The 72,089-nt window shown below is 36.0% G+C and overlaps 6 protein-coding genes across 8 annotated transcripts; 3 read left to right on the top strand and 3 right to left on the bottom strand.

Annotated features, from left to right (window-relative positions):
* The first annotated feature begins 12,079 nt into the window (after positions 1–12,079).
* On the top strand, positions 12,080–14,620 carry LOC110871477 (xyloglucan galactosyltransferase MUR3). Its single transcript, XM_022120209.2, has one exon. It carries the CDS (start codon positions 12,442–12,444, stop codon positions 14,332–14,334), a length of 1,893 nt encoding a protein of 630 aa, XP_021975901.1. The 5' UTR covers positions 12,080–12,441; the 3' UTR covers positions 14,335–14,620.
* A 6,974-nt stretch (positions 14,621–21,594) lies between these two features.
* On the top strand, positions 21,595–24,093 carry LOC110871491 (subtilisin-like protease SBT1.2). The gene has a single exon (XM_022120211.2). The coding sequence runs from the start codon at positions 21,696–21,698 to the stop codon at positions 23,988–23,990; it is 2,295 nt and encodes a 764-aa protein (XP_021975903.1). The 5' UTR covers positions 21,595–21,695; the 3' UTR covers positions 23,991–24,093.
* Positions 24,094–24,425: 332 nt separating this feature from the next.
* On the bottom strand, positions 24,426–26,855 carry LOC110871505 (photosystem II reaction center PSB28 protein, chloroplastic). The gene is made up of 2 exons (XM_022120214.2): positions 26,668–26,855; positions 24,426–25,093 (listed from the first exon to the last, which is right to left on the bottom strand). Exons 1-2 carry the CDS (start codon positions 26,744–26,746, stop codon positions 24,624–24,626), a joined length of 549 nt encoding a protein of 182 aa, XP_021975906.1. The 5' UTR covers positions 26,747–26,855; the 3' UTR covers positions 24,426–24,623.
* An 8,284-nt stretch (positions 26,856–35,139) lies between these two features.
* On the top strand, positions 35,140–39,913 carry LOC110871516 (MDIS1-interacting receptor like kinase 1). The gene is made up of 2 exons (XM_022120220.2): positions 35,140–38,031; positions 39,259–39,913. Exons 1-2 carry the CDS (start codon positions 35,388–35,390, stop codon positions 39,678–39,680), a joined length of 3,066 nt encoding a protein of 1,021 aa, XP_021975912.1. The 5' UTR covers positions 35,140–35,387; the 3' UTR covers positions 39,681–39,913.
* Positions 39,914–41,076: 1,163 nt separating this feature from the next.
* Positions 41,077–46,697, bottom strand: LOC110871530 (nuclear transport factor 2). 2 transcript variants are annotated; one of them, XM_022120229.2, is made up of 10 exons: positions 46,459–46,697; positions 46,215–46,349; positions 44,665–44,971; positions 43,260–43,597; positions 42,274–42,451; positions 42,021–42,142; positions 41,867–41,932; positions 41,582–41,663; positions 41,337–41,470; positions 41,077–41,253 (listed from the first exon to the last, which is right to left on the bottom strand). In XM_022120229.2, exons 1-9 carry the CDS (start codon positions 46,498–46,500, stop codon positions 41,376–41,378), a joined length of 1,365 nt encoding a protein of 454 aa, XP_021975921.1. In that variant the 5' UTR covers positions 46,501–46,697; the 3' UTR covers positions 41,077–41,253; positions 41,337–41,375. The 2 variants fall into 2 exon arrangements, with proteins under 2 accessions (XP_021975921.1, XP_021975916.1); XM_022120224.2 differs by having other exon boundaries at positions 41,115–41,470.
* Positions 46,698–54,779: 8,082 nt separating this feature from the next.
* Positions 54,780–62,296, bottom strand: LOC110871551 (pre-mRNA-processing factor 39). 2 transcript variants are annotated; one of them, XM_035989204.1, is made up of 15 exons: positions 62,077–62,284; positions 61,627–61,759; positions 61,166–61,531; positions 60,954–61,066; positions 60,489–60,718; positions 60,087–60,254; positions 59,633–59,996; positions 59,010–59,153; positions 58,567–58,719; positions 57,616–57,732; positions 57,129–57,209; positions 56,884–57,033; positions 56,254–56,541; positions 55,313–55,438; positions 54,780–55,210 (listed from the first exon to the last, which is right to left on the bottom strand). In XM_035989204.1, the coding sequence occupies exons 2-15, from the start codon at positions 61,631–61,633 to the stop codon at positions 55,079–55,081; spliced, it is 2,439 nt and encodes an 812-aa protein (XP_035845097.1). In that variant the 5' UTR covers positions 61,634–61,759; positions 62,077–62,284; the 3' UTR covers positions 54,780–55,078. The 2 variants fall into 2 exon arrangements, with proteins under 2 accessions (XP_035845097.1, XP_021975933.1); XM_022120241.2 differs by lacking the exon at positions 61,627–61,759 and having other exon boundaries at positions 62,077–62,296.
* Positions 62,297–72,089: the final 9,793 nt, after the last annotated feature.

The raw sequence follows: 72,089 nt of genomic DNA, 5'->3' as shown, positions 1-72,089 counted from the left end.
CGCGGGCCGCGAGAAAGTGCGATTTCAGCCCTATAAATAGAAGGCAACGGCCTTCAGTCCGTTTCGCTCATTCCTTTCTTTCTTTCTTAATTTTCTGTAGTGGCGTTGCTATACCCGGGCATTATACCCCCTAAAATAGCGAGGTTCTGCTACGATGTAAGTATTATAACCCCTGGAGACGTATTAGATACGCTACCCGATTGATCTAGGGTTCCGTAACGGCTGTCGTGGTTCTGCCCGACGTAGTCGTTGGAATGTCGTCTCGGGGAGGGTATTACTAATGTTAAAATGGGTTATTATACTAACACACGTGCATTTGTGTAAATTATAGATATTCACCAGGAAACCCTAAAGAATAACCTAAAACAGCAATGTGAGTAATCTCCTTTTTGTAAACTGTTTTTACAAAACCTTACATACTTTTCCATGCGAATGACAGTTATTGAGTATTTGTAAGAATACAATTATCGTGGGTATGTTGGGGTTTTGTATACAAAATTGGTTACAACCTGGTTAAGGAGTAACATTTCCACAAGTCGGGTGTCGACAGTACCAACGGGTGATAATTGATATAACTTGGAAACAAATGTAATTGCGGGATCGCCCTCAATACCGTTCACTGTGAATTTTATTTAAACCTGATTAAACTGGGATTCACTCACCAGTATTTCCCACTGACAAAATGTTTTTAAAACGCGTTTCAGGTAACAAAATGTGAAAGCCAAATAGAAGCCAGCTGGACAGCACTGGAGGCTTGGAAAAGTGGCAATAAAGTTACCTAAGAATAAAATGGATGTTTTTATTAAATAAATAGGATTTATTCCTATGAAACGTGTGTATTGAAAACTTGGGTTTTTACCCATATGTTTAATGTTATAAAACATGGTGCTTTACTCTGATTAAATATTTCCTAACTACGGTCCTGATGAAAATTTCCGCTGCTAAATTGGATAAATAAATGTGATACCACCGAAACTGGTTCACGGTCGCCCGTTCCCGGGAACTAGGGACCGGGGGTTGTGACAGAAGGTGGTATCAGAGCTATGCCACTGATTCAGCCACAGAAGTGTTCTGCTGACATCAAAATTCAAAGTGTTAGGAAATAAATTATGGAAATACGTGTATAATTGTATTTCTTGCTATGTGTTATCTGACTATTTGTTAGTTTACAGTATGAGCGACCAAGGACCTTCTGACGCCTATCGTCAACTGTCTGGTTCGCCTAGGAGCGAAGGCACCTCCTCTTCTCAGCCTGCCCTCTAGGGTATTCTGCTGACACAGAAGAAGGAATCTATGTGTTTAAGGCTCAGTCTGAAGAGCCATTTCCTCAGAAAAAGAGGGGATGATTCAGTAGGGGAGCGCACGAGCGTAGGAAAAGAATGAAAAAGTTGCAGGAACAGCGAGTGTTAGCCGCAGCAAAAAGAGAGATTGATGCTTATAATCAGGACATGCTCAATACGGGTATCGCTAATATCCATATTTTAGCAACCACTGCTGCTGACCCAAACCTGGAACAAATGCTAGCACCCCAACCACAAAATCCTGACCAACCCATGGAAGTAGAAAACCAGATAGAAATGCCTGATTACATCCCGGAGGAGATACCTAGGGTACCTACACCAGATCCTCTAGACCCAAACAATTACGACCCCTGGTGGGACGATGTTAGGGACTACGTGCAACAAAACCCAATACAGGAAAATGTGCCAATGCCCAACTTAGGAGCTTACCCAGGGTTAGATCCTCAAGATCCCTACAACATTAGTGATGCATATGTTAGGGAAATTTTAGAGAATCCATACCCGTACCAGGCCCCTATGCCTCCGTATCAGGAACCCGTACCCCAGTTTCCAAACCCAGTCCTAGAACCTGCACCCCCAATGAGTGCAGAAAATGTCCAAGAACTTAGGACTTTTGGGGAGGAAATTTTAGAAAGCAGTGATCGAATGCGACAGGTGGGAGAACGCCTCGTATGGAAATATGATGAGCGTAATATGGATTTTTGGATGAATCCATATCAGTGAAGGTGATGGCAGAAACGGTAGTGGTAATAATAATAATAATAAAATAAAATATATGTGTGTATGTGTTAGAAAAAAAAAACAATACGGATGCCTACTATTAGTATTGTAGCTTTACATTTCAGTCAGTATTGTAATTTAAATTTCAATACTAGTGTGTAATGATGCATACTATATAAATAGAGTAACAGTCGCAATGCTCGACGCTTTTGGTTAAAAGTGCGTGTCATGTGATTGGCTATATTCAAATATTAATTGTGATATTAATATTTGGTAAATTGTTTAAAATTCAGATGGCCGACGAGGAAAATCAGGATAATCTGAATAACGATAACCAGAGTAACATTAACGTGGTTAATGAGAATCCGGACAACAATAACAATGGAAACCAAATGGATAATAGTGCCGTTCAACATATAGTGGCACAAGGAATTATAGATGCAATGCCATTTATTATTCAAACAGTTCAAGAAGCGAATAATAAAAGTAAGAATAGTAGTAAGCGACCAAGTGAACCGGAACACAGCGTGAACAATGGACCCGTACTTCAAGCGCCCATTCCCAAAAGAAGAAGAACCATGCCATATGGTTGTTCTTACAAAGAATTCTGGTCCTGTAAACCAATAGAATTCTCGGGCAATGAAGGACCCATTGTAGCCTTACGCTGGATAGAGAAAACTGAGGCTGTTCTAAAAATAAGCAAATGTGCTGAAGAAGATAAGATAATGTTTGCTTCAAATCTGTTTAAAAACGCAGCCTTAGAATGGTGGAACACTATCCTCCAGTCAAGAGGAAGTGATAGAATTTATAGCATGGAATGGGAGGAATTTAAAAATATGGTAGAAAGGAAATTATGCCCTCACAATGAAAAGGAACAGATAGCAAATAAGTTTCTGAATCTTAGAATGACCGGGGTAGACAGTAAGGGTTACACTACCACATTCTTTGAATATGCTAGGATAGTACCTACCCTTGCATCACCTGAACCGGTATTAATCTCCCGTTATATCTGGGGATTAATTGGAGAGATTAGACATGTAGTCAAGGCAGCTAGACCCCAAACTATAGAAGAAGCTGTAGAACTAGCCAATACCTTGACAGATGAGTTAATCCGTACTAGAGAAGAAGACCAGAGGAGAAACCTAACCCAAAGGCTTACCCAAGAATTCTGTTCTGGGAATTCCAACCGTAGAAATATAGGTTCTACCTCTGCACCATACTGCAGGAACTGCAAGAAGAAGCATTCTGGAAGATGCTCTACTTACTGCAATTACTGTAAGGCGCCAGGACACAAGGAAGAAAATTGCAGAAGAAAAGCCAGTAATGGAATGTGCTACAACTGTGGAGAAAAAGGTCATATTAAGACCAACTGCCCAAAATTGACTCCAGCTGCAAACAACAAGAATACTAAAAATGCTAGAGCATTTGTTTTAACTGCAGATGAAGCCAGGATGATTCCAGACGTAATTGCTGGTACGTTTTTAGTTAATGATATTTTTGCTAAAGTATTATTTGACTCTGGTGCCAACCAAAGTTTTATTAATACTTCATTTTGCAAACTCCTAAATCAATCATTAACTAAACTACCACAAGAATGTCTAGTAGAAACTGCAAATGGAGAAACCGTTAGAATTTCTGAAATCTTGCAGGGAGCAAGAATAGAAATTTTTAATCAAACGTTTATTGCAAACCTTTACCCAATAAATCTGGCTGGATTTGATATCGTGTTAGGAATGGATTGGTTAATAGCCAATAAAGCCAATATCCTATGTGATCAAAAGTCAATTCAGGTAAAATCACCAAGAGGTGAAAAGATCACAATTAAAGGAGATAAGCCATCTAGATCCACTAAATTCATCTCTGTGATGAAAACTGCAAGTTGTATAAGGAAAGGATCTATAGTGTATTTGATTTCTATAATCACTAAAACGAAAGGAAAAGAATTAAAAGACATTCCAGTAGTGTCCCAATTTTCAGATGTCTTTCCAGAAGAATTGCCAGGACTACCACCCGACAGGGAAGTTGAATTCAGAATTCACCTGTTACCAGGGACAGCACCAATTGCCAAAGCACCTTATCGTTTGGCACCCGCTGAAATGCAAGAACTGGAGAAACAATTAGATGAATTGTTGGAGAAAGGATTTATACAGCCAAGTTCATCGCCATGGGGAGCACCGATTTTATTTGTCAAGAAGAAGGACGGATCAATGCGTATGTGCATTGACTACCGTGAATTGAACAAAGTCACAATTAAGAATCGGTATCCATTACCGAGAATCGATGATTTGTTTGATCAACTTCAAGGAGCTCGATTTTTCTCTAAAATCGATTTAAGATCAGGATATCATCAACTAAAGGTACAGGAAGAGGACATTCCTAAAACCGCATTCAGAACAAGGTATGGTCATTATGAATTTACTGTCATGCCATTTGGTTTAACCAATGCCCCAGCCGCATTTATGGACATGATGAACCGAATATGTAAGCCATATTTGGATAAATTCATAATTGTTTTCATAGATGATATTCTAATTTACTCTAAAAGTAAAGAGGCGCATGCAAAGCACTTGCACTTACTTTTAAGTTTATTAAGAAAGGAAAAGCTTTATGCTAAAATTTCAAAATGTGAGTTTTGGTTAGAACAAGTACAATTTCTCGGACATTTAGTTAACCATGAAGGAATTCATGTAGATCCAACAAAAATCGAGGCAATTACCAAATGGAAAACCCCAGAGTCACCAACTGAGGTTAGAAGTTTCTTAGGATTGGCCGGTTATTATAGAAGATTTATCCGAGATTTTTCTAGAATAGCCATTCCTTTAACTAAGTTAACTTGTAAATCTGTTAAGTTTGAATGGGGACCAAAACAAAAAGAAGCCTTTAGAATTCTTAAGCAAAGATTAACCCATACACCCATACTAGCGTTACCAGAAGGAACTGAAGACTTTGTAGTATTTTGTGACGCTTCTAAGTTAGGTTATGGATGCGTATTAATGCAACGTCAAAAGGTTATAGCTTATGCATCTAGACAGCTTAAGAGTCATGAAGAAAATTATTCAACCCATGATTTGGAATTAGGAGCCATAATTTTTGCCCTTAAGATTTGGAGACATTATCTTTATGGTAGTAAGTTTACCATATTCACAGATCATAAGAGTTTAAGATATGTCTTCGGGAAAAAAGAACTGAATATGAGGCAAAGACGATGGATGGAGTTACATAGTGATTATGATTGTAATATCCAGTATCATGCAGGAAAAGCCAACGTAGTGGCTGATGCTTTAAGTCAAAAATATCACGAAAAGCCAAAAAGGGAACGTTCTCTTAAATTAAATCTACAAGTAGATTTAAACAATCAGATTAGAAAAGCACAAGAATCAGTAACCAAGGAGGATACTGAAAAATTAAAAGGAATGATTAAGGAATTAGAACAAGGAACAGATGGAATTTGGAGGTTACATAAAAAGAGAATGTGGATACCTAAATTAGGAAATTTACGTCACCGTATATTAGAAGAAGCTCATAAGTCTAAATATACGATGCATCCAGGAAGTGATAAAATGTACCAGGATTTAAGGAAAAATTTCTGGTGGATAGGAATGAAAAAGGATGTAGCAGCTTATGTTTCTAAATGTTTAACTTGCTCACAAGTTAAAGCTGAACATCAGAAACCCTCAGGATTGTTACAACAATTAGAAATACCAGTTTGGAAATGGGAATTGATAACAATGGATTTTGTTACCAAATTGCCTAAAACAAGAAAAGGTAATGATACAATCTGGGTGATTGTAGATAGGTTAACCAAGTCAGCTCATTTCTTACCAATGAAGGAAACCTTTAGTATGGAACAATTAGCCAAATTATATGTAAATGAAATTGTTTCATTACATGGAATTCCTTTATCAATTGTTTCTGATAGGGATAGCCGTTTTACCTCTCATTTTTGGTCAAGTTTCCAAAAAGCAATGGGAACCAGGTTAAATCTAAGCACAGCTTATCATCCTCAAACGGACGGGCAAAGCGAAAGAACAATTCAGACAATGGAGGACATGCTTAGAGCTTGTGTAATTGATTTTGGAGGTAATTGGGACGAACACTTACCTTTAATAGAATTTTCTTATAATAACAGTTATCACACAAGTATCAATGCTGCACCATTCGAAGCACTTTATGGACGAAAGTGCAGAACCCCAGTCTGTTGGGCAGAAATTGGGGAAAAACAATTATCTGGACCCGAGATAGTACAAGAAACAACTGATAAAATCATTCAAGTCAAGGAACGACTGAAAACAGCACGTGATCGACAAAAGAGCTATGCCGATAACAGACGCAAACCATTAGAATTTCAAGTAGGAGATAAAGTATTATTAAAAGTCTCTCCCTGGAAAGGAGTAGTAAGATTCATCAAAAGAGGAAAGCTTAGTCCTAGGTATATTGGACCTTTCAAAATTCTTGAAAGAGTAGGACCTGTAGCCTATCAGCTACAACTGCCAGAGGAAATGGCAGGAATACATGATGTATTTCATGTATCTAATCTCAAAAAGTGCCTAGCTGATGAATCACTCGTAGTACCTCTCAAAGATATAGAGGTTAATGAACAACTCAAATTTGTAGAGAGGCCTCCACAGATTGAAGATAGAAAAATTAAGAATCTCAAGCATAAGAGATTAGTTCTGGTCAAAGTAAAGTGGGACTCCAAAAGAGGACCTGAATACACATGGGAACTTGAATCAGAAATGCAAAAGAAATATCCACACTTGTTCCAGTAGATCTTGAGGACGAGCTCTAAAACAAGGTAGGGAGGATATAACAACCCTCGGTAAAACCGACACCCTCATAATATTTCTGACACCCTAATATATCTTTAAATATATCAATATGTCTTTATATGCACCCCGTATGTGAAAACCGAGCCCAAATTAAAATATAATATATAAAATAAATTAAAAACAATAATTATTAAGCTGAGGCGGGCCGCGTAAGGCCTCACCTCAAGCTCATGCGGGCCGCATTAGGATGTAACTGGACTCCGCTGAAATCATAAGTTCATGCGGGCCGCGTATAAGATAGCCTAAGTTCATGCGGGCCGCGAGTGTCTCAAATGGTGGCGCAGCCCGGTGATGACACGTGTCATCATCGTGGCGGACCTACACGCTGACCCAGCCAAGCTACGCAGTTGACCGGAGTCAACGCGGGCCGCGTAAGCCCTGCCCATATCCCACGCGGGCCGCGAGAAAGTGCGATTTCAGCCCTATAAATAGAAGGCAACGGCCTTCAGTCCGTTTCGCTCATTCCTTTCTTTCTTTCTTAATTTTCTGTAGTGGCGTTGCTATACCCGGGCATTATACCCCCTAAAATAGCGAGGTTCTGCTACGATGTAAGTATTATAACCCCTGGAGACGTATTAGATACGCTACCCGATTGATCTAGGGTTCCGTAACGGCTGTCGTGGTTCTGCCCGACGTAGTCGTTGGAATGTCGTCTCGGGGAGGGTATTACTAATGTTAAAATGGGTTATTATACTAACACACGTGCATTTGTGTAAATTATAGATATTCACCAGGAAACCCTAAAGAATAACCTAAAACAGCAATGTGAGTAATCTCCTTTTTGTAAACTGTTTTTACAAAACCTTACATACTTTTCCATGCGAATGACAGTTATTGAGTATTTGTAAGAATACAATTATCGTGGGTATGTTGGGGTTTTGTATACAAAATTGGTTACAACCTGGTTAAGGAGTAACATTTCCACAAGTCGGGTGTCGACAGTACCAACGGGTGATAATTGATATAACTTGGAAACAAATGTAATTACGGGATCGCCCTCAATACCGTTCACTGTGAATTTTATTTAAACCTGATTAAACTGGGATTCACTCACCAGTATTTCCCACTGACAAAATGTTTTTAAAACGCGTTTCAGGTAACAAAATGTGAAAGCCAAATAGAAGCCAGCTGGACAGCACTGGAGGCTTGGAAAAGTGGCAATAAAGTTACCTAAGAATAAAATGGATGTTTTTATTAAATAAATAGGATTTATTCCTATGAAACGTGTGTATTGAAAACTTGGGTTTTTACCCATATGTTTAATGTTATAAAACATGGTCGTTTACTCTGATTAAATATTTCCTAACTACGGTCCTGATGAAAATTTCCGCTGCTAAATTGGATAAATAAATGTGATACCACCGAAACTGGTTCACGGCCGCCCGTTCCCGGGAACTAGGGACCGGGGGTTGTGACAGAAATTGTTTAAATGTTGAAATTACAGGTTACCTGGTCGAATAGTCGTTCGATCGGATGGTCGTCCGATCGGACGGCTATTCAAATGAGCATCCTTCTGTTTGATAACTTGCAAAATCAGTTAAGTTGAAAAGTTTTGCGGTTTAACGGAGACGGCGTGACAACGTGTTAAACAACGAAAATCACATCAAGTCCAACTCGTTCGATCGAACGAGAGTCAACCCGTTCGATCAGACTTAACTGTTTTGACGGAGTTTCATGTTCAACCCGCGAATCGGTCGTCTCTCTGGTAGAATTCTAGTCTCAGCCCGGTTCTCCACTAGAGAATGAGTAGAGAGCCCGAACGAGTCCAGATTCTAACGGTTTTGAGTAAAAAGGTGAAAAATGTTGAAGAAAAGTGGAAATCAGTTGGAAAATGTTTAGATTTAGTTGTAATCAGTGTAAAATGATGTGAAAATCCTTCAGGTCTGAACCGTTCTTGGTGAGATGAAGTCACACTTCAGTGTTCATAAGAACTCCATGATGACATCACCTTAGAACAGCCCAAATCGAGTGATTCCACGGTGAAATTGTGAGATTTGTTAGTGAAGATTATGAGAAAGTGTGTAATGAAGATGGAAGTACAAGATTTAGAGTGAAAACTTACAAGAATCGCGAGGAATCGAGAGAAAAGAGGCTAAGAGTGCACGGGTCGAACGGAGCTGTCACATCAATGAACAGTTGACGTGACAGGTGAGGTATTTATAGGTGAAGGGGTGAAAGGCGGTGTAGAGTTGGACGGGTCGGACGGCCGTTCGATCGGATGGCCATCCAATCGGATGGTCATCCGGTCGGATGTCCATTCGATCGGTTGGTCGTCGCGAGTTAGTTTTCCGACTTTTGTTTCGTGCGTTGAGCGTTGCGTTGCGTTTAGGCGAGTTGCGAGTAAGCGATGCGATAGCATTAATCAATAGTTACACAAATAACATAACTAACACATAACAACATACAAGTAAGTAAGTCTGCGTTCAGAGTTTGCGTTGGGATTGCGTTGCAATTGCGTTAGCGAACAATCACCACAAAATAAATATAAACATGCACAAGTAAAGCACATAATAACACACACACATAGAACAATACCAATAACTGCGATTTGAGTTGCGGGGCGATAACGATGTGATAGCGTTAAGTTGAATAGCGTGTAGTAATATTAGCGTTTAATGGCGTTTATCGCATTGTTACTTCACATATTAATAAATCGTAATATAAAATAGCGTTAACTAACACATCGATTATCGAGGTTCGAGAGTACAAGTAATATTTAAGTAAGAAATGACATATCTGAATGCTGACATGTCTTGACTTTGACATTGACTTTGACTTTAATAGTCGGATTGTTACACGCACAGTGGTTGGTGCCACGTGGCCTGCCGAGTGTACTTATTGTCGAGTCTGTCATCAACTTTTAGTGGAGATCACGGAGCAAACGCACGCTGATTTGCTACATGTCACAATCCAGTTGTACTATTTGTCCCCTGGACCCCTGCATGATTGATCATCATGGGAGTTGTATGGGCAGAATATGGCGCACGCTGGTTGGCTGCAAACTCCTGTCACTTGTACTGGCTGTACTTTTATGAGTTGTCATGGTCGCGCGTATGCAGGTGATATCTCGGGTGCATGCATGGATTGCGTGGTATTTGAGACCATACCCTTTCAATATTTTGACTAATGCACGTATTCAATATGTTTCCCTTAAAACAGATTTTGAGCGAATGTGTTTGTCACCCAATGTACAATAACTAGAACAATGCGTACCGCTAGAGATTGCTCTCATGCTTGAATCAGCATTAAGTAATGTGTTTTCATTTGTGGAAAAAGAAAATAATAAAGTTGGTGTAAGAATTAGAAGAAATGATTTCTTTAGTTCATCTCTTTCTCTTATTGAAAATATATCATAAAATTACTTTTATTCATATAGCAAAACTCCAAATTAGTAGCGGACACTCGACGGTATGAAAGATTCATTTTCCATGTATCAAACCACAACACGTTAGGGATGAGCTTGGTACCAACTGATATTGGTATCAAAAATACCAGTATCGAAAATCTTTATAAACAGGTACCGATACCGAAAATACCCGGTACGGTATGGTACCGATATTTGATGGTAAAAACCGATAAATACCAATAACGAAAACCAGTGGCGGCTTTGATGGTGTGCGGGGAGGACCTCCGCACAAGACCCGTGATTTCGAGGGGCACGCGATTTAAAAAAAACAATATACATATGATATTTTTTTTAAATAGTAAACACATACCAATTCCAATATAAGCCCATTTACAAATCATTTTATATGGTTTAGAATTTAGCCCACTTGACATTAGGACTATTTAGTCCAATACTGATTTGTTTTTTTTTTTTCATTAAATAATAATAGAACATTATGAAAGGGCACATTTTTAAGCTCGAACGGGGTACGTAAATTCTCAGAGACGCTCTAATGAAAACGTCAAAAGTAGATACCAAATCGGTATCGAAAATATTCCAATTCGATAAATTCAGTATCAATACCAATTCAATAACGATACCTGATACCATTTAGTTATCCTTCAACACATAGAAACCAAACCACAGACAAGAATATTCAAGTATCAACCCACAAGAGTCAATTTTCATTCCAGAAGCCAGAAACACCATCCCCACATCAGTAAATATAACTTTTTCATTTGCTATTAAATTATTTCTAATTTCAGCAACATGACAAGTCAACAATTTATTAATTTCTTTTACTTTTTGTTATTTTTAGCCAATCCCTTCTGACGTCATTATTCCACGTGGCCTATAGTTATATGGTCACCGACACCGTCCTGGGGAAACAGACATAGAGACACCCCTACACGTTATTTTACATCTTCCCGCTATCTTACACCGCTATCCTACGCCACTGGTGTTCTCTTTTCCACTTACTAACCTACGCCCCTCCTATTCTTAGTTGCATTTTACAAGTCATTAGTAGACGTGGCGGACCCAGATTTTATTTGCTAGGGGTGCAGATGAGGTGTTTAATCATATTTTCAAGGGTTACGGTCGGGTTTTTTGCCTAAAATATACGCTAAATTTTGTTTTTCAAGGGGTGCGGCCGCCCTCTGGCCAAAGGCAAGGTCCGCCCATGATTACTAGGGGTGCAAACAAGCCAAGCAGCTCGTGAGCTACTCGAGATCGGCTCGATAAAAAGTTCAAACGAGCCGAGCCTTATCGAGCCGAGCTTTATCGAGCTCGAGCCCGAGCTTGAAATTAGGATCGATTAGATATCAAGCTTTGTAAGTGTAGCTCATTTAGGCTCGTTGAGCCTTATTGAGCTTAGTATACTTTAGGGTTTAAACTATCTATTACTTATTGAATGATCTAGATGTTTTTTTTAATCGAGTTCCGCATCTGTCGAGCCAAGCTCGAGTCGAGTCAAGCTCGAGTCGAGCCTTGGCTCAACAATAGCCACAAGCGAGCTCGAGTCGAGCTTTGGCTTGTTTTAACTCGCGCTATAGATACTTAGATCAAGCTTTCGAACCGAGCTCGAGTTTTAATTTTACTAAAATCGAGCCGAGCTTCAGCTTCAGGAAGTTGTAATGAGCCTAGCTCAATTAAGGTAAGGCTCGGGCTCGGCTCGGCTTGTTTGCACCCCTAGTCATTAGTTCACTACAACCCTGAACACACCCCCACTAACATACGCCTCGTTGCACTAACATACACCCCCATTACGCTAACATACGCCTCTCTTACTCTAAAATACACCTCATCAAGCTAACGTACGCCTATCCGGCTATTATGTTACTGACTACACAGCACGACACCAGATTGCACATATATATAATCATCATCATCGCCTCCACTTCATCAATCGGATCCTGTAAGTATCATCTTCATCATTCACTTCATGATTCGGTAATCTCTCATTGACTCGATCTGATTGATTTTGACTTGTTGATTTCATTCAATTTCTCACTGCATTCACCAGATTTCGTGCCCTAATTTCACCAATCGCCTCCAATTTATGCTTCATTAAGCCTTTTGTTCAATTGGTGTGATCTATATTCATTCAATTCATTCCATTCGTTCGCTCGTTTGTGTGTTTGTGTGTTTGTTAGGGTTACGTGTTTGTTACGTTATGTTTGTGATTTGTTGATTTAATAATCTGATGAGACGCCGTTCACCGGTGAATCTTCCAGCAGATCGTATGGAAAAGGGGAATAACAAATCTCAACACTCTAGAATCTGTGTGTTAGGGTTACTTTGTGCCTTTTTTTGGGGTGTTTTATTGTACTTTCATTTTGTTGTTATTGGTGGTAGAACTTTTCAAGTTACTTCCATTAGTTCCGAGATTAGAACTCATGATCCTGTCCCAGTGATTCGTTCGAACCCTCCGGTTGACATCGATCGTGTAGCGAATGATAATAAACCCGAGATTAGAGATATAGATTTAGATACACAGGATGTAGCTGAACAGAAATCTGATAATTCGGTTACAGATCCGGTTGAAAATTCGCAGGATTCGGAACCGGAGGTTGTAACCGAACAGAAATCTGATAATTCGGTTACAGATCCTGTAGTTGAACAGAAATCTGAGGATGTTAATAAGCCGAAAGATTTTCCGTTTATGAAGGCGTTGAAAACCGTAGAGAACAAAAGTGATCCTTGTGGTGGGAGATATGTGTATGTGCATGATCTTCCGTCGAGGTTTAACGAAGATATGCTTAAGCAGTGTAGGAGTCTTAGCAAGTGGACGAACATGTGTAAGTTCACGACGAATGCTGGACTTGGGCCTCCGTTGGAGAATACGGAAGGTGTGTTTTCGGATAATGGGTGGTATGCGACGAATCAGTTTGCGGTGGATGTTATATTTAGTAACCGGATGAAGCAGTATGAGTGTTTGACTAAAGATTCTTCGCTTGCCGCGGCTATATTCGTCCCTTTTTATGCCGGTTTTGATATCGCGAGGTTTCTTTGGGGGTATAATATATCGATGAGAGATGCTGCGTCTCTTGATCTTGTCGATTGGTTACAGAAGAGACCCGAGTGGGGAATAATGGGGGGTAAAGATCATTTTCTTGTTGCGGGTAGGATTACGTGGGATTTTAGGAGATTGAGTGAAGAAGAAACCGATTGGGGGAACAAGCTTTTGTTTTTACCGGCTGCTAAAAACATGTCGATGCTTGTTGTGGAATCGAGTCCATGGAACGCGAACGATTTTGCGATTCCGTATCCAACTTATTTTCATCCGTCGAAAGACGCTGAAGTGTTCGCGTGGCAGGATCGAATGATGAACTTGGATAGAAAATGGCTTTTCTGTTTCGCTGGAGCACCTCGTCCCGATAATCCGAAATCGATTAGGGGTCAGATTATCGATCAATGCAAGAATTCGGATGTCGGAAAGCTTTTGGAATGCGATCTTGGTGAAAGCAAGTGTCATTCCCCTAGTAGTATAATGCAGATGTTTCAAAGCTCGGTTTTTTGTTTACAACCACAAGGCGATTCGTACACAAGACGATCAGCTTTTGACTCGATGTTAGCTGGTTGTATCCCGGTTTTCTTTCATCCCGGTTCTGCATACACGCAGTACACCTGGCATCTTCCGAAAAATTACACAAAGTATTCGGTTTTCATCCCGGAAGATGATCTTCGTAAGAGAAATATCAGTATAGAAGAAAGATTAAGTCAAATCCCTCCGGATCAGGTCAAAATGATGAGGGAGGAAGTCATAAATCTGATTCCGAGGTTAATATACGCAGACCCGCGGTCAAAATTGGATTCTCATAAAGATGCTTTTGATGTATCTGTTCAAGCGATTATAGACAAAGTGACGAGAATGAGAAAAGACATTATTGAAGGCCGTACGAATGATGATTTTATCGAGGAGTTAAGTTGGAAGTATGCTTTGTTAGATGAAGGTGAATATGTAGGTGTTCATGAATGGGACCCGTTTTTCTCTAAACCAAAACCGAATGATGGAAACAGTGATTCAGACGGTTCTGGTTCTTCAGCGGAAGCAGCAAAGAATTCTTGGAAAAACGAGCAAAGACAGCACTCATGAGTGGTTCAAATAGCAGCATGAAGATGTAATGGAGGTTAGTTATGTTTGCTTAAAATTAAATGTCAGTTGATACTTCATATTAGAGGTTACTTGTGGCCTGCTTATTCAGTTATTGAAGCCGGAAACGAGAAATCATAAATTTTCCACTAATATATAGTTACTTTATTTTGTCAGATTGTTGATTCTTTGTAATGATATTTATATACACATGCTTTTACATGAACTTTTGTTTGTCTTTTAATAGCACTTGAAACAAAAATGCCCAAAGGAAAAGTTTACATTTTTACTGCTCTTTTCAGATGGTCATTTAGACCATAATTTATGGGGCGTAAGGGGTTGTTTACTGATTTTTTTTCTTGTGTGCGTGTTGTGAGCGTATTTGGAATTGGTTATCCAAAGTGCGTATCGAATTATTTGTTATTGAAATAAGTTGTTTTGAATAAACAGTAACCGAAAAAGAATAAGTAGAAAAAAAAGAAGTTTTAATAAGCGCGGTTGGCACCCACCTTTACTCGACTGTTGAGGCGCTCTTGAAAATATACAAGTGTCGAACCTCGTTTTAGAGTAGATATGGTATTCAAACATTTGGTTGTCACATTAGGCTTACATGCACATAATGTTTTAGAATAAAATAACAACATTAACTGGAACCTTTTTTTTGACAGTTTTGCAAGTGCACTCAGGTTAGATTTTGAGGTTTTTGACTAATGTTGTGGTGCCAGTAGGGAAGAAAGTTTCCTGTGAACCGCACTACTTTTTGTTGAATTTGAACAAAAAACAATTACTTAGGTGTCTGATTACGAAAATTGTGGATTAAAGATTTGATGTAATGAACTTTAAGTTAAAGAGAGTCCATAAAGACCTATCAGCCAAGTCTAATCAAACAAGAATTTGAATCACAAAAATTGTGTATTTGCTCATCTATTAAACGATAAATGTTTTGGTGGGTTTTAAAAAACAAAGATCCAGTTTGGATTATCTTAATGCTATGGATATAAATTATAATGTTTATAAGACCATTCGATGGGTGTGGAGGGGCATGAAATTGGGGTGTTATGCGACATGTGACAACCACATCAGTACGCGTCAGAAAATTGGCGTGGTGCAAAAAAGGAGTGGAACGGGGCTTGGAAAGTAGCTTTTTTATTTAAAAAAAACATTAACCAATCAAAACCAACCCAAAATCCACCCACCAATGAAACGTCGCCACCTCACCCACACATTTGCCCCCACGCCGGTGGAGATCCTCAATCCCCAACCACAACGTCGTGCTCCATGCCGGACACGGGGTGGTTAGCTTGGCGTAGACTGGCTTCCACGCCCACTTCGTGTCGTCTAAGGAACAGACGTGTAATACTTTTCAAGACCAGTACTTAGGAACCGCCTTGATGGCTTGATGCCTGATGAGTTAGAACTTAGGCTATCCAATACGCTGATGAGCCAAAACCCCCATCACCACCCTCCATATCATTGCCATGTCACTATCCCCTCCATCACCAACCTATGGGTGTGATGATGGCCTTCCCCATCATTCCCATCCTATTTTTTATTTACTTGACTGGGGGGTAAAAAAATCAAAAAGAAATTAAAAAAAGCAGGTGGTCCGTGGAGTTTGTGGGATAGCCCATCTACACAACGAGCCTAGGCTCGGGGGGTGGGGGAGGGTGTTGGGGAATGGTCCTAGGTGGCACCTCTATGACCCTCCGATGATCCCCATACCGGATGACCTTAGAAGATGTGCCAAGCCTATAACAACCAAGACTTGTATTGTGGTGTGATGTGGGCCTTTTGGGTCAGGGGTGTACCCAATGTTGGGTTTGGGCCCGGGTTACAATGGGTCGGTCTGGTCAGGTTTTTCGGGTTGGTCCGTTTTATGCACGCCCTTAGAAACAGGTAAAAGAAGGGCTAACAAAACGGATTAACGAATAGGGTATTTGTCTTGGGCCAAAACCGTAAAGTGGTTTTGGCCTTTCTAAAAAAGTCAAGTTTATAGTAGTGTTTCAAATAGTTAAAGGCCAGTCCAATCAACTAGTAGGGTGTCCGCGCGATGCGGCAGGGGTGACATTTTGCATTGCGGCACTCGTTTCTAGTAGTTTTCTTATTCGTATTATATTTATGGTAACATTATTGTGATGGATATATATCATAAGTATTACACATGTCTAGTAATTATTAAATTTAGAATTTAAATTATCAAGTACTTCAAGAAACCATTGACGCAATAAACTAACACACGAATAAAAAAAATAAATTTTTTAAACATAAATAAAAGTTATATAAAGTAGTACACGAATAAGGAAATATAAGTCTTAAATATAAAAGTTGAAAACTAAAAACTCAAGTGTCAAGTAATTTGCATCATGATGAGATCAATTTAGTAATCATACGGTTTAAACATCTCAAGGATGTCATCTATATTGTCACACCACCATTTGTCATCATCGAGATCAACGTCCTTCGGAATTTATTGTATCTCTTCCTGTTTGATTATTACATCATTCGGATGATCAGTTTCTTCTCTGTTCTCCTCTTTAACTAATACATCAGTAGTAGTAGTAGTAGTAGCTGGAGTAGTTTGGGGAACTGAAAAAAATGTTAACTATTTTAGTTACATATTTTATCATGTTACTGTTATAAATAATACAAAAACGACGTTCACAGTTAAACATAATATAAAAAAAAACAAACAATATATCATGTTTTAGAAACATGCTTACCTGTGTAAAGATCTCAAAGGATGAATATTGAAGCTCCAAAACCACTGAATAATAAATAAGATGAATGTTTAAGTATGAGCATAAAAGAATAAATCAAAGTTAATTGAAATACATCTAGACCAAAAATTTTAAAGAACAACAAATTTCTTGAAGTTAAAATAATCAATGAATTATACTATATATAGAACCTATAAACCAACGAATTGAATAACCTGTAGCTTTTTTCAACTAACTAATATTATCTATAAAAGTATTTTTGTACTTATAATCCCTAAAAAAATTGCAACAGAATCTGGTATTCAGTTTTTGAAGATGTATTATTTTTAGATTATGGAGTTTTTTTTTTTTCTAAAAGTTTGTTGGTCGAAAACTTATTTACCAAACTTCTAAAAAACCTTTTTATAAAAAAAAGGTTTTATGAAAACGAAAAATTCTTCTAAAAACGTTTCTATAATTTTTTTTAATGAAAACTAAAATTCCATTTTGTTGAATATGGTATTATATAAAGTTTTTTAATACAACCAATTAGATAAAACGAATTTATTTGATGTCAATTTACTACCTGCTAAACCATGTAAGTGTATGCACCCAACCAAGTAAATACACAAACATACAGAATATGAACAAAGCTCATATCAAACCCGTATGTGCAAGGTTTCGAAATTTAATCTAGTCGTCGAAAAAAATTGGTGAACAAGTGAAAAGGGTTAGAATAATATTAAACTGATACTAATGATAGCAACGTAGAGAGTCTTGAGCATTTAAAATGTGACAGGACACATTGCTTTAATCACTTGTACACTAATGCATCATCTACTTGTACATTTTAATCCGCACAACAATACTAACCAAGACAACTATCGAAATGTCGAAAAAAATGAGTAGGTTATCACGGTACCTTTGGATTTTTTTTAAAACATTATAGTTTATAAATATGTCAAGAATATGTAAAATAATTTTAAGTTTGTTGTGGAAATGGATAATTGTAACTAATTAGCCATAATTTGGTTGAAATAAAGGGATTTAAATGTAATAATATGGAGGGACTAAAATATAATTAGTGTTTAAAAGACCAAGTTACCCTCATTTTAAGGGTGTTTTTATAAATAAAGAGGGAAGAAGTTCTTATTTTTTGAGTATCTTAAAATATCCATCCCTCATGCATTATAATATAGTATATAGATTAACTTCTTACACTAAAATTTTTTAACGACTTAAATTACATCAAATTCTCCTTCGACGGGGCTCGAACCATTTACCTCAAGTAAAGCAATACCTTAACTCTAATGACTTTGTCAATTAGACTCAATCCCCACTAAAAAAAAAAAGATTACATATATTCTTCATCATGATATGTTTGTGAATGGTAATGTGTCAATGAATGCGATAATTACCAAATCCCCATGTAGTATTAAACTTCAAAATCACACGTCCTGCCATGTTTAACCACAATTCATACTACAAAAGTTTGAATTTGTATCGAAGTAAAAACAAGAGTTAATTTTTGCTTCCGGTTTTGTCCAAATCATTTAAAAATGGCCATTTTCTCCTTGATGTTTCGATCTTTTCGCCAGTTTGCTCCCCGGCTCTAATTCCATCCATATTGTATGTTAACTGAAAGGGTATTTTTGAAATTTCAAGTTAACATCTTGGTGGGGTGATAGAGGCTTTGTATCTCATGGGAGAGACCAGAGTTCAATTCCTGTCATTTGGTGTAATTTAGAAGTAAAGATTATCTAACATTTGTCGTTAAAAAAAAGTAATCCAATAGATTGCTTGTCGCTGTTTAGACGATGCAGAGCATGTGCATTTGTTGAGGTACGTACGTGCACTCCCCACATAAATAAATAATTCAATGAATTGCTTGTTGTCGGTGTACAAAATGGATCATATGGTGCCTACTATATACAAGAGAACCTGATAATTCATGTCTAGTGATATTGGTGCAAGACTTATGGATTACTTTATGTTACTATCATTGAATTTAATCAATAAAATTAAAATTAAGGCTGTAAACGAATCGAACGAACATAAATAAGGACTTGTTCGTGTTCGTTCGTTAAGGATAAAATGTGTTCACGAACGGTTCATGAATACTTAACGAACGAGATTTTTGTCGTCTATGTTTGTCAATTAAGGAAAGGAATGTGTTCACGAACACAGATAAAATCGGCTAAGACGAAGGTGGGTAGAGGGGGATGGTGAGAGGGAGTGGCGCTAAACCTTGAAGCCCTAATCATTGAACGAAGGTCGATAGTATTTTTCGATGTGAATGATAAGAAGGAAAATAGAACAGTGCATAAACAATATGGAGATAAGGTTTCCTATTTTATTTGTTTGGGTAATGAGATAATTAAGAATTAAAGAATATAAAAAGTTTAGATAAAATAAATAAATGCTAAATAATCTTTAATGAACAACATAAACAAACGAACATGAACAAATGTTCCCGAACACATTACCGAATGTTCACGAACGTAGCTGAACGAACGAGACATCTGTTCGTGTTCGTTCATTTAACTAACCGAACGGAACTTCTTGTTCATGTCCGTTCATTAACTAAAAGAACGAACGTAAACGAACTTTCCGCCGAAATGTTCGTTAAACGTTCAGGTCGTTTACAACCCTAAATAAAATATAAGTAATGTTGCGTGTAGATTTGCAAAACACATAGGATCTTAGCTATGGCGAGCATTGTATTATAATATTAGAGAAAAAAATACTCGGATAGTCTCTGTGGTTTGCTCATTTTTCTCCTTTACTCTCTAACTTTCTAAAATTACACCTATAGTCCCCAAGTTTTTGAATTTCGTTTTAGGATAGTCCCTGGCGTGGATGGGGTTATTTTTTGGAGTTAGGTGTGTGTGAAATTACAAAAATACCCTTACTATCAAAATAATAACTAAAAGTTAAAAACAAAATATAATTAATATTTTACAATTTATGTGAGACCCACCACCCACCCTACCCACTTCCTCTTCCCCACTCCACACCACTATCTACCCCCCCCCCCCTCACACCACCACCATCATCTCCTTACTAACATTATTCACATACTCCTTCAACCTCCTAATCTTATCAACTAACTGTGCTTTTATATACCATCAGGGGCGGACCTAGCCTTAACCGGGGGTAACCTCCGCTACGGCTTGGCTCGGAAAAATTTGACGTTTTTAGTATAAATTTTGGAAAAATTTGATGTTTTTTCGATTTCGTTACGGCTTATTTATAAAACGTTACGGCTTAACGTGAATCCTAGATCCGCCACTGTATAGCATGAGCCCATTATCTAAGTTTTAAACACCAACTCATCACATCAAGTACATGGGCTAAAACATCTAATGGGCTCAAGAAACATGCAGCCGGGCATTGAGTTGTCTTTCTAGTCTTTTTTTTATTAACCACATTGTGTTGTCTAGTCTAACCACTCGTTTAATAAATATATCGGCCATGTTTAAACATCAACTCATAAAGTATTAAAAGTTGACACCTAAAACCATTTAACAAATTGGCCATGTTTTGGTTGTACTGAAATTAAAGTGACATATCAACCTCTTTAATGCATATATTTAAATTAGGTTCTCAACTCTTGACACGACTCGAAACATTATACACAAAATAATCAAGTTTTGGGTCGTCAACCCATTTAACACACGTGTCATGTTTGATTTAACATGTCTAACTCGCTTAATAAGCGTCTTGTGTTCAGGTTGTACTAAAACTAACGATTACCACTATAAATTAGAATTAAAAAATAAAATATATACATACAACTATTACGTTCAGAGAATTCGTTTACAACTCGTCAACACATTTTGACTTGCCAACGTGTCGTTACTTTCAATTTTCAGGTTACATGGTTTTTAAGTGTATTAGGTTAAAGATGTTTTAGCACGGATAAATATACAAATCGAATAAATAGTCATAGGGATGAGCTTAGTACCAACCGGTACCAAAATTCTCCAAAAAATGGGCACCGGTACCGAATATACCTGGTACGGTACGATGCAGTTCATACCAGTATTTAAAGGTAAAAATCGTTAAATACCGGTATCGTACTAGACCAGTACCGAAAACGTCAAAAGTCGGTACCGAAAATGTTTCAATTTGATAATTTCAGTACCGGTACCCAGTACCCAGTACCATTTAATCATCCCTAAATAGTCATGTTCATCATTTCTAGTCCGACACCATTGAAGTCCCTAATTTCAACTGAAAAGACTTCTCTATGTTCAACAACTTGACATGAGTAAAAAGAACAGAAAAATCTTTGGAGCCTGTTAAGAAATAAATGTAGTCGTGTGACATATGTAACAATAAATGTAAAAAAACACTTCAAATGACCAAAATAACCTCAATTTTTTCCCCAAAAGTGTAATAAACCCATACAAAAAACATCCCGTGAAAACCAAGCTCCCTGAAGAGCCCCCACAAAATCATATTTTTCTCTCTGTATGTACCAAAAGATCCTCGTGATGAAGAGCTCTTAATTTTCACGAGTTTTATCAGAGGATTTCAGACATTTGAATTGCCTCAAAACCATGCACATAAATACCCCCTTTATGCACCACTTTCTTCATCACTACACTACTACTACTACTACACTTACACTACACTGTAGACAGTACAGTACAGTACAATACAATGGCGTTCAAAACGTCGCTCATGTTTTGTACCATTTTACTCTACTCGTTGTTAACCCGAACTTTCGCTCATCAGCAACCGCTAAAAACGTACATTATCCAACTCCACCCCGACGCCCTTTTCGCGTCGAAACTTCACTGGCACCTTTCGGTTCTCGAAAAAACTGTAGACGACCCGTCTTCGCGTCTTTTGTATTCGTATCACTCGGCTATGGAAGGCTTTGCGGCTCGGCTCTCGGAGCCGGAGCTAGAGTTAATGCGTAAGCTACGACATGTTGTAGCGATAAGACCGGACCGGGTCCATAAACTCCACACCACTTATTCTTACAAGTTCTTGGGCTTAAGCCCGAATGATGAAAATGGTGCGTGGGTCAAGTCCGGGTTCGGCCGAGGGTCGATTATTGGAGTGCTTGACACGGGTGTATGGCCTGAAAGTCCGAGTTTCGATGACCGGGGTATGCCACCGGTTCCTAAAAAATGGAGAGGGGTTTGCCAGAGTGGCGAAGATTTTAACGGTGCGAATTGTAATCGAAAACTGATTGGTGCGCGGTTTTTTAGTAAAGGGCATAGTGTCGCCTCGTTGTCGCCGTCCGAAGATGACGTGTCGGAGTATTTGTCGCCTCGGGATTCGCACGGACATGGGACCCACACGGCGTCGACGGCAGCAGGAAGCGCTGTCCCGATGGCGAGTGTTCTCGGGAATGGAGCCGGAACCGCGAGAGGTATGGCACCGGGAGCGCATATCGCAATATATAAAGTGTGTTGGTTTAGTGGATGTTACAGCTCAGATATTTTGGCTGCAATGGATGAGGCGATTCGAGACGGGGTTGATATCCTTTCGCTATCGCTTGGCGGGTTCCCGATTCCGCTTTATGATGATAGCATTGCAATTGGAAGTTTTCGCGCCATGGAGCATAAGATATCGGTCATATGTGCTGCGGGTAATAACGGGCCAATAGCAAACTCGGTTGCCAATGTGGCTCCATGGGTTGCGACCATTGGTGCTAGCACACTTGACCGAAAGTTCCCGGCTGTGGTTCGTATGGGGAACGGAAAAATTGTTTACGGAGAATCGGTGTACCCCGGGACCTCACACGAAAAACGGTTGGAAATCGTTTACTTAACGGGTGGAGACCGAGGAAGTAACTATTGCTTTAAGGGTTCGCTCCCGAGAAATAAAGTACAAGGAAAAATGGTGGTTTGCGATCGAGGAGTTAATGGGAGGGCGGAGAAAGGTCAAGTAGTCAAGGAGGCTGGCGGTGCCGCGATGATTCTTGCAAACACGGAAATAAACTTGGAAGAAGACTCGATCGATGCTCATGTTTTACCAGCCACGTTGATCGGGTATTCCGAATCGGTTCAGTTAAAGAGTTATATCAACTCAACAAGACGACCCACGGGCCGAATCATATTCGGTGGGACCGTGATCGGGAGAGCTAGAGGACCATCAGTGGCTCAGTTTTCATCACGAGGACCGAGTTTCATGGACCCCGTGATACCTAAACCGGATGTGATCGCTCCAGGTGTTAATATTATAGCGGCTTGGCCGCAAAACTTGGGTCCGTCAGCCCTTCCGGAAGATTCTAGAAGAGTCAACTTTACAATTATGTCTGGAACATCTATGTCATGCCCTCATGTTGGTGGGCTTGCAGCGTTGATACGTTCGGCACATCCGAAATGGAGCCCTGCCGCGATCAAATCCGCCCTGATGACCACCGCAGATGTGACCGATCATTACGGGAAACCGATAATGGACGGAGATAAACCAGCTGGGATTCTTGCTATGGGAGCTGGTCATGTGAATCCAGTAAGAGCTATAGAACCCGGGTTGATATACGACATTACACCAAATGAATATATCATGCATTTATGCAGCATTCGGTATACAAAATCGGAGATTTTCACTATCACTCACAGGAATGTGAGTTGTCAGGATATGATGAAAAACAACAAGGATTTTAGCCTGAATTACCCTTCGATATCGGTGATTTTCAAATCCGGTATGACTAGTAAGATGGTCAAAAGGCGTGTGACGAATGTGGGAGAATCCAAGTCTACTTACGCAGTTAAAGTAGTCGCACCTGAAGGAGTCAAAGTACGGGTCAAACCTAGGAGGCTGTCGTTTTCACGGTCAAATCAGAGTTTGACTTACCGCGTTTGGTTCATCTTGAAGAAATCATCAGGGTCCAAACAAGGGAGGTTTAGTCAAGGGCAGTTGACTTGGATGAACTTAAAGGATAACAAAGTCAAGATTCAAAGTCCTATTCTAGTCACAAAGTCAACTAGCAAGAATTGAGTTTAAGGCTATTTGCATTTTAAGTTTTAAAGTATTGTTGGATTCTTTATCATTTGATAAAGACTCAAAGATTCAATATAAAGAATGTATCATTTCATATTTCCATATCATGAGTTAATTACTGTTTTCATCCATGTGGTTTGTCAAAAATCACTATTTCAGTCCATTAGTTTAAAAATTACGATTTCAGTCCCTGTGGTTACACTTTCGTAACCATTTCAATCCCTGTGGTTTCACTTTCGTAACCATTTCAATCCATTTATTCTGTTAGTACAGGGACTGAATGGTTACGAGGTGGACTGAAATGGTTACGAAAGTGAAACCACAGGGATTGAAATCGCAATTTTTAAACTAATGGACTGAAATAGTGATTTTTGACAAACCACAGGGACGAAAACAGTAATTAACTCCATTATAATATTAAAAGGAGCTTCATTTTAGAAAACAAAATTGAAACTTTATGAATTGGAATGTGAATGGTCATTAGATAGTACTCACATTAGGTCTATGTATGCCACTAGATGATATCTCAAATATGTCACATTTCAATGACCTAATTACAGTAACGAAAAACACAATCGCAGCAAGAGTGGCGGGTAAGGGAGAGGGTACGGTATATACGTTGACTTTTTTTTAACTTTTGACGAACTGCAAGCCGTTGACATTAGCATAGCGCTCCATGAACCGCATGAACCGGTCCCAGTCCTTTGGAGTCCGCATCACGTATTTTGCTTCAATCCCTGCTGGTCTACCGTTCACGAATTTTGCACTAACATCAACCGATTGAAGGGTCCCTTCGTCATCAATCATGTAGAATCCGGTAATGTCTCCAACTTCACCGGACGAGTCAAACACAGATGGTTGGTCAAACCTGAATATGGCCATACCGTTTGTTCCGTCTCTTGATTTTGTTAGCTTCACGTCTGGTATTGTCTGTTCGTCTCTACCTGGTATGAACTGAATTGTTGGTTTGACCATTTGTATAGTAAGTGTAAATGCGCGAGAGGTTTTAAGGGTCCGATTCTGCCTTGAAATTGGTGTGGTCAATGCTTGTCCGCTGAATGATGAACGTGAACTGTGCCAAACAGTTCCTGATTTCATCCCTGTTTATAAACAATTAAACATGCAGTTTAGCCATTATCATACTACAAGATCAATCCATTATACCAATACTTTCTGTTAACTAACACAGTCCAGTATCACATTGAAATCTAGATGAACACCACATTTCGGTTATTGATACGAAAAGTCTAATAATCGATTATGACAGAAAAACATCAAAATTCCGATCAGAAGTAGCAAATTAGTACAGTCAGAGATCAATCGAAGCATTACGAAGATGATTGACCGAAATTGAAGCCATTAACGGTCCACTATGCAACTAACAGAGTCCAGTGTCACATTGAGATTTATTTAAAGTGTTAAACACTACCCATCGATTACCTCATTACGAAAACACAAGATTCTAACAGAAACACGGTCAGACTTCCAATCAGAAGCTAGCATATTAGTACCGTCTTCTCATCTCATGAACTCAATACTTAATCTAGGTTAACGTGAAATTAAGAACGCATAACGAAAACTATGCATGTTACAACATCTTCAAGCTATAATGATTTGATTTTCACACACTCTTGTTAACCTAATTGAATGATTTCGAAAAAAAACCGACGCATTGTGAACTTTGAAGATGATTGAATGAATTTTCACATACACAGTCCAGCATCACACTGAGATCTAGATGAACATCACCTATGGATTACGGATACTAAAATTCTGATAATCGTTCTAGAAAAACACACAATTCTAACAGAAACGCCTTCAAAATTCCGATCAGAAGCTAGCAAACTAGTACCGTATACCGTATTCTCCTCTCATAAACTCAATACTTAATCTAGGATAACAACAAATTACGAATGCACAACAATAATTATGCATGTTTCAACATTTTCACATACTCATGTTAACCTAGTTAGCTAATTATAAAAAACACCGAAACCTTACGAAGATTATTAACTATGTAGTTAATACCCCGATATATCAATGATAAATTGGTTATCTTATCGGTCCCCTGCCGAGATATCGGTTCAAAATATCGGTACCAATAATATCGGCGATATTGACCGATATATCACTGATATTCCCGATATCAGTACCTTTCTTCTCAGTTCTATCATTCGTCTTTCTTCTTATTGCTGCTAAATGTTTGTTTTCTAAGTCTTAATCAGGTCCTACTTGCTACTACAGTTGTTAGTGTTTTGCAAATTGCAAAAGGTTAATTTATTAATGGAAGGAGAGTATACTATATTGTTAGTGTTAAACTGCTATATATATAAATCCTGCATGATATTAAAATTACCGATATCCCGCCGCAATAACCTATATTCAAAATTTTACCGCATTAACGAACTACTTAATGATTAAACAAAATTTCACATACGCAGTCCAGTATCACATTGAGATCTAGATGAACAATCGAACATCACTTATCGAAATCTGACATAACCTTAACGAAAACACAAAATTCTTCTAGCTACACAGTTAAAATTCCGATCAGAAGCTAGCAATCTAGGTTAACATCAAATAACGATGCATGTTGCAACATCTTGAAGCTATAATGATATGAATTTCAGATACTCGTGTTAACCTAATTTCGGAAGCATTATGAAGTACGTACCTGGATGAAGACGAAGAGGTTGTTGAGGAGAATGATGAGAGAGTGGTGAGGAGAAGGCTATGGTTTGCAAGGTCGCCATTGTTGTTGCAGATACTGGAGAAACAGAGATGGTTCATTCATGGTTTTATTTATGGTGGTACTGCAGTTGTGTGTGTGTGTGTGCAAATGACAGCCATTCAGTTGGAGGGGATAAGGGATTTACTTTTTTTTTAGAAGAATAGTTGTTGAGTGTAGAGAGGTTGTGCTTTGTTAATGTGTACATAATGCAGTCAAGGTTTGTTATAGTTTTCTGGATTAAATTTGATTTTTGATTTTGAGATTTTTAGACCTATTCTTATCTCACAAGGGTGGACGGGGCCTAGGGCTAGGGCTGCAAACGAACTGAACAAACACGAATAAAGGCTTGTTTGTGTTCATTTGTTAAGCATATACATGTGTTCATGAACAGTTCAAGAACGCGTACTAAACGAGATTTTATGTTCATATTTGTTCATTAAGGAAATGAACCTTTTCGTGTTCGTTTGTTAATTTTAGGTGCCGATCACAAAGAAACGTTCATAAACGCACGCGAACACAAATGGGCGTTCATGAACACAAAAAAGTGTTCATGAACATAAATGAATACATACGAACGTTAATGAACATAAATAAACAAGCATACATTAAATTTCGAATATGATCGGCATCAAAGATACTAAGTAGATTCACCCAAAATATACCAACCTAATTATCCAAATATACTTGCTTAATAAACCTAATTCTGATAAACATAAGTAACACAAAATAATGTCTCAAAAAGCTTAGGGTTTCTCGGTTTGTTGTTTCGTTTGTTTGTTTGTGTGGGACCTTAGGGAATAAAATATAAAATAAATAAATATATATTGTTAATGTATATAAAAAAAATTAAAACACAAACGGACACTAACAAACAAACACGTATTCATTCGACAGTTTTAAGCATCAAAGTAGGCGATATTTGAGGTAAAGTTTCTTTCAATTTTTAACTCGTTACTTGTGATTTGTGGTTTTCGTAGGATAGTTATTTGATTTGATATGAGCTTTGGCTCTTTAGCAAATTTAGTTTTATGAAACCTGAATTTTGGACTAATGCTAATAGAAATTTGATATGAAATTTATGTCTTTATTATGTTTTGTGACCCGACCGACCCTACCCGGCCCGACCCGAAAATTATAACGAATGTTGTAAAAATTTGACCACCCAAAAAAGTGAACCCATAGGAAAAAAATCTTGGATCCGCCACTGGTTATCGAACGTTCACGAACATAAATGAACGAACGCAACCTTTGTTCATGTTCGTTCATTTAACTAAAGATTGAATTTGAATTTTTAAATAAGGCAAGCAAAAGTTTATATTAATCTAAATATTAGAAGTTATAATTATTAGCAACTTTATATAACCAGACCAGCATGTTGGATTGGACCCGCTCACTACACAAGTTTGTTTGTTAACTTTGAACCGCTCTGTTTTAGGTCAGTTCATTTGATCAACTTCAGATTGAACCAGTTAGTTGGGTTCCATCACTTCCATGGTTGAATCGAGTTCGAGACAATCAAGAATCTAGACGCTATATTGAATTCACCATTACATCCTTTTAGTGGTTCAAACATATTTTCAGAAGGTGCGGTCGGGTTTTTTGTCTAAAAAATACATAAATTTTTTTTTCAAGAGGTGCGCGCGTCCACCATAAGCTTATAAATTTGAATCAAACCGTCTTTTTTTACGTTTATAAGACCGAAATTCACTAACTTGAATCAAACCAAATAAAAAATCACTCACATTATAAATTTGAATCTTGTCTTTTATACTTTATGAGGGTTTTCTTTTAATCTTTGACGAAAGTGTTAATTATTAAACCAGCCAAGTAGGGTTGTAAATGAACACAAACAAGGTCTTGTTCGTGTTCGCTCATTAAGGAATGAACATGTTCATGAACGGTTCACGAACGCTTACCAAGCGAGATTTTGTGTTCGTATTCATTCATAAAGGAAATGAGCATGTTCATGAACATTTACCGAACGCAAACAAAAACAAATAAATATTCTTGAACATAAATGAACACAAACAAATATTATATATTTATTTAAAAATACAATCTACATTTTTTTAATCAGAAAGAGATTACGAAGATTCCACAAAAAAAAAAAAAAAATATTTAACAAATTAACACAAAAACTAACGAACGCATTCTTTGTTCATGTTTGTTTGTTTAACTTATCAAACGAAATTTCTTATCCATGGTTGTTCATTTATTAAAAGAATGAACATAAACGAACTTATCATTGAACAGTTCACAAACTATTCGTTGAACATTTGGTTCATTTAGAGCCCTACTACCAAGTGAAGAAAACTTGTCAGCTTTAATTATTAATGTGTTTTTTGTATTTATCATACATAAGAGAAAAAAAAAACTAAATTGATTATGATGTTACTCGGTTTTAAAATCAATACGATCGTGTAGAGCAGGCGAGCAGCAGGTTAATTACAGATTCAGCCAATGTGGGGCTAGCTTATTGGTAGAGTCATATGTCTTTTTAAATGTGAGGTCCCAGGTTCAAACCTAGACAAAAACAATTAATTTAGAATTATTAAAGCAGTATAGTAGAGCAAACGTTGCGACGCCAGAAAAAAGTTACTAAGTTCAGTTATCACAACGTTGATTGGTCGATTGTTAAAAGATTATGTGTATTATGGAAGAGTTCAAACTAGTTAACAGAATCAAGTCAGTTTTGTCCAGTTAGATTTGAGTTTGACTTAACTCGTTATATCTTTACATCCAAAGTTATGATATTGGTGACTGGTCAGTTGGGCCAGTAATGAACCCATATTTGGATTGGGCTTAGTTGGGCTTATTTTTTCTTCAAGGCTCTATGTATCCCTATAACTATGGGTGGTTTAGTTTCTTGTAAATTAACTGGGCTCAATTGGATTATTGGTCCACAATTTTATAAACAAGACTTAAGTCTTAACAATAAGATTTACTTACTCCCTTCCAATCAAAAAAAAAAAAAAGAATGTCTAAAAAATATTTCGTAATCCTGAAATGTAACTATGTAAGCATGTGAGTCACTAGTCACTATGCATACACTCTCTCTCTCACACACACTATATATATATATATATATAATATATACACACACGTCTCTCTCTACAATTATACAAATCTTAACGATGGATATGAAATAAATCGTTTTTGTGACAGTGTGACAACCATGTGACCGCATCTGCTTCTCTTAATCAATCTTCAAATTACACCCTTATTAAACACACCAAGCTCATATATGTTGCAAGACTTTGTATGTCTTATATTTTCCATATTTTTATTTTAAGATCGAGATGTACAATTGTATATTACAAAGTATACTATCTAACTACTATAATAAAAAACTACTATAATAAAAGAAACCACTTTAGGGACACTTGTCATTATATTAGGTCATCTCTTATAGATAATTATTATTTTAATTTAATATTTTCTAAATAAATATAGATAATCCTCCTACAAAATATTATTTAATTTAATATTTTATATCTTATGAATAATTATTATTTAGTTTAATCTCCTTCTCATTTATAATATTATTTATTTGAATTAGTTATATTTGAACGTTTTGTTTAGTTTGCTATAAAATAAATTTTACGAAACTTAAAATAAAAATTAACTAATATTATTTATCATTTATACATTTACGGAGTTCTAAATAAAGGGTTAAATTTATTGAGACTTCGTTAACAAATTTTGCAACAACTTTTTAATCTATTTTTATCACGAAAACCAAACTTTGTATTAATATATTAAATATTTTTTTTTCACTGTATAAAATTACATTTACTCGACCCATGTAACATATGGGGTTTTTTAAGATATATTTTTTTATTATTTGATATATAAAATTAGATTTACTCAATTCATACAATACACGAGGTTTTTTTAAGGATATATATTTTTTATTATTTAGTACAGAAAATTACATTTATTCAAACCGTGTAATGCGCATATTTTTAAAGATGTAATTTTTTATATTGTTTGGTATATAAAATTACATTTATTCAACATGTGTAATGAATGAGGCTTTTTAAAGATGTATTATTTTATTATTTGATAAACAATATTACATTTATTTAACCCGTGTAATACACGTGGTTTTAAAGATATAACTTTTTTATTTTGTATATAAAATTACTTTTATTCAACATGTACAATATGGTTCTTATAGATATAATTTTTTATTATTTAATATATCAAATTATATTTATTCAAACCGTACAATAAATGAGATTTTAAAAGTATATTGTTTTATTATTTAGTATATAAAATTTATTTATTCAACCCCGTGTGATACACGGGGTTATAACCTAGTTATATTATATAATAACATCCTATAATGACAATAAAACAAATATAAAACATACAAAAAATGTTATAAAAATATAGGGTAAAGTTCCTGTACAAATAACTTTAACGTACTAAACGTACGAACTGGAGGAAAAAACAAAAAAATGCGGTGACATTTTCGTAAATATTTGCTTGTAGAGTAATTTTGATTTTGTAGAGTAATTTTGTAAATTGTTCTTGTAGAGTAATTTTGATCAAAAAACTATACCTAACCAAAAAAACCCTCAAAAAACCTACCCCCCCCCAAAAAAAAAAAAAAAAAAAAAAAAAAAAACCTATCCCCCCCCCCCAAACTAAAAGTTAAAAACTAAACCATAAAGCTAAATTTCATAACTAAATGCTTAAATTTTTTTACAAAATTACTCTACAAGATCAAAATTACTCTACAGGATCATTTGTAGAGTAATTTTAAATTGTATATTGTTTGATAAACTTGCAGGGTAAATTTGATTCACATGTAAAGTAATTTTGATGCAGAATAATTTTGATATACTTGTAGAGTAATTTTGATAATTACCCTACAAGAACAAAATTACTCTACAAAATATCAAAATTACTCTACAGGATCATTTGTAGAGTAATTTTGATAGTTACTGATAATTACCAGTGTTGTAAAAATCGCGACTAGTCGGCGATTAATCGCTAGTCAGCCAGTAACTGAGTAATTTTTCGTTAACCAGCCCATTAATCGCTAGTCGACCAGCCAAAAATCAGCGCTTCTGACCAGATTCCGGCAAAAAACCTGTATATTCCGGCCAAAACCTCTCAATTCCGGCCAATTTCCAACCAAACCATGTGAATTCTAACAATTAATCTTGTATACTTAAAAGAAATGAGTTGAGTAAAAGTTAAACCTAGTTGCTTAAAATATTTACCGATAAAAATGTGTATATGTATATACATAAAACTGAAAATTACATATAAAAAACTCGATCCGGTTAATCCCAATTAATCACGAGTAATCCCGAGTAGTCGCTAGTCCCCACCTCACCAGCCGACTAGCGACTAGCGAGTTCTCCAACCTTGATAATTACGAAAATGTCACCGCGTTTTTTTTTTTTTTTGTCTTTTCCTTCAGTTCGTACGTTTTGTACGTTAAAGTTATTTGTATTTGATCTTTTGTCTAAAAATATATATATAATAAACTCAAAACACCATAACAATGTGCTTAATATTATACTCCCACTTAGTTGTCTATACGTTTGTTTTAAACTTCTACTTCATATAAATTATCGGTTATTTTTCAATTATATTTTAAAATCTATAATTCACATGATTTTTATGTATTTATATGCTAGTTAACGATTTTCTTTACACTTCTGATAATCGGTATATTGTGATGAGTTCAAGTGAAAACTAATAACTCATTATCGGTAATACATTATATTTTCACAACTATTTACTAGTGAATAAAACGGTTTGTGATAATAATAATTATAATTATAATTATAATTATATATTACCATTGGAATAACTAATGCAGTTTTGTCTCTCAAGTCACATGGGGATAACCTTTTGATGCCCCAAAGTGACACCCCACTCTCTTATTTTTTATGTTTTGGTACTTAAAATATATCACATGTTAGCATGTGAGATTATGCATTTACATGTATTTGCAACCATCAATAATTCATGATCTGCCCATCAATCTTTCAATATTCACTTCATGATCTCTTTTTTTTCAATAGAAACTTGCAATCTACATATATATATTTGAAAAATTATATAATATTTATGATATTGAGTTTTATATATAATAATTTACCATAATTATTGGTATAAAATGAAGAGTTTACAGCATCTTAAGGCTTAAGGGTATACGGTGTGGCAGCGGTAAACACAAGTTTACCGAATCGATGACCAATGCCCACCTTCATTACCGATCAAACTTACCGAAATTGGGGTGTTTTCGGTGAAGGTTCACCAAATCGGGGATAGTGAGGGAATGGGAGAGAGAGGGGTGTGTGGTGGGGTTGATGCCTTCTCAACCAATCATACATTTTTCTTTTTTGTTTAAATAGTTTACCTATTCCAAAGTGTCTAACCACCGCCAACGTTTTTTAGCAATAGGTAAACAAAATAGTTAAATGACGTGGCACTGTTTGATTGGGTGATTTGAGAGTTTACCTATTCAAAGTGTCTAACAACTCCCTACACCGGAAGCACAAAATATTCTAAATTGGGTTAGGTTTAATCCTTCCTTGGGCATAGGGAGTTTCTCGTATTCCCCAGTTTACCTCCTATGATACGTCAACGTCAACGTCACATCAGTTTCTCTTTACTTTTCTCAATATTTCTCACAAATTTCCCCAGATTGCATGGTGTAGACTGTAGATCCCCGTATTTCCCAAAACTTAATTATTTTAATTTAGATTAAACTTGTATTCAAAATGTTTTAATTAACTAATTTTAAAAATTATAAGACAATATCTAATAATGAAAAATACAAATAACATAAATAAAATTACATTAAACTTAGAACCAGGGAAGTTTTTGTTTTATTTTATTGTGTGTGAATTGAAGTGTATACAGTGTGAATATTTTTGGGTGTATAGAGAATGTAAATGTTTTGGTGTAGAGAGAATGGTAGAATTTTTGTGTGATTTTTTTTTAAATGGTATGTATTTAAAGGATTGGATGTAAAAGAAATGGCCTGATTCCAATTTAAAATGTTTTTATGTGGCATATTGTTATTATTATAACAATATATATATTGTGTATAATGGGTAGTTTATGTGGGGTTGGGTATTGAGTGATTTTGACTCTTTGAATCTTTGTCATAATCTGGGATATAAACATAAAGAAAGTTATATTTTTAAAATGAAATAATGTGTTTCCAAGTACTAAACTGGTTTCATGAGCTTAGATTGCATTGAAGGGTGCCCTTCACTCATAAGCAACTCCAAATATACCCACAACCCTCCATCATTTGAGAGCTAAATTAATTAGATAAATCAATACTAGTTTTTATTTTAATAATATTGTTTATCTTAAGGCCAGGGGGTGTGATATACCGCCTTTCGCCACATCAGGTTCGTAGCGTCATATAGCGCCCACACCCCATCCCCAAGGGGGGGGGGGGGGGGTCATCGAAGCTCCGCCAACCCAGTAACGAGCGCTAAATGGGTTGTGAAGAAGAGATGCTTTTGTAGTTAGTTTTCAGGTTTTCATTTTAACTAGTGTTTTTCATTTGAACATTCCCCTATATTGATATTCAAGTATTTTGTTATCAATATTAGTAAACTTATAATATTTAACATATATATATTTTCCCGAAAACTAATTTCTTTATTATTTGACATATATTTTTCCCGAAAACTAATTTCTTTATAATTCTCCGCCTAGACCGAGTACTCGCAACTCACCCATCAACTAACCTGCGAGCGTCTAGCGACTTATGCAAGCATACGTATAAGTAGGGGTGTATATCAAAGTAGGCGTGAAAGTTTAACACTACATGAATATAACATGAAATTTATGGGTGTAGGATTAGTAAAAACGAGTTTGTGTCAGTTTCAAGTTGAACTTGTAAACACGTTTAGTTAAACTGATCATGTTTGTGTTACCCAAATAAGTTCACCGGATAATCCGTCGAACCTATTCATAATTTGTCTTATTATTTAAAATGCGATCTATTATCATAAATTAAAATTGATTCTATACTTTACCCCAATAATCAAAACTTAAAAGAACAAATTAACATAAGATTTTTCAATTAAAACATAATTGTTTTATATAAATTTACATTTTTATTATAAGATCTTAATTACAAAGTATTAATATACAAAAAGTATCAGGTTAAACACGTCGTATTTATATCAACCCTTTAAAATTTGTATCATTTTCAGGTTTATTCATCTAAGCCGATTTTCAAGTTTATATCATGTTCAGTTCAGATACACCAACCCTTAAACACGACACGTCTAACACAACTATTTTTCAAATAGGTATATGAATATATGATCTAAGCTAATAATAAGTATATATACAAATTGAAAATATAGATATAGGGATTAGGATAGAAAACACATTCTATCCCATGTTCATGTCGGATGATTATTCAATACCTCCAAATTTCCACCATCACCTCCAATCTTTAAATAAAATTCTTATAATTATAATATAATATAATATTACTAATCTCCCCCATGTTACCTGCTTAACTGCTACTGCTACTCTCTGCTTACAAATATTTTTATTCACCACTTCACTTCACTTCCATTCCATTCCTACTCTCAATCTAGATCCAAAAATGATCGAAATTTAACCCAAATCTTCACTGCAATTCATGAAACAGAGCAACCATGATCATGTTCAAACCCCATTGTTTGTTCTCACTCATTTTCTTGATCTGTTGTTCTTCATTTTTTGCAGAGTTGACTGAGGTCAACGATGAAGCCTCTGTTCTGCTATCCATCAAATCACACCTTCTTGATCCGTTAAATCAGCTTCAAGATTGGAAGATGAGTTCAGAACACAATGTGCATTGTAATTGGACTGGAATTGTGTGTAATTCGGTCGGGAGAATCGAAAAGATTGATCTTTCGCAGCGGAATTTGAGCGGGAGGATATCCGATGACATTCAACGGCTTCGAAGTCTTACTACTATCAATCTATGTTGTAATGAGTTCTCTACATCGTTGCCCAGATCGTTTTCGAGTCTTACATTGCTCGAATATGTCGATTTGAGTCAAAATAACTTTGTTGGTTTGTTTCCGGAAGGTTTGGGGATGGCGGTCGGGTTGAGTTTTGTTAATGTCTCCGGTAATAACTTTTCCGGCGATGTTCCGGCGGAATTCGGGAATATCACGGCGTTAGAGACGTTGGATTTGAGAGGGAATTTCTTCACGGGTTCGATTCCGGTTTCGTTTAAGAATTTGAAGAAGTTAAAATTTCTCGGGCTTTCGGGGAATAGTTTAACCGGATCGATACCGAAAGAAATCGGTGAGATTTCGGGTTTGGAGAGTGTCATTATTGGGTACAATGAGTTTGCGGGTGGTATTCCGGCGGAGATTGGGAATTTGTCGAATTTGAAGTATCTTGATCTGGCGTATGGGAATCTCGGGGGTGAGATTCCTCCGGAGATCAAGAATTTGAAGTCGTTAGAGGCATTGTTCTTGTACAAGAACAATTTGAGAGGAAGAATTCCTCCGGAAGTCGGAAAGATGACTTCCCTGACTCAGCTGGATCTCTCTGATAACATGTTGTCAGGAGAGATTCCAGCTAAGATATCAGAATTGAAGAACTTACAGCTCTTCAATCTGATGTCCAACAGGCTAACAGGCGGAATCCCAGCTGGGATTAGCGGCCTAAGCCAATTGGTAGTTCTCGAGCTATGGAACAATTCCCTCTCGGGTCCTCTCCCGGATGACCTCGGGCTCAATTCCCCTCTGGAATGGGTTGATGTATCGTCAAACTCCTTCACCGGGCCCATCCCCGAAACCATTTGCAATCAAGGTAATCTCACTAAACTAATTCTCTTCAATAACAAGTTATCGGGACCAATCCCTATCGGTTTGTCTCGTTGTAACTCATTGGTTCGCGTCCGAATACAAAACAACTTCCTTTTGGGAACAATCCCCGTCGGATTCGGCAGTCTACCGAAGCTCCAACGACTCGAATTGGCAAACAACAATCTCACCGGTCAAATCCCTAACGACATTTCATCGTCACCCTCTCTTTCATTCATCGATCTCTCTCGAAACCAACTCCAATCGACGCTCCCATCGTCGATTCTTTCGATCCCCAATCTTCAAAACCTTCTAGTTTCCGAAAACAATTTAACTGGGAAAATCCCATCCCTATTCCAAGATTGCCCTACGCTTTCCGTCCTTGATCTTTCATCAAACCGCTTCACCGGATCAATTCCGGCGAGCATCGCTTCGTGCCAAAAACTAGTTTACCTAAATTTACGGAACAACCGCCTCACCGGAGAAATCCCGGCAACCATTTCCATGATCGGAACCCTCTCCGTTCTCGATCTATCCAACAACTCATTAACCGGCGGCATCCCGGAAAGCTTCGGAAACTCACCTGCGTTAGAATCTCTAAACGTATCCTACAACACCCTTCAAGGTCCGGTGCCGGAAAACGGTATGCTGAGAACAATAAACCCTAAAGATCTCGCCGGAAACAGGGGATTATGCGGCAATGTCTTACCTCCATGCACCGGACACATCTACAATTCACGACACAGGGATTCCCACACAACCCACATCATCGCCGGATGGTTGATCGGAACATCAGTGATCCTCGCCGTCGTAATCACAACCTTCGCCGGAAAATCTCTGTTTTCCAAACTAAACAAAACCGGACTCTGTTTCAAACCCCAATTCGAAATGGGTAAAACAGAGCACCCGTATCGTTTAATCTCATTCCAAAAACTCAAATTCACAAGCACAGATATTCTCAACTGTATCAAAGAATCAAACATCATTGGGATGGGCGCCACCGGAGTAGTATACAAAGCAAAGATATCACGAACAAACGACGTCGTCGCGGTTAAGAAACTCTGGAACAACAACAGGAACCCTGACATCGAAATGGGCACCAGCGCCGGTGACTTCGTCGGAGAAGTAAACGTTTTGGGGAAACTCCGGCACCGGAATATTGTTAGATTGTTGGGGTTTGTGCATAATGATAATAATGGGATGATTGTTTATGAGTATATGGTAAATGGGAGTTTAGGTGATGCGTTGTACGGAGAACAACGGTTGGGTGTGGATTGGGTTTTGAGGTATAATATTGGGGTGGGTGTGGCTCAAGGGTTGGCGTATTTGCACCATGATTGTTACCCGGCGGTGATTCACCGGGATGTGAAGCCGAATAATATATTGCTTGATGAGAATATGGAGGCGAAGATTGCGGATTTTGGGTTGGCGAGAATGATGGTGAAGAAGAATGAGACGGTTTCTATGGTGGCTGGGTCTTATGGGTATATTGCTCCAGGTGAGTTTCTACTTTTTGATTGAATAGTTGTATGTTTATGGTAGCTTGTGTTTGGGGTTGGGGTTGGAAGTAGTATTCTAAAAATCGCGATTAAGCGGCGATTAATCGTTAGTCGGTTAGTAATTAAGTAATTTTTCGTTAATCAGTTCATTAATCGCTAGTCGGCCTAGTTGACCAGCCAAAAATCAGCGATTCCGGCCAAAACCTCTAAATTTCGATCGGTTTCCAACAAAACCATGTGAATTCTAACAATTAATCTTGTATACTTAAAAAAATGAGTTGAGTAAGAGTTAAAACCTAGCTACTTAAAATATTTACCTATAAAAATGTGTATATGTATACAGAAAACTGAAAATTACATATTAAAATCCCGATCCGATTAATCCAGATTAATCCCAAGTAGTCGCTAGTCTCCACCTTACCGGCCGACTAGCGAGTTCTCCAACCTTAGTTAGAGGTGTACACATCGAACCGGCCAGGTTTTTAACTGAACCGGTTTTTAGGGGAAAAAATTGGTTCAGTTTTTTAACTGGTTTTGCATGGTGGGAACCCGAACCGGTACTAATCGATCCGGTTCGTTTAAAAAAACCGGTTTCGGTTTGGGTTGAAACCATGTACAAACCGACGGTTCGGTTTGGGTTGAAACCAGTTAAAAAAACGGTTAAAAAACCGGGTTCGGTCCTAAAACCTGTTTTTTTGGACACCTTTATTTGGGGTGATACACGGGTCGTGTTTGGGGGACGAAATTGACACGGACCTGAAAATCATGTCAGATGTGTAAAATACATGAACTCTAGGTATTTGTAGATTGACATGAACACAACCCGTTTAAAATGATTTTTTTAGGCTATTGATATTTTAAAATTTCAGATTTACATTAAAGATTAAGAAAATACAAAACACATTTACGGTTAAAAGCATGTCAATATTATTATTTAAAAATTTTGAGATAAAATACTCAAAGATTCACATCAAAATACATTTAAAAGCATGTCAATATTTATTATTTAAAAAATTTGATATAAAATACTCAAACATTCACATCAAAATACATATTACGAAAATCATAAAAAAAAACCCAACTCGTTTAAGTAAATGTGTTTACGGTTTAACTAAGCCTGTTTTGACTAAACTTAAACTTGCGAATTTCCATTTCAGGTTTGTGTTCTGTTTTCATGTTGTGTCATAAATTTACACCGTACTAAAACATATTTATCCTGATTACAGAATACGGGTACACGTTAAAGGTGGATGAAAAGAGCGATGTATACAGCTACGGGGTGGTTTTAATGGAACTCATCACCGGGAAACGACCAGTAGACCCCGAGTTTGGAGATTCAGTAGACATAGTCGAATGGGTTCGTCGGAAAATCAGAGAAAACGAACCGTTAACCAATATAATAGATAAAAATGTAGGAAACTGCAGACATGTAGAAGAAGAGATGCTTTTAGTCCTTAGAATAGCCGTGCTTTGTACCGCGAAGCTTGCAAAAGATCGACCCTCCATGAGAGATGTCGTAAGCATGCTTGAGGAGGCAAGGCCGCGAAGAAAAGGTGGGAGTGACGGTAACGATGATGGATTTGATCCAGCATCCGATGTTAAAGATAAGCCGGTTTTTAGTTCGTCGCCTGTAACCGACCTTTTGTAAGATGGTGACCCGTGACGGGTTTGAATCGCAACAATAGGTCTGAGAAGTGTTGGTGCATACTGCATAGAGACAGTTTTCTGTTAATTATGTGTAGAGAATAATCACATTTGTAAGTTTATGAGTTGGTTAATCATGTGTAGAGCATTTTAGTAAGTATGTTGATTCTTACCAAAAATAATGTAACAATAGCAAACATTCATGAGTTCAATTATTTTATGACAACTTGTAGCATATAATCATTTGTGCACACATCTGGGTTATGTTTGTTTTTTAGAAGATTAAGCAAGTGTTGTTTAAAAAGATAGCTTTAAAAACATAGATCTAATTCACCAAGAATTTTGAAAAATATGAATTAAAAATAGTTGTGTATCATATCATATGCATAAAAACCGAAGTGATTGAACTCGGATGTCTATATTAAACCTTCAAGTGGCGACGTAAATCATAATAGTGAGCGTTGAGTTCTTTATCAGAAGTGTCATGTTCGAATCAAGCTTTTGCTAGTTTCTAAACAGACACATCTAGCGCAAGCCAAGCAGGGTATTGATAGAGTACGGCGAGTTTAGAGCTAGCAAAATGTGTGGTGTTGACAGAGTACGACACGACACGTTTAACTAAGCGTGTCATGCTAGGCTTCTTAGTATATTAAAAGTTTAGAGCTAGCAAAACGTGTGGTGTTGTGTTAAACAAATAGTGCTTGACACGACATGACATGTTTAACATGACTATTGACCCTAAACACAACAGATATAACGTGTGGTGTTGTGTTAAACAAATAGCGCTTGACACGACATGACACGTTTAACATTACTATTGAGCCTGAACACAACACATATAACGTGTGGTGTTGTGTTAAACAAATAGCGCTTGACACGACATGACACGTTTAACATGACTATGAGCCTGAACACAACACATATAACTAAGGGTGTCACGCTAGGCTTCTTAGTATATTAAGCTTAATTGGACTTGGCATAAATAACTTCTTTCAAAATTAACCAAGGGAAAATAGTTCAGCCTTAGCTTCTCGTATGTTGAGAAAGAATTCAACCAAACCAACAATATCGTAAAATCGAATAAAGTCATAAACAAAGTACAGGGGTGCACCTTATTACTATAAAACCATCATATAAACTGGTCATCAGTTTGATTTTGCGATTGATTATACAGAAAAATTTCTGATCATTTATTTACGAAAAGCGACTTTGCTTACAGTGTACACAACCACAACCCCTCTATAAATCAGTCATCGGTTTAGTTTTGCGATTGATCATATATAAAAAATTCCAGTCAGACTATTTACAAACTGCATACAGTTTAAACTAGAAAACGAACCATAAGATTTCGGGTTTTTGCTTTTACGCAATTCGACCTGAAAACTGTTAAAACCGAACCGTAAACAACCTTGATATAGTAAAAATAACATTGCAGAAATAGGAAAAAATGCGGGGTCCGATTAAGTCGTCAACCCTCACGGCTGATTTAAAATTACAGGAAACAAAAACATGCATCTCTTAAATTGAAGGCAATCAATGAAGAGATAAATACCGATGTACAATAATTCTCTAAAACCCTGAAACACCATAATGCAACACAGAATCACAACCCAAACATTTGTTTAAAAACCAAAACCATTATAATTTAAAAGAAACAAACCCTCCAATAACTTGGCCAGTTTGGCCCGTAGGCCAAAATCTAACGAAAACCGTTGCCTCTTGCGTAAGAGCCGCCACCATAACGTCCTCTTGACGCATCACCGCGTCCTCTTCCGCCGGCACTGCCTCTTCCTCCTACTCAAATAACAAAAAATACGTCAACAACACTCATATGGACCCGTATATGATTATTCAAATCGCAAAAACATAAAGCAACTTGAGTAAATAAAACAGAATGAGACATACTTCCTCCACGACTAGCGCCACTGCTGTTTGCTCGCCTTTCTTCAATGTAGACTTGTCGTCCCGCTAATTGAATGGGAGATGCCTAAAAACAAAAACCGAGAACTTTAAAAAAGAAGTTGAAAATTGTTTGCAGAATTAACTGAAGCAGGAACCATTGACCGACTTTGACCCGAGATTAACTACAACTTCAAAACTGATAACTTTTTTTATTTTACGGGTTTGACCCATTATCGATATAATATAACGCAAATCAGCCATTCATAAGTAGGAAAATTGTTAACAAACCTCGATTGCCTTTTGAACACCCTCCAAGTCCTCAAATTCAACGAAGGCAAAACAAACACCAACATCCTACAAGTAATTCAAAGTTCAAAAGTTAAGTCATACGCAGAGAAATAATACTGAAAAAAAAAAAAAAACTAAAATAGAAGACGACAACCTTACGATTCTTCAAGAATACACCATCCTGCTTGATTTTACCAAAATTCTTGAACTCTTGGAAAATTTCAAGAGTAGTAACAGTAGTAGGCAAGTTTCTCACATAAACAGACTTTGAATCACCTAAAATTGTAAAAACAATACACAACAGATGATTAAAATCAAAGATTCCTACTTTTACGTGGTTTGATATGTAATCATTTTGCTCCAAATGAAACACAAAAAAATACAAAATATAAAGGTTATTTGTTCACCTTCTTCATTGGTGTAAGATTCCTGTGGCACCTGAGTAGTAGATTCAGGCACGTAAGAAACAGGTGGCGGCTGAGCAACGGGTTCAGGAGTCTGACTCCAGTCCGAGACAGGTGTCACGCTCTTATTAACCGGTGGCTGAGCTGGAACTGATGGCGAAGACTTCCCTTTCGATCTCAACTTTTATAATTCGTTTAAAATAAGAGAATGTTAATAATACTATAAATGTAACAGAAATTAATTTTAAAAAACACAAGTGAAAAAATTGTAACTCTAGCAAGATATGACACATAAAGCTATTGTTTTACGTTTAAGTGAGGATTTACAAAGCAATATAAGCACGATCTGGCGAAATAATAGCAAAGAACAACTCAACTTCACTTCATTTTGGTTACTGAAGTTTAAATTTGTTACCAAAACCATTTATCTTTTGAAAACCGTTATAAAACCAATCAGCCACGTTAGTGTTTACAAGTAATTCTGGACAAATTACCCATTAGCACCCAATCATATAAATAGTAAATGATAAAAAAAAAAGAGTTAATTACTATTTTGGCCCCAGAGGTTTCGTTTTTTGTAATTGTTTTAGCCCCTAACACTAACTCCGTTACTTTTTTCTGTTAAGTGTAAGAGTATATGTATATTCAAAACAAGTTTTATTAAATAATAATCGTAAAAGTAACAAAATAACAATAAAAAGTTTAAAAATAAAAATAACAAAAACATTTCTTTAATATATACAAATAAAAATATCAATTTACAGTGTGGTTTGGTTTTTGTTAATTTAAGTAATTACATAAATAACCCCTTAAATATTAAAAAAAAAAACTTTTTAATTTACATAAATAACCCCTGAGGTGTAAAAGTACTATAATACCCTTACACTTTACAGAGAAAAGTAACATCGTTGGTTTTAGGGGCCAAAATCGTTACAAAATACAACCTCAAGGGGCCGAAATAGTAATTTAATCTAAATAAAAATACGTACGATAGAAGCATATGTGAATTTCACAGGCTCTGCAACAGGCTCTTCCACAACAGAAACTGGTTCTTGAGCATATTCTACAGTGTTGTGATGCACGGGCTCTTGAACATACTCATCAACTGTGTTTTGATGATGTATAGGTTGTTCTTGTTGTACATAATCCACTGAATGTTGGACATGTTCTTCCAGTGGTGGCTGTTCTTCATAGGATTCACTTTCGTAATCCTCTTGTTGCAGATGTTGTGGTTCGTGGGAATTGTAGTAATCCTCTTCATTGTTTCCTTCAATATTTATCATATTGAAGTTTTCCCTTGTTTCAACCTCTAATGTATCTTCACCGGCTGCAATTAAAACATCTTACATTAACATGCTAGTTTATTGTAAAAAAAAAAAAAAAACACCTTTATTTACACTTTCATCCAATTGCAAAGGAAAGTGTCAAATCGATCTAAATAGATGCAAAGCCTGTGTCCAGAACAACACTTTGTTTTCATGTACCCCAAAAAGGTGGTAATTTCAACCCATTTACCTAAAATTTGTTTGGGTTGGGTTTACATTTCATCCCCAATGGGTCAAATAGTCAAATGGGTAAGTTTTTATAAGCTATCTTATAATGAAGCCAGTCAAACAGGTCACAGTAGCTCACAGCATATTCAGGAGCTCATAACCTCTAGATTATTGTTTTAGTGGTATTTAGGGGCGCTCATGGGTCGGTTAGCGTAAAACCGCGACAACACCCAAATCGCTCATTGATTGGTTTTAAGGTCGATTAAAAAATGGTTGTTTAAAAACTTTCAAACAATACTTAGCCGTTCAGTTTACACTCGAAACCGATCTAGAAAAACCGGACTGGACCGTAGGATTTTGGGAAAATCAAAAGCTATGTAACTTCTTATAATTTATTTAAGTCCTTATATATTTTAAGTTGAGCTATACAAACGCTTAGGCTTTGCTTAACAATATAATACACAAGTCAGTCTTTTAAATTTTAACTATTGGAACGTTATAGCTTCGTCACTGTTAATTGTTATCGTATTTTATGCATTTTTGTATTCCTTTGGTTTGGTTTGGTTTGGTTTGGTTTGGTTTTAAATTTTAATTTTCAACAATTAAGTTTTGGTTTTTGTTAATTTGGCTCACGATTTGATCTAATAACCATCAAAACCGGACCGTGAACACCCCTAGTAGTATAGTTCTATGTAACTGTAAATCTGTAATCAGATTTACTACTTTAATGATTTAACAAGTAACCCGTACATATCTGACCGGCCCATTTCCCAGCTGTACAAAAACCTTCATAAAGTTTTTAACTTATGTGAAACATGAAAACTTAACACTTTGGATAACCCTATGTAACTTAAAATAATATATGAACGGACGCAACGTAAAATAAGAAAAAAGTAAGTACCTAGTAACTCAGAGGGAGTAGAACTAATGGGTTGAGAATCAACTTTGGTCTCGGGGGCCACAGGTGCTGGATGATGATGTGTAACCTCATCACTTACAAAGTGAAAGACGTCATTCATCACAAAGTAACCTTTTTCTTGTGGTGCAAGGAAAAACGTCTGAACAAACTTCCTCCAGCCATTGAAGAGTTTCGATCTCACAGAACCAGAAACCACCACAACGATGCCTTGGTTCCATGATTCAAGAGAATTTATTGTCTTGATCTCGATTGCACTAAAATGTAGTGATTGAATAAGTGTATGGATTTGCTGCAAGAAAATAGTATAATATTACAATGCTTACGATTAAGATAAAAATTAAAATCAACTTTAAAAGCAAAACCTTTTTTGCGTATCCCACATGCAGTAAAAACCAAAAATACATGATGGATTCACTTACGTATAATTAGGATTCAGGCATGCCTAGTTGATGATATATTTCATATAGATAAGTGTCCATATCATGAAGTAAAGTTTGAATGTGAGCTTTTACAGTGATTATTGTGACATCAAAGTGACAGTCAAGTAATTTTACATTTATCATAAAATATCAGTTTTCTTATAGCAACCTTTGGCTTGTTTCTTCAAAATTGATACTTTCTACTCTAAAAAAATCAAGATTTCAGTAAAACAAACGTAACAATTGTGACTTCAAAACGCACCCAAACATCCTCTTCGTACAAGTATAATCAGAAAAGAATATATCCTCTCAACCGCAAAAAAAACCATTACCACAGTCTATACTCCAGGTGCATAAAACAAAACAAAAAAAGAATAACAACACAAACATGCATGTACAACTACAATTAAAAAAAAAGATAACAAGGCTTCTAATAAAGTAATACTATGCAGTTGATGCGGTAAAATTTCGGATATCGGTCAAGGACCGATATTTGAGATATAGGTTATCTCGGTGAGATATCGGTAAATTTAATATAATGCAGAATTTATACATAGCAATTTCACACCAATAATTCAGTAATATATCGGTTATATCAGTCAAATATCGGTGATATATCGGTCAAATATGGGTCAATATCGCCGATAATATGGGTACTGATATTTGACACTGATATTTTACTAGGGGACCGATATAACCGATATAACACCGATACTAACTGCATAGATCTAATAAGCAAAATTATATTAAATTCATCATGTCTGTAACAATCGAAAGCTCTAATATATATCCCAACAATCAAATCACATCAATTTGCACTCAGCACCCAGCATAATAAAAACAAAATTAAGAGAATGTTCGGATGTGCATAAAGAGATTATTACCACTTGAACAATCACACCTAAATTACCAAATTCTATCTAAAATCAATTTTCAAATCCTATCTAAAAGCAATTTTAAGTTTTTTTCTCAAACACTAGAACTTAAACCTGATATATGACTGTTGATTATAGAGTAAAAAAAATCTAATTCAACATTAATTCAATTCAAGCTTCAAATCAAAGAATAACAAACTGAAACAAAAAAAATATAAATAAATAAAAAAAGATTTACGAATATAGCAGATGCAGTCTCAGTAGATTCTCCATCAACTCTCACAACAGTACTGGAATCAGCATAGAACTGATGCACAAACTCCGGCTGTTGCTGAAGCACCTGATAATACTGCTGAACAAAGTACGAACCGACCTAAACACAAATCAACAAACAATCAACGAATCACAATCACTATCAAACAATAAACACACCATAACTTCATCAATTCTCAATTCAACACTCTGCAAAACCTAATCAATACCTGCGATGCAGTAACCGGAGAAGAAGCGTACGAATTCGCCATCAAAATTATTATTAAACCTCACAACTCACAGTACCTAGGGTTTCACACTTTCACAGCGAACACATAGAATTATAGAACTCGTGAAATCACGTAACGGATTGAAGTGATGACGTGTGGATTGAAGCGATGATGTGTACGGAGGCGGATTGCGGTGGTGAAAGTTGCAGAGTTTATGAGAGGGAAGGAAGGGGAGATGGGAGTGAGATCTGTGATGAAAAGGTAGTGTTTTTGGATTGAATCGTGGCCGTTGGATTGGATGGTGAGTCATCGAGATGGACGGTTGCTATGTTTTGAGGTTGTGATGGTGGTGTTGGTGGTATTATTTTTTGAGGACTTTGCTTTATGTGAAATTACGGATGTATCCCTGGAGGTTTTTCGAGGTTTGGTTCAACCAATCAGAGTGCGTCACGTCAATCAGTGAAAAGTGTTTAAACTTTGGGGAAAAGTGTCGGCAATGGTTTAGACATTTGGTGAAGTGGTAAACTTTAAAAAAAAAAGAAAAAATGTGTGATTGGTTGAGATTGGAATGGACCCCACCCCACACACCCCCTCTCTCCCCTTTCCTCCCTTCGCCGCATCGGTATCCCATCACCGATCTTAACCCCATTTCGTTAAACACACAGGCGGCAAAAAGGTTGGCATTGGTTGCCGAATGATTGCCAATCGGTGCCGGGTGGGTTTGCCGCCCCCACTCCGGACACCCTAACTCCACATCGATATCCAATGACTAGAACCATCAACCACTTGGGAATGAACATCTTTACTATACTAGTTGATACCGCTAGCATATAAGCCTTTTGGTTTTGTCTTAGATAATCAACTTTGTTTCAAAAAGAAACAAACACCTGGCTTATAAATTGATTAGGTACTATATAACTCCCATCACGTTAAATATAATTAGAAAGTAAGAATCTAAACTTTTTTAAAAAGGCCTCGAACTAATGCTTCGCTTTAGATCGCCAAACGACTTTATCGCATTCCCGCTACAACATCACCACCCAATCAAACAATTGCAAGAAAGCGGTTAGAACTAACAATCTTTATAGGGCACACTCAAAGAAGTAATGCCGTATTTACTTATAAAGGGAGACATCAAATCATAGAATCGTTTGCCGTTAAAAAAATAAAAAAAAAAGTTAATTGCAATGACATCCTACATTATGTAACCCCGTGTATTACACGGGTTAAGTAAATAAAAAATCAAATAGTTGATAATGAAGGTTTAACAATTATAAAACGATATTTTTAAGACGCTTTTCTGATATCCAAACAAAATTTTGTGTCATGTATGATCAAATCTTATGATGTTTGTCAAGTTTATAAATATGAAAGCATTTGAACCATCGATTAGAAGACAAACTGTATCGTCGACTTTCTCACGAGTTTTAACAGTCATGTGAACATACATTTAACAACCCAAGGTTTATTTAAATGATAGTGGTCTTAATATATTAGTTCGAAAAAATGTACTCATCCACTTAACTGAGAAAACTAACCCCCATATTGAAGATCCTCAAATTTATATTTATCTTATATTAACTAAATAAATAAATATAATAAATTAATATTAAATCTTATAATACTTTAATAAAATATTATCCTCAAATTTAAATTGTTAATTTAATAAATTTTCAAAACAAATACCTCTCTTTCCTACTTATCTTATATTAAATATATAATTAATAAATTAACATTAAATGTTATCCTAATTTATAAAAACTATAACTTTTTTTATTATTTGGTGTACAAAATTATATTTATTCGACTCGTGTAAAGCCTAGGGTTTTTAAAAATATAACTTTTTTTATTATTTAGTATACAAAATTACATTTATTCAACACGTGTAATACACGATGTTTTTAAGGATACATTTTTTTAATTATTTGATAGATTTTTAAGGATACACGAGTTTTTTTAAAGATACGAGGTTTTTAGTATTTAATATACAAAATTACATTTACTTAATATGTGCAATACCCATGGTTTTTAAAGATATAACTCTTTTTAGATCTATTTAACATGTGTAACATACACGTTTTTAAGGATATAATTTTTTTTTTATTATTTGGTAGGTTTATTCAACCTGAATACACACGAGTTTTTTTTTTTAAAGATACGACATTTTTAGTATTTAGTATACAAAATTACATTTATTTAATCTGTGTAATATGTAATACACATGGTTTTTAAAGTTATAATTTTTTTATTTGATATATAAAATTGCATTTATTTAACCCGTACAATATACGGAGTTCATAAATATATAACTTTCTATTATTTAATATATAAATTACATTTATTCAACCCGTGTAATACACGAGGTTCTAACCTAGTATATTTCTAAATAAATTATGTAGTAGTATATATATCTTAAATAATAATCTAATATAACGTGAGTCTTTTTATTATCAGAATTTTCATAATTATATTTATCCACCATTACTAAAAGGATTTTCTTCGTCTCTCTCATAATATATAATTTCCATAAACAATTATTTAATTTTAATGGATTAATACTTAAATCAAGATAAATGAATATAAAAAACAAAAGAATAAAAGATAAAAAGATATAATTTATGTGATTAAAAGAATATATAGAAGTCATTCCTTATCTCTATTTTTTTTTGTTTTTAATGGATTAACACCTAAATCAAGATAAATGAATATAAAAAACAAAAGAATAAAAGATAAAAAGATATAATTTATGTGATTAAAAGGATATATAGGAGTCATTCTTTATCTCTAATTTTTTGTTTATCCATTTATTTAAGCGGGAAAAAACAATTGAGAGCACTCCAGAAAGCGCCATGTGTCCTTCAAATGGTTTACTTTATTATATGTATAGACTAGATTATAACCTCGTGTATTACACGGGTTGAGTAATAAATTTATATACAAAATAATAAAACATTATATCTTTAAAAACTTCTTTTATTGCATGGGTTGAATAAATATAATTTTATATATTAAATAATAAAAAGTTATATATATAAGAACCATATTGTACGGGTTGAATTAATGTAATTTTATATACCAAATAAAAAAATTATATCTTTAAAACCACATGTATTACACGGGTTGAATAAATGTAATATTGTTTACCAAATAATAAAATGATACATCTTTAAAAAACATCATTTATTACACGAGTTAAATAAATGTAAATTTATATACCAAATAATAAAAAAGTTAGTAAATGTAATTTTGTATAGTGAAAATAAAAATATTTAATATATTAATACAAAAATTTGGTTTTCGTGATAAATAATTTGTTTTATTTAAAATGTTTTAAATTAACAATTTACAATTTTGGATAATATTTTATTAGAAAAATAGAAGAATGGTATTCGAAATTTAAAGTAAGATAAAATTTAATATTAGCTCATTATTCATTTATTTATTTATTTAATATAAGATAAGTTTGGAAGTGAGGCGAGAAAATCATAAAATAAATACCTACACTGAACGACATGTGTCACACATTAATGTTTTATTATATAGTATAGTATAGATAAAAATTTAGATTGATATAAATAGATTATTTTGTTGTAGCAAAATTTGTTAACGAAGTCTCAATAAATTTAACCCATTATTTAAAACTTTGTAAATGTATAAATGATAAATAATTTTAGTTAGATTAAATTAAGATTTTGGCCCTTGTGGTTATATTACTTTTACCCTTTTTAGGCCAAAAAATAATTTTTTAACATCTGAGCCCCCAACATCTTTTTTTTCTAACCCCGTAACACTAACCCATCCTTTAAATGTTAGGGGCCAAAAGTGTTAAAAAAAGACGTTATGGGCCAACAAAATTAGAAAAAAAAAAGACGGTGGCTCACATGTTAAAAAAAAATTTTGGCCAAAAGAGTAAAAGTGATATAACCACAGGGGCCAAAATCATAGTTTACTCTATTAGTTAAATAAATAATATTATAAATGAAAAAGAGATTAAACTAAATAATAATTATCCAAAGAAATTATACTAAATAATATTTAGTGGAGGATTGTCTATAATTAATTAGAAAAGATTAAACTAAAATAATATTTATCTGTAAAACATGGCCTAATATGATGACAAGTGTCCTCAAAATGGTTTCTTTTATTATATAGTATAGATTGGAGTTAAATGCCCGGAAAGTCCTTGTGGTTTGTTCTTTTTTCACCTTTAGTCCCTAACTTTCTAAAATTACAGCTATAGTCCTCAACTTTTCAATTTTCGTTCCCGGATAGTCCCTGTTCCTAACATCAGTTACTTTTGTCAGTTAAAAAAATGTGAAATGACAAAAATACCCTTTACTTAAAAAGGGCAAACCACAGGGACTATTCAGCCATTTAATAAATAAAAAAATAAAAATCTAATAAGTCAAATTTTAAGTGGGGCCCACAACCTACCCCACTGTACCCTCTCCCCAACCAAACCCCACTGTACCCTCCACCCACCGTCTCCACCCTTCCTCCGCCGCAACTTTCCACCGTCGTCCGTACAACCACCGCCACCACCCCACCTAATAATGAATCATTCGTGAAAGAAAAATCAGTTGGCCATCTTCATGATCACCATGGAGTGAATTGCAAATATCCCAGATAAGATTTTAAACAAAAACCACATCAAAATTTCCTAATCCTATTACATATTTTTTTTGACTTATACTTCATCGTTCATTTGTTAAATTGCCGCAAGAATTCTAGATTTGAATAAGGGACTAATGACATTTTCAATTGAACTTCAAGAACTCAAGAAAACTGAAGACGAGGCAGACTTCAAAGAGAAAATAATTAAAAGGCACCACTTTTTTATATTTCCTCTCATAATCTTCATTCTTGCAGGTAATTAGTTTTTGTTACACCTTTCGATTCTTTTCTAGGTGTGGGTTGTTGATTTAGGTTTTAGGGTTAAGGGTAGTGGTTTGGTGTTTCGTTTTTCCGGCGACGGGGTGAGTTGGTGGGTGAGGTGGGTTGTGGTGATGAAGCGGCGGTGGTTTGTTTTTTCGGCAACGGGTAAGTTGGTGGCGTTTTCCGGGTGGGTGAGGTGGTGATGGCGGTCTGACGACGGGGTTGGTGGTGGCGGTCTGATGACGGGGGTGGTAGTGCTGTTGTGGTCCGGTTTTGTGCAGGTGGTGTTTGGTGGTGTTAAGGTGTTAGGCCATCCGTAGTCATAAAGTCCTTTGTGGGGCGTTATGCGACACGTGCCGTGCCACGTCACACGGGGGCTTTATGGGGCATTATATCACTAGAGCCCGTAGTCATAAAGCCCCTACCCATCATTACCTAATTATTAATTTTCAATTTTATTAATTAATTAAAAAAACCTTGCTTGTTTGTGATTGGTCCATTTTTCAAAATCCTTCACCATCACGCCGCTAAAAATCTCGCGCCACTCCCCCATTTCTCCTTGATAGCGCCCCACGTTTTCGTGTTGTCGGCGTTTTGGCGGCGCGATGAACGGGGAAAGCGCCCCACTACGGAAGCACTTATGATGATTGTGGTGGTTTGGTGATTATTGGTGCAGACAAGAAGGAGAAGGAGATAAAAAGGGGAGAGAGGGTGGGGGTGGGTAGGTGAGTAAAGGGTGGCCCCACATGTAATTTTTAATCCTAAAATGTTTTATTTATTAGTTTTTTTCAATACAAGGATATTTTAGTCATTTCACACCTACTTAACTGAGAAAACTAATATCCATCCAAGCTAGGGACTATCCGAGAACGAATTTGCCAAAGTTGGGGACTATAGCTGTAATTTTGAAAATGTAGGGACTAAAGGTGAAATCTGGGCAAACCACAGGGACTATCCGGGCACTTTTCTCTATTTTATTGTAAGGGAATAAAATAAATAATGAAATATTGAATTTTAATAATCTCAACTATTCGACGTTGGCCGTCAACAGTTCCAACTTCAAAAATAACTACCGGCAGTCTCAGCTATTGATATATTGGCCACCAATGGACCCTGACTAACAGAAACCTAACGCCGTTAGTCTCCGGTTGCCTAGAAAATCGTTTTTGTCCAGAAAAAAGTTTCTAAAGGTCAGATATAAGGTTAACTATAAAGTTGTAGTATATTGTGTATCGGAAGTTATAGTATGCAGTCTATCGGAAACTTGTAGTATACAGTCTATCGGAAAGGCATGCATGAACAAACATCATTAGTTTTTTTAGGAAGCAATATCTAGCATTCAACCCGCCAAGCGGTTTCGAATGAATTGCCAGGTCCAACATTTTCGGATTGTGTTGAAGCAATAGATACCGATTGAACAATTAAAACAACCAATAATACAATTTAAGTGTGACCCTGGGTGGAGCAGATGTCCGGTATGTTTTCAAATTATGGCTAGACCTTTTCTTACAGTGACCAGAACCACTCATTTTCAATCAAGGAACAACTTATGTCCGTCGTCGCACCCCAATACCCACGGTGATCACTGTTTTTGGTTCTATTATCAGTAAAACTACATTGATCATTCTACCAAAACTCCAGATTGTTTCTAAAACAAAAATCATTCGGAATTGCCAATATTCGGATCAGTTACTTTAATTAGTTTTTTCGTTCATTTATATAACTTTTTTCCAATATAGAACTTAGTGTGTTTCAGAATTAGGAGCAGCGTTTGTAAAAATAATATAAAACACATTTTTCACTCGAGTTACCGGAGCATGGCGGTCGAGATCACCTTCTTCAAGAGTCGGGTTTATCAAAATTTATAGGATCTGTAGAACATCTGTTGAAATTTGTAACCTCCAATTTTCTACCATTAGGTAATGTACTAATGTTTTTTGGTTATGTGACAATTATAATATTTATTTTATGATAATTGACATATTAAAAAAAAAAAGAGAGAGAGAGAATATGTATACGTGATTAAATTTTATTTGTTACATTGGAAGCCATCTTACTATAATAATGAAGCAACAATCATTTCAATATTCAATAATCAATAAAAGTCTGTATGCCAAAATCGCGATCCGAAAATAATGGTATTGTTTATTAAACTATAGAGTAGAATAGAAAAAATACAACTAGTGACCTTTACGTTGCATCAAATTACAACCGGTATCCTTTAACTAAAGAAATTACAGGCTATTTCTTTTATATTACCGGTTTTTAACACGTTATATACTTTAGACCTAACCTAGTTAAGTTTTTTTGGTTAAGTCTTATCATGTGCCGCTCACATGAAGGCAACATGGCCTTTTCATTCCAATTTTATATTTTTTAATGAAGTAAATCTCTTTTGTCCCGTCCATTTTTTCAGTCGATCACTCCTTTTTCCGGTTAATCCAAACAAAATAAATAAATCTCTTTTACCCCTCCATTTTTTGAGATGAATATGAACAAACAGATGAATGCTATGAGATGGAAGGGGAAATCGAAATTCATGTTAAATTGAAATGAAAAGGCCATATTGTCCTCTCATGTGAGAGGGACATGGTAAGACTTAATCAAAAATTTTTAACTAGGTTAGGTCTAAAGGACATAATGTGCTAAAAACTGGTAAAAATAAAGGACAGAGCCTGTAATTTCTTTTGTTAAAGGACACCGGTTGTAATTTGATACAAACGTAAAGGACACCGGTTGTAATTTACTCAGTAGAATATTAACAAATCTCATCTTTTCATAAGGGGAATAATTAATAAGTACATTCAACTCCAATTATAAGTCTTTCCATCAATATCATATCTCGTAGATATCTTTTAAATAGTATAGTAATCTAAAAACACAATAAATAAGGAAGATCATTAAGTAAATAAGAAAGGTCATTAAGACGAAGAAAAAAATTAAAGCAAAATAGTTTGGGTTAAGTTTATGTCATGTAACATAAGATTGTTTTGTTTTAGTATAGTTAATAGATTCATAAAATTCCAAGTGACTTCAATGATCTTGTTACTTTTGTTAAATTTGTTGGAAAACACATTTTCATTCATGAATCTCCAAAACCACCAATATAAGGTAAGAATGATCGCTTAAACTTGCCTTTTTTTTATGCCTTTGGCTTTTGCAAGTTCTTGTGATAATCTAGCAGGTCTCGTACAGAGAAAACATAGATCAGGGGATTTTGCATATGTATAGAACTAGTAGGGGGTCATACTAGGGCGCAGTGCCGACGATTTCAAAAACATAACGAACCCATACTAGCACGTTGAATTGGTTCAAGCCGTTAACCAAAAATCTGGTTTTCCAAACGGACCGTAAAAACATCAAAACCAGTTAAACAAGTAGGTTTGGTTCTATTTGTTTGATTTGGTCTTTCAACAATTTCATGAACACCCCTAATAAAACCGACAGAAAAAAGAGAAAAAAATTGTTTGGAAGCAACTCAAGCATGCAATGCATAATCCCGGTACAAGTCACGAAAATTTAGCAAGTTACGTATTCGAATAAAAAAAGCATGCGACCTACATTAACCTATAAGATTATCTGCTAAACGTAATCTCCCATAAAGCAAGTAACCACCAGTAACCGCCTGTAGGACAAATTACTCGTGCTCTCTTTATGCCTGCAAACTAATAGGTATTTTACAGACAATAAAGATAACAGCAACCAAAACATGATAGATATTACGGTAGATTATTGGTATGATGGCTTAATAATAGGTGCCGTAGTAGGACTGAGAAGCAACAGCTGCCGTGGGTTGCTGAGCTGGCGTCAATGTTGGCGGCGGTGCGGCCACCGCAGCTGCAGCATCAGGTTGTGCATAAACTTGCTGTGGGGCAGCCTGCGTGGGTTTGTAAATTTTTGTTAGGTTCTAAAAGACTAACATACCAACTTAAGTAAAGATTTAAGAAAGACAGCATTCATTTCAGGAAGAGAAATTTACCTGGACTGGGTAGGTTGCAGGATAGGTGGCATAGGCGGCGGTTGCAGCGGCAGCTTGTGGAACAGTGGTTGGGGCTTGTGGTTGAGCATAGGTGCTTCCATAAGCATTGTATGTGCCATAAGCAGCCTAAACAGTACATCAAAAGGTGAACAAGACATGCATTTAAAAAGTAGACGTTATTTAACATGTAATTAAGTAGTTAACCCAAGCTGCCTGCAGCCTGATTATGATTAGTAAGGAGACAAGTAGGGGTGTAAACAAGCCGAGCTACTCGTGAGCCACTCAAAATCAGCTCAATTGAGCTGAGCTTAAACGAGCTCGAGCTTCACATACCAATATAGTAATTTCTATTTTATATACAAAATATAACTATTTAATAGATCTAATTATGGGTAAATTGCATTTTACATCCTTTAAGTTTCAGCAAATTTCAGGAGATGTCCTTTAACTAACGAAATTACAAAGGATGTCCTTTACGTTATAATTTCTTTAAAGAAGATGCCCTTTATTTTGTAATCTTTTTAGGGAGAAAGGACACCGCCTGTAAAGAAATTAGAACATAAAGGACATCCACTGTAATTTCGTTAGTTAAAAGACAACGCCTGAAATTTTGCTGAAACTTAAAAGACGTAAAATGCAATTTACGCTATAATTATTAACAGAACTATGATAATAGTAAGTAAATCATATATATTTTGTTATTTAAATAAAATTACATACAAATTTATATAACTAATGATATATGTACATAAACAAAATAAATAAATAGTATTAATGAGTAGAGCTTGAGCTATAGACAGCTCGAAAAAAGCCGAGCTCGAGCTCTCTTAACTTAAACGAGCTGAGCTAGAGCTTAGGCAAGTCGTTTACACCAATAGATACAATCACATGAAAAAAGAACAAATTTAAATAAAAGTTAACGCTTCGTAAAGGAATAATACCTGTTGGGTATAGGTTGCAGGCCATTGTTGTCCTTGAGCTTGTGTAGCTTGTGGCCAAGCTTGAGCCTGAACACCATAACCTGCTGGCCACTGGTTCTGCGTGCCAGGGTAGGCTGAAGGAGCAGGTGAAACACCACCGGTTTTAGCAAGCTTTGCTCTGTCTGAAACTAGATAACCGTCCATGTGTCGTTTCTTAGATTCCAAAGCATTTTTATGAGGTAAAAATAGCTTGGCATGCCTGTTGTCTGCCTTTTTGATGGTCTGTGTATCCCCAAAAAGATCTAGAAACTGCAGAATATACTGTCACGAGTCACGACATCTATCACAATTTACAAGCACCATGACTAGAAATTGGGGCTGTCACCCGACCCGTCCATTTTGCCGATTCTAATTAAATCCCTGGACTTTTAAAACTAAACAAAAAGGTCCTTTATGTAAATTTAAAGACTTAATTATTTAGAAAACAAACTTTTCCTTGTTTTTTAAAACCGTTTAGAGATTTAATCATAAAAAGAATGTTTTTTTATCAAGGGACATTAATGTTAAGTTTTATAAATGTCAAGGGTTTTAATCATGCAAAAATAAAAGCACACAAAAAGCCCATAAAAGTAAAATACAAATTAGTTTTACCTCCAAGAAAATGCTAGATAACTCCTCTCTCTCAACATAGCTTGCAGGATTTAACTCATCAGGACCAGGAGCTATGAACTTCTCAACTAGTGAGTCTAGACGATCAATTTGTTTTGGTTGTGATAGAATTGATTCCATATGGATTAAAGCCTGCATCACCAGAGCAAAAATACTCTCAATAAATTATATTAGAAGAATGAAAAACCGAATAAACAAATTTGACCGAAAGCGGAAAAGATAAAGACCTCTAAAAGTGGTTTTGAAAGTTGAGTACACTCCAAGGCTTGATCTAGAACCTCCCTTGCTTTTTCAACCCTTCCCAAAACCTGCCAACAAGAAATAAAAAAATTCACATAGTGTGGTTTTTCACGGAAAAATAACAGAATAAAAAGAAATAAAATATCCACACGAAATATCTGAATATTAAATAGAATGATAACCGATGAGAAACTCAGGTCATCAACCATAATAGACCATGGTCAATTTGGTTTATGTTCGATATCTAATGGTTTTATAACAAATCAAAAGTGTCTTTTCTGTTTAATAAAACCTCCTAAACTATTTTATTCAAAAAATGAGATCGGTAATCAAATACTATAGTATTTATTTTTTTTTGTAAGTATACCTAACCAGTAATTTTGTCAATGTACAATCAACAGTCAAGATGAATCTTCAGATAACAGCACAAAAAGGTTGAGAATAACATAAAGTGTGTGGTTAAAGAGGGCATACCATATACAAAAATCGCGAATACTGTGCAAACAAAAATGGCAAAGCCTGTGAGTGTTCTTTCCCCTTTTCAATAGCTATTGTCTGTTCATACAAAGAACAAGCATCTTCCAGATTCCCCTAATTATATAAAAGAGGAAACCAATTAGTTCAAGCAAAATGAAAATGTCACACGCTAAATGTTTGGTTTTAGTACTAACTAGGGGAAGTCCCCCTACGCTGCAGGTCTTCTATCGGTATCAGTTCGATTTGTTACGGTACATATACGATACCCGAACGTGTATTTTACATCGATCAAAATCCATAAAAACAAATACGGGTACCGGTACCCAAATTGTTCGAACGGTATTGGTTTGGTTCATCATGGTACCGACACTCGATATAACTTACCACTGCGATAATTCATTTGGTATATGTTTAGCTCGTTACACTACCAATAAATCGATATGTGTTTTAAATTAATCAGAAACAATAAAAGTTAACAAAGTTAACATCGGTAGCGGATCCAATAATACACTAATTAAATGTAACTATAACTAATTATACATAAAGCAAACGTTTGTACAATATTAACGGCATATAAAGAATTTTGAAAAAGTAATATAAATATACTACTAAGTGAATTATATAATATGTGGACTGTTTTGTAATATAGAAATCTTATTGTTAAAAAAATAAAGCCTGGAAAAAGGAAATCTTTGACCCTCTACTTAAATATAAAAGTGAGATTAGAACTGGCGCCTCTCCCCTTAGATACGTATGCTTTATCCACCAAAAAAGGTGGGTGATTATGGTAGTTTGTTGAACTAAATATTATAAGTACAAAGGCTGCATGGGTGGAAAGCAAAAAATAAAAAAATAAAGAAAATAAAGAAAAGAACCACCGTCCAGATCCACCAATCAACAACCACTACTGTACACTTTCGAATTTGAATGTATATATAATTAGTTTACCAGGCGATGTTCCATGTTAGCATGCTTGATAATTGCTTCAAGAAGTCCGGGAGATATTTCAGCGTGCACAAGCTGGTAAGATGCACGAGCACCAGCAATATCTCCACCCTGCTCTTTAAATCGAGCAGCAAACAGATGAATCTCTGGTTGCCTCTGCAAAACCAATCAGGTAGCAAAACTTTGTTAAATAACAAACTGTAAAAACAGAAGTTAGGGAAAGATTAACAATAACTAAAACATAACCTAAAAAATTCATACATACTGAAAAAGGCCAAATATGGTAAGATAAACAGCCGAAATCATTCCTGTAGAGATTAAAGATTATGTCCCAAGACAGCTAGACTTTGTTTATTACACCGAGCATCCTTACTGTACGTTATTAAGGTATATATACACACACAAACACATCCACAAATATGGTGAATAAATAAAAAAATGGGTACCTTTACAAACACTTGAGTGGCACGAGCAAGGGCATTTTCGGCAAGATCCATGCTCCCGCTTGCTTCCATACACAAAACGTATCGTATCCAGTACTCGGGGTAGTTAGCACACGCGATTAAACATCTTTCGTATAACTTCACAACCTGGGTCAAAAGATTTACATCATGTATACAAAAAAAATAACGACTGTTATGTATAGATGAATCAAAATATCAGAAAACTGAGAGGGCTAAGAAGAAACACAAAAGAGATACTCGAACGGGGCCCCTCAAAAATACAAAGAGGGACCCACCTTGCCTCACAGACAGATGATTAAGTAAGAACACACCTGCATAACATAACATTGCAACTTTTAACAAATAGTTTTTACCATTCAATTCAACACATGATCAACTATGAACCCAAATCTCCACTCACAAAATTAGGGTTTGAAGTACTTAGCCTTATTATGAGACACCCATGCTTCATAGTTCATCCAACCAGTTTAGCCGATTAATCATATGAGCAGCAGATATTACTTAACTGTAAGTCAATGTATTAACAGGGACAACTAAAGACACAAACCAAAACGTAAATATTCAAACATATGAAGATATATGAAGATCAAACACTTGACTTTTACCTTATTGAAATCATCACATCCTTCGATAAAATTAAGATAGTGATGCCAGTTTTCAAGCTCTGCGGCATTAAGTGGTCGAACATGAAAGTAAGGCCTCCTGATAGCAGTTTCGAAATCGATTATCTTCGATTCGAATTCTTTAGCCTTCTTATACAGCTCTTCTCTAATCGCGATATAACTCTCCAATTCCTCAGCTTCTGTTAAACCCGCATTTACGGATTTAGAAGATTGATCCACTGCGTTTGGATTGAGTTCCCCTTCGTTTTCTTCATTATTAACTTCCGCTTTAGTATTTGCTGCAGCTGCAGTTTCTTCAGGAGTTCTCAATTCTGATAAAGGACGACTTGCTACTAAATCCCTGAAACTGTAAATTGTAACAAAATAGTATTAATACGCCTGCAAAGAAAAAAATATGTCTAGAAGGTATATCATGTTTAATACATTTTTATATCACCTGTTAAAATAGCGATCCAACTGCTGATTAGGATGCTCCAATATCCGTGTGTATATCATGGCTAGATTGGACCACTGCTGCTGCTGAAACTCGTATTCGATATATTTATCCCATAAGGGGAAAGATAGAAAATCAGTTCCAACATAAGCTAAGGCACGTTCAAATAGCCTGAAACAACATTCGATAACTGAGCTACAATTCCTAAACCAATAAACAGAATAATATCAAACATGCTCGTGAATGCATGATAAATGCAGCAAACATCAATAAAAACTAAGGCCTATTCAAAAGAAAACAAAAATATGAAATCATATAATGGAAATTGTGTTCTATTGTCTCTGAGCTAATTCTCCTTGAGTCAAAAATTCAAAACAATGAAATATCATCTACAATGGGTATTACCTCCTTACTGTATCAGGATCCCCATATGTGTTTATGGCAAAAACACAATAGTGCAGCCACATGTCTACAGAATACGTTACTCCATGGACTGCGCGTTCAAAAACTTCCACAACTTTGTCCATATATCCCAGGCGTGCTTCATGATCAGCATACTTCTTCCAATAACCGTAACACAGCGGAAATTCGGCTAAAAAGGTATCATAAACTTTCCGAATCTTCATAATATTATCCTGTTAAAAGGTGATATATAATTATTATGTATTGGCAATCAACAATCAGTAAATAATGTCATATAACAAATTTGCTTCAAATTAAAGCTAAGGTTCATACTTAGAAGCTTGCATTCTGCTAGGCTTGAGGAAACAAGAGACACAAAATACATGTTAGAATAGATCATACTGGCTTAATTTCTAATTGACGTATTTTTTTATTTTTTTATTTTTTTGCTTCAACAATACAAGGTACCTCAGCTGTTTTCTCAGTTTCGTCTATTAAGGCAGTCCAGGCATTAAACTCCGATGAATTTGCATTTACTATGCTCCATAATCGCTCTTCTTCAGGAGATAACGCAGCTACAACTGCCATGAAAAAGTAGAGGAAGTTTAAAAAAAAAACATTTTTTCTCTCAGTCAGTATAAAGTTAAATTAAGCAAAAAACAAGACGCAGCAAAATATACCAGAACCATCCTCCGGCTGGTTCGCAGATGCAGTATTGTGAACATCATACGACCCAACACCATTCTCACTTATAGGTTTTCCATCAGAGACATCATTCCCATTCACAGAAGAATGGTAAGCAGCCAACTGAGATGCATCTACGGATGTGTTTACATCACTTGCGGAAATATCCGCATGACTAGAATTCACATCAGTAACATCGGATTTTCCAGAAGCACCTGAGCCTCCATGCGGATTGACATCATCTGCATCCATAGCAGTAGCACCAGTAGAAGTAGCCAAATTACCGTACTCGGGAGCAGATGCTTGAGCAACTACTGTTTCGTTCTCTGCCATCCCCAAAAAGAATACTGATCGTCTTAAACCTGTAATTAAGATAACAGCCAAAGCAATTAAACAAATGTAAACAAAAAAAAAAAAAACAGATATTATATCCATTCACCAAAAGTTATCAATTCACCAGCCATTAAACCCTAGTTTGAGCAGGAAACCAACGAAATCGATGAAGCATACTAACGCCGTAACTTTTGATCGATTAACGGCTATCGGAAACAATTCTACATCATATTCCAGCAAGATAAATCTCTAAGAACCTATACATATTCAATGTGCACCAATTCATCATCAATTGAACATATATACTCCCTTACACAAGAGTTAAATCACACGTAAAAAACACTAGAAACCTAATTTTCAAAGGCACAAACGAGCAGATGAGGTCACTTCTATTTCATCTGTCATAATAATCCCCTACTAATCTACTATCATCGAATAAATGACTAAATTATACCAACCGAATATGAAAATCATCTATGAATCAGTTATAGGAACAGATGCAGATACCGAATAAGCAGTTATAATTTAATTGAAACCCTAAATTTGAACATGAAACAATAAGTTGAAAGATTACTCGGTGAGGTGATAATAGATGACTTCTGCCACTAGCAATGGAGGCAGAGCGAGGCGCCGGAAGAGGCTTTAGGACGGTAGACGACGGCGACGGTGGCGTAACCGGAGAGAGATGAAAGTGACGACTAGCGGCTGTAGGGAGTGCGTGTGTAAATAAATATATGCCCTAACCACATATACCGTTTCTCAACTTTGACGTGCGCTTTTTTTTGTTGTTGAGGAGCATGGTAAGTGTACCACTTAATCAAAGATTTTATATAATTTAATAAAGTGTGAATGGCATGGATTGTGGTTTATCTTTATACTTTATTATTAGGTTATCACCCGCGAACTTCGCGGGTATAAAAATTTACTTTATATTAATCGAATTATGTCATTAAATAAAATAAAAATACATGTTTTCAATTATAATTTTTTTTATAATTGTTTTGAATTGAAAGTTGGGGGCTGTTTGGCTAAGCTTATTGGAATGACTTATTTACTTATTTGCTTATTTGAAAAGCAAATAAGTCATAATGGAATGACTTATTTACTTATTCCTCTCATATAATAAGCTAACCCAAACACCTTTTAACTTTTCAAAAAGTAAATAAGTCACTAAAATAAGCTTAGCCAAACAGCCCCTTGTAGTCAATGGGTTGCGAGTAAGGTCAGAAACTTCGGGCAAGAACCGGAGGCAGAAACTTGCCTCTCTGAACGACCCATGAAACAAAAAAAAAAAAAAAAAAAAAAAAAACTTATATTTTTTATAATAAAATATACACATGAAGTTGTTCGAACCTGCAAAACAAACTCATTTAATTAAATTTAGAAATTAATTAAAAGTTTAAATTAGAAAATATAAACAACAAAAACTTTATTCATTAAAATATACACATGAAGTTGTTAACCTGAGCTTCACCAACATCTCTGCATCATCAACATCGCAGAGTACATCCAACATCATTTAACATCCTAAACCTGTAACAACCACCCAGATAAGAGACTTAATCTTCCAAGTACCTCGAATGGTTTGTCGGATCGTTCAAAATCCAATATGTTTAGCGCAACTTCACAGCTCTATGAAACAATCGGCTCTGGATCTTTGGAGAATTCCTCAAGTAGAGATATACATTGGTCATCTACAAAAATGCTTTATTAAGGTTAGAAACATCAAATTTTTCATAAAAGTGTCCCGAGTCAACCTAACACAGCCGTTTTGACCCTAAAAACCATGTTTAACTACCTACCCAATCTAGTCCATTTTCCACAAAATATTATTAAAAAGTATAGTAGATTTTAAAAGCATGGTTACCTTATATTTTTTTGTTTTAAAAATGTGGCAACTCTCTCTCTATCCTCATTTCTCTGTGTTAAATTATTCTTTTTTTTCTTTTCCTTTCAGTTTTTCGTTCAGAATATAATTCAGGTTATAACAACCTCTCATTTTTATACTTAAATGTGAATCTAATAAGTTATATTCAAATTTATTTGTCTACAATCAACAAAATCTCATATAACCAGCAATTTCATGCACAATCAAAGGTGTCACAATCAAACACAGACATAATTCAATCTACACATTTCTCAAAACACAATCTCTAACATCACTAACCTGTAGCAATAATTCAAAACCCTAACTAATGTGTTGTGCACTCACTGATATCTGCTACATATGTCTCACTTATTCATCTTCACAACTTCAAACACATAGCAAGCATATCTCTGTCCAACATAGTTGCAGCCAAAAACTCCGGACCATCCAAAATAAACACCTAATGAATCAAAATAAAAACACATAAACCTTGAATATTACTCAATTCGTGACTACTATCCCCCAAAACAAAACTTTGTCAACAAATTATACTAACTTATGCAATGGTAAACCATAAAAATAACAAATTAATTTAGATGATTAGTCTTGCACAAAAACCCAAATCGGGAAAGTTTACATCAATCGTTAACGAAAAAAATGAGACTCAGATTGGGTTACTCAAGCGGATATTAATCACTGAATAAGATCGGGTATCAAACATAAGAGCACACATGAGTTGATTAACGGAACAAAACGGTGAGGAGAAGAATATACATAAGTGAATCGAATAGAGATCAATTTCCCATAGAATCCCATTTAAGATATGTAGATATATAGATATAGATAAAGAACAGTGCAAGATATACATTTTCTTCAACTTCTCATAAGAACACATTCAATAGTTCCTTGTAGGGGAAGGAGTCTGAAAGAAGCTCTTCACCTAAAATTACAAAACACAATTTGAATTAGATATGCAACTCGAGTACAAAAACAATAGTCGAAGACTCGAAGCATCCCTAAAATTATAAATAATATAGTCAAAGCATCTCATAAAAAAACATCAGCATTTCAAAGCATTCAAAATTTAAAATCAAACACAATAATGGTTTACTTCAAAATTTAAATTTAAAATAATGATTGACTTCAAAATTTAAAATTTAAAATCTGAAAATCAAATCACTAATATCCAATCCCGTAAATCAAGCAAACTTATTAGGAAAGTCTAACCTTTCAGTTTTAAATTTAATTTACAGATTTGAAATTTAAAATCAAACACATTAATGAGAAACTTTCAAATTTAAATTTAAAATAATAATTGACTTTGTAATTTGATGCATGTCAGTGTATATATATTTTAGATGTATATTTTAAGCCCTTTTTACACTTTTAGCCAAGTTTTAGATTTATAAAACATGATATTTACTAACACTAAACACACATATGGGCAAGTGCACCCATCGTGGACGTAGTATAGTGTTGATAAGATACCGAGGTCGTCCAAGGACACAAGAGCTTTTAGTACTGGTTTATCCTCAACGTCTAATCAAATCAAAAAAGTTAGAAAAAGATTTTTAAACTAAGAAAATAAAAACTAACTAAATGTTGAAAAATAAAACAAAATAAAAACAGATAGACAAGATGAATCACTTGGATCCGACTCGTGTATTAGTATAACCTTTGATTATTTTCGCACTTTTGCACTTGTTTAAGAGATTATCTTAGTTATTGTAGTATGCCCCTCTTTTGAAGGCGACGTTACCCTCAACCCAGTAGTTTGAGTCAGCAAGGATACAATCCTAAAGGGTCGGATTATTGAAAGATAATGAATTAAGTTATTAATGCAAATTATGGTAGGCCCCTCTTTTGGAGGTGACGTTACCCTCGACTAAGTAGTCTGAGTCAGCAGGGATACAGTCCTAAATAGCCGGGTTTTAGTATTAATAGTAGTTAACTTATGAGGGGGTCAAAGAGTTTGGATCCCCGCCATCCAATACCTATGGGTATTGAAGGAGATCCTACTAAATTTGACCCAGGTCCCTTGCAGGACCTCTAAATGCTGAACAAGGGCAAGACCCTTACCAAACTGTTCCCTTAACCCCCGACCAGGTAGCCAACATACCTCCATATAGACCGTGGAGATATGAATGGTGAAAATCTTTTATTTTATATAGACAGTAAAATAATGCCAAGACACCACGGACAAACGATAAGGAAAGATCACCTTCAACATAAGCAACTAGTTATTAAAGTCATTAATACAAAACCAAATAAAAAGTGCAAAAGATTAAAAATAAAAAGTATTATACTAAACACTTGTCTTCACCAAGTGATGTAAGAGACTTAGGCAAACATGGCCTTGATTGTTAAGAACTCTTACGATCAATCTTGGATCCCGAGACGACTCACACACTCTATGATGGACAATGGATGATGGTGGTGGATGATGGTGTTCTGGTGGTGGTGGGTGCTGGATGAAGTGTGAGAGAGGTGGTGTGCCTAGGGATGAGTTGCAATGAAACCAAGCACTCCTATTTATAGGCTGAACAGAAGGCTGGGCACGGCCCCGTGCCTGTCTGACACTCTCTCTCTTCATTAATTGTAATTCGCAATTACAATTAATGCGCCTGCAGTACTTTCGCCACGCCCCCGTGTTCACTGGGCACGGCCCCGTGGTGGGCAATAGAAGCTTCTACTGGTTTGTCTTTTCTGCTGCTTCTTGGGCACGGCCCCGTGCTGGCTGAGCACGGGGCGTGTTCAGTCTTCTGCCTTCTCTATTTTGCTTGGGAGGATGCTGTCAAGAGGTCGGGCGATCCACTTATGTTCCTTTTCTTGTATTTATGTTAGATTTAGCTGTCTTTTTGCTCCTTTTGTTAATTTGAGCTCATTTAATCCTGAAAATACAAAAGGAAGACAAAAACACTCTTTTTCCAACATTAGTACTTAAAAAGGGTTAGTTTTATGCCTCATTTGATGTAATTTATATGTTGCATTTTACACACATCAAATACCCCCACACTTGAATCTTTGCTTGTCCTCAAGCAAAACTCTTTAATATGTGGCTTACACTCCCAAATGGAATGGGTAGAAGAGAAGGTTTTGGCTTGTCATAGAGTGTCGAGAATCCAAGATTTTTATTGGGTTTTATTTTTATTTATTTACAATCCTATTCGTTATGATTTATTTAGAACGTTTCATAAGAGAAATTACTTATCTGGGCATAGCATGTCTTTTTAAAATTCCATTTAGATACAAGTTCACATACCTCAGGGGAGAAATCACTCACACTCGGCCGAATGTGTATTTTTTTAGTGAATCACTCGAGAGCGGCATGGAACTTATTCCTACCATAGGCTTGCCAAGCAATCAATCCTCCTCGTTTTTAACTTTTTACCTTTGTAAATATCAAGAGGACTTTTTGGGTAAAGGCTTGGGCTAAAGGTTAGTGGTTAGTAAAAGGGCGAAAAGCGTAAAAAGCGTCGGTTTTCGTAAAACATTTTGTTTTAGTGACTTTTTATTCTTTATGAAGTGTTTCTTCAAACAAGCTTTTGTTTTAAGAGCTTTGTTTGTTTATTTCTAACTTCATTCATTTTTTTAAGTCACACGAAAACCGAGCTTGTTACTAAAATAAAAGGGTAAAAATAAAAAGGGTTTTTGGTGGGTAAAAAGGTTTTTAGGGTAAAGAAATGAAAGGTTTAGGCTCAAAGGGGTTAACTAGGGGGAGTTTTTGGGTAGGTGAAAAGAAAAATAAAAAAAATAATGGTTTTGAGAGAAAAAGGGTTAGTCCTAATGCCTCCATCATTTACTTACTTGGGTTTAAGTTGGTAAGGACCGGGAATGAATTGTCGTGGCAAGTTCTAGAGTCGTAAGAACCAAGCGGCTATTCACACAAGAAACGAAAAATGAGCATTTAGCGTAAAGATGTATATTCGTATGCTCAATAAAGGCTCAAAACTCACTTTTTTGTGGGAATGGGTATTTTCTATGTGATCAAGTATATATAATTGAATTTTAACTAAGCTTGTCATGCCATAATTTTCTTATGTTAGTTCTTTTTATCACGACGCTATCGGTTGTAAATTTGTAAAAATATAACCTTGTTAGTCTTAGAATTCCCAACTTAAACTTTAGACAAGTAAAAAAAATGAAAATTTTTGAAAAATTTTGGGGTGATTAGCGGTTCCAATAGAGTTTTGTGTAAGGCTTGTTATTAGGACTTGCAAAATTTCAAGGTTTTAGCATCCCCCCCCCCACACTTAAATTACACATTGTCCTCAATGTGTCCCAAAAATAAATTTTTAGGTTGATTAGATGTGTAACATGGTGTTAAAAGCAAAAATTTATGTTACTGGCAGTCTGGACACGGCCCCGTGGGGACCGGGCACGGCCCCGTGTTCAGGTGCCAGTAACGATAATCAAAGAAAAGAAACAGAAGCCTGGACACGGGGGCGTGTCTGGTGAACACGGCCCGTATCCAGTTACCTGAACTGGGCATTTTTCTGCAGGGTGTTCAGCACGGGGCCGTGTTGGCTGGGCACGGCCCGTGCTGAACCTACTGTAACGGAGAAATTGTTGACGTGTGGCCTTGTTCCTGTGCATGGGGCCATGTTTCTCATTTCCCTTATCATCCCTTACCACCATGAGTGTGTTTTATTCATTATGAACCATTTAATCCTTAAAAACCATCATTCCATTAAAAACATAGAGAGATACATAATATTCCTAAAATAACAAAAAAAACTTAACTAATTAGGTCAGGAGGTACACGAGGTTATCAAAAGGAGTTCTACTTTTCAAGAAAATTTCAAGAATAGTTTCCCGATGTAGAAGTACTTTCGGCCGACGGTTTTCTCCCCTAGATGTTGCTAAAGCCATTCTTCTATCTCCCTCGGAAGGAAGAAGGCAGCTTCACTTTCCTCAGCAACTTGTGGAGGAGGGGGAACACTCACCGGGACTCCTTGCACTACCCTTTGCGGAGACTCAGGGTGATGGCGTACCATTCGGCCGGTATGATGACTTCGGGTACCATGTTCCACGCCCTTTGGGTTATTATAGGTACTAAAGGCGGGGAGGCGAGAAGGTTTAACCTCTGGTGCAAGAGGTTTACCTCTCGAAGACATCCCTCCAGTCCCACCGTTAGATGGTTGATACGGTCGACCAATGCTTCTTCCACTCCCGTCATTTCATCAATAGCCTCTCTTAGAGCGTAAACGTAACACCTCGGAATTTTGTGTCCAATAAATAAATGACACGTGTCGCATACGACAAAAGTATTGTAAACCCGGATGTAATTAAAATGTACGATAGGATTGTTGAACATGTCGACATGTTAATTTTACCTCTGAGCGACTTCTTCATTATAAATCCCAAGACCCTAAGCATAATTAATAAGCATCTAATATGTCTTAATCCGGTAATTACTATTAACCAAGGATGTCCAAGTTACTAATCTAAATCCTAAGAAAATAATGCAATGCAAATAATTATTTATAAGCCCATCCTTGTGCAAACCCATGATGCATTATGATACTGACCAAGCATGGGTTAAGAAAAACCTCATACTGACTTGTTCCAAGCACAAAAATTATTTATTGCAAGTTGACCATTCAATGCTTGAAAGGTTAAATTTTTTTTGCCTCTGTTAAGCGCTTACGGACCGTAAGGGTCCTGCCTTACGGGCCGTAAGGGGGTGAAGGGGTAAAAATGTTTCCGCCATAGGCTTACGGACCGCAAGGGCCATGCCATACGGTCCGTAAGCAACGCCCAGCGACAGAAAGTTGGCTGTTGGCTGTTGTAAACGGTAAATCATTAATGTAAAGATTTTCCAAAGATATGGGCGACCCCTAATCATCTTCTAGCACTAAGGGACAGTTGTTGATCATCAAGGAGCACTTGTAGGCCTTGTTGTGATGATCTTAATGATCTTCATTGCCTATAAAAGGCCACATTGTGGCAACAAGTTCCTCACACCTTCATCTGCATTTGAGGACCACTTCTGGAGCTCAAATTCCTCTCAAGTGTTCCCTAATCAAGCTTATGACTTCAGTAAGTGTTCAATCCTTTCTAAATTGAGTTTAGCTTAGTTATTTAGCTAGAAATCAAACCGTCGTAATTACGGTTTGACTTCGAGATTAGTCATCAATGGCTCAGTCATATCTCGAATTAAAAGTAGTTATAAGTTGGTATCTATGTGGGTAATAAACCCTTAAGAGGGTTCCCCCTGATCACCACACTAACTAGGTCAAAAGTCGGGTCAAACGTGTAATTAAAAAGTCAACAGAAAGTTTAAAATGCGATTTATGCATGATTAACAATGTAGAACACTTATAACCTGTTTTATCATTAATATAACTTGGTAATTAGTGTAAGGACATGTCTAAACATGTTCAACCCGACAATTTACTATAAAGACCCGGTTCGGAACCGAAAGTCACATAGTTTGACTTTCACTTTGACTATCAGTTCTGACCCGTTATGGTATGTTTCAAAAATACCGTAGAGCCTTATTTGGACCAGGTTACATGCTAGTATAACCCTCTGTGATTATACACCTCGGATCATTAGTTATCCAATTAATATGCATAATTCCGTTAATTGCCCATATGTTGACCATTATGCCCTTATTGCCTTAAAACGTGATTTTTGGAAATGTAAAAGAGTAGAAACTTTAATTACTGATATATAAACGTGTATGCAAAGTTTGACATCAATTTGAATTGTAGATTAAGAGTTATGCTCATTATCGCAAAATGAATGCTTTATGTTAATAAAATGGCGTAATTAGCGTATAGCCTAGTTAAGCCTACTTTTTGGTATCAAACTTAATACCCACTGATGTAATATATTATTTTGGGATTTTTGAATATTTTTAATTAATTTTAGTCTGAGCATAACTAGTAGTCGTAGGCTTAATCCGGTAATCGTCGGTTTTGCCCTTACGGACCATAAAATGAGTTTCGCATATCTAAACGACTTCAAACCTTTTGCTACTGATCACATATGATAAATAGATTATTTTAAGCCTTCTGGAAATATAAAAATATCAGATTTAAGTATAGAACCCGGAAATGGCCTTTAATCGCCTTATTAAGCGTTTTTAACGCAAAGTATGTAACAAAATTATATTAGACATACCCGGGTTGATACCTACTGAGATAAGAAGCAAATCATAATATTTTAACAGTAAGCAAAGGTTGATAAAACTCAGACTCCAGTTTTGAGCTTTTCGGCTTATGTGAAATTACCAAAATACCCCTACGGGGCCTAGTTTGTGTTTAAACACGTTTCGGGCATAATGAAAGGCATCTTACTGATGTCACAACATATTTGAGGCATAATTAACTTAGGGGACCTGTCTATAGCTCTCATGAATACCTGTCACGCTTATTACGCGTACGGTTCGGGTTATGTAACAAGTTTACATAAATTAGCCGAGACGGGTCAAACCTTAACGGTTTTATCTCAAAAATCCAGAATGTGAATAATAAACCCATATTGAACAAGTCTTCAAACTTGTCGGGTCTAAATCACATTCTATCCGGTCTTCGCTTAATCGTGCGTACGAACCGTATCTTTGAAACTAGCCGGTCTAAGCTTAAGCTTAATTAAAGACCCGTTAGGATTCTAATAGGTTATTATAAAACCTTCGTTCCAGATTAGGAGGACCAGTAAAAGCTACTTGCAATTTGCTTATTTTGATATATACTTTGCTCAGGTAAATACTTTTAACTTATTTTCCGTTATACGGGCTTGGGTTACGGTATATAGCATACCGCTTGATCGGGCATCAAATTCTTCACCGTTGAGTGGGTAATTGAATAAATTTGATCGGCTCGTTTAAACAGTCTTGTTACTTAAAAGCCTTTGGGGGGTTAATGACCATGTCCCGGATATCCCTGGCATCATTTTACGAAATGGCCACGACCTAAGCGCAGAGTGTAGGCGTACACTCGTCAGTGCATAAATAGATCAATGTGGTGTGTCTATTGATCTTTAACCCGGACTTGATCCGGGCTACTGAACGCAAAGGAACATGTAATTCGTTCACAAGATTATAATATTAAATAATTATCCCAAGTTATAAAAGGATTTGTGCCTTGTGCATTCAAATCAATTTTAATAAACATTTTTCAAAAGTGTCGGTTGAATGTATTTACCAGTGTAAACTGACGTATTTTCCCAAAAAGATTAAATGCAGGTACTAAACGTAATTGGCTGGCTATATCTCCTTAGCATCTTAAAAGAGTCTCGCAAGCTTAAGGATGCCTTCGTTTGTTGAACAATACTTTTGTTATTATTATTGATCCCCTGTGGATTTTATTTCAACAATGGTGATACTTTGATATTACAGTTAATGTTGAAATATATTTATCTTTATGCTTCCACTTTGCATTCATATATTGTGTGGTTTGACTATATTGTTGCCAACTATGTCACGACAATCCCCCACCGGGCCCACCGGTGAGACACGTGGAAATCGGGGTGTGACAGTAAACATAGTTTACAAGAGAGTCTTCTGCCGTTGATGATCTCCTCCCTTGTCGGTTACTCCTTGAAGAGGTTCCGCTTGTTCTGCTTGCCATTTATGAGAAATAAACCGAAGAAAGCTAAATTTTTACAAAACAGAGCCTCGGGCACTGCCCCGTGCGCGCTGAGCACGGCCCCGTGTCCACTTGTCTGCAGGATTTTAGGCTAAGGAGTTTTGGAGTTTTAAATTATTTTTA

The sequence above is a fragment of the Helianthus annuus genome, chromosome 1 (assembly GCF_002127325.2).
Source record: "Helianthus annuus cultivar XRQ/B chromosome 1, HanXRQr2.0-SUNRISE, whole genome shotgun sequence".
In the NCBI taxonomy this organism is placed as follows: Eukaryota; Viridiplantae; Streptophyta; class Magnoliopsida; order Asterales; family Asteraceae; genus Helianthus; species Helianthus annuus.
Note: the sequence above shows the minus strand (reverse complement) of the source record. Positions and strands in the feature narration are given on the sequence as shown.

What these genes read in the sequence shown, in the direction of transcription:
- LOC110871477 (XM_022120209.2), top strand. Translation starts at nt 12,442, where the DNA reads ATGAGACGCCGTTCACCGGTGAATCTTCCAGCAGATCGTATGGAAAAG.
- LOC110871491 (XM_022120211.2), top strand. Translation starts at nt 21,696, where the DNA reads ATGGCGTTCAAAACGTCGCTCATGTTTTGTACCATTTTACTCTACTCG.
- LOC110871505 (XM_022120214.2), bottom strand. Translation starts at nt 26,746, where the DNA reads ATGGCGACCTTGCAAACCATAGCCTTCTCCTCACCACTCTCTCATCAT. An exon ending in ACCTCTTCGTCTTCATCCAG is followed by an intron (nt 25,094 to 26,667) that starts GTACGTACTTCA and finishes GTTTATAAACAG; the next exon opens with GGATGAAATCAGGAACTGTT.
- LOC110871516 (XM_022120220.2), top strand. Translation starts at nt 35,388, where the DNA reads ATGATCATGTTCAAACCCCATTGTTTGTTCTCACTCATTTTCTTGATC. An exon ending in TTATGGGTATATTGCTCCAG is followed by an intron (nt 38,032 to 39,258) that starts GTGAGTTTCTAC and finishes TCCTGATTACAG; the next exon opens with AATACGGGTACACGTTAAAG.
- LOC110871530 (XM_022120229.2), bottom strand. Translation starts at nt 46,500, where the DNA reads ATGGCGAATTCGTACGCTTCTTCTCCGGTTACTGCATCGCAG. An exon ending in TATTCTTGAAGAATCGTAAG is followed by an intron (nt 41,933 to 42,020) that starts GTTGTCGTCTTC and finishes AATTACTTGTAG; the next exon opens with GATGTTGGTGTTTGTTTTGC. An exon ending in TGGCGCTAGTCGTGGAGGAA is followed by an intron (nt 41,471 to 41,581) that starts GTATGTCTCATT and finishes TTATTTGAGTAG; the next exon opens with GAGGAAGAGGCAGTGCCGGC.
- LOC110871551 (XM_035989204.1), bottom strand. An exon ending in TTGGATCGCTATTTTAACAG is followed by an intron (nt 59,997 to 60,086) that starts GTGATATAAAAA and finishes TACAATTTACAG; the next exon opens with TTTCAGGGATTTAGTAGCAA. An exon ending in GATGTGATGATTTCAATAAG is followed by an intron (nt 59,154 to 59,632) that starts GTAAAAGTCAAG and finishes CTTTTGACCCAG; the next exon opens with GTTGTGAAGTTATACGAAAG.